Source organism: Ostrea edulis, chromosome 2, assembly GCF_947568905.1.
Source record: "Ostrea edulis chromosome 2, xbOstEdul1.1, whole genome shotgun sequence".
Lineage (NCBI taxonomy): Eukaryota > Metazoa > Mollusca > Bivalvia > Ostreida > Ostreidae > Ostrea > Ostrea edulis.
The window spans coordinates 31,734,681-31,806,769 of record NC_079165.1 but is presented as its reverse complement, the minus strand read 5'-3'; the positions used below and the strand labels follow the sequence as shown (position 1 = coordinate 31,806,769).

General features: G+C 34.9%; 3 protein-coding genes across 23 annotated transcripts in view; 1 reads left to right on the top strand and 2 right to left on the bottom strand.

The window, feature by feature from the left end:
- LOC125681615 (adhesion G-protein coupled receptor G6-like) overlaps nucleotides 1-1,622 on the bottom strand; it is an 11,755-nt gene extending 10,133 nt beyond the window's left edge. Inside the window, exons 1-2 of the mRNA XM_048921774.2 lie at nucleotides 1,442-1,622; nucleotides 135-220 (exon numbers count right to left, since the gene is read on the bottom strand). Of these exons, the coding sequence (XP_048777731.1) occupies nucleotides 135-213 (79 nt within the window). The 5' untranslated portion in view covers nucleotides 214-220; nucleotides 1,442-1,622. The remainder of the gene's footprint in view (nucleotides 1-134; nucleotides 221-1,441) is intronic.
- Nucleotides 1,623-16,213: 14,591 nt separating this feature from the next.
- On the top strand, nucleotides 16,214-53,397 carry LOC125678622 (formin-binding protein 1-like). 15 transcript variants are annotated; one of them, XM_048917198.2, is made up of 19 exons: nucleotides 16,214-16,523; nucleotides 25,037-25,152; nucleotides 30,072-30,125; nucleotides 33,112-33,259; nucleotides 33,955-34,017; nucleotides 35,501-35,605; nucleotides 37,970-38,098; nucleotides 38,882-39,028; nucleotides 39,747-39,968; nucleotides 41,249-41,263; nucleotides 42,196-42,210; nucleotides 43,747-43,859; nucleotides 44,189-44,321; nucleotides 46,954-47,108; nucleotides 47,961-47,984; nucleotides 49,184-49,207; nucleotides 49,520-49,552; nucleotides 50,329-50,441; nucleotides 50,667-53,397. In XM_048917198.2, exons 1-19 carry the CDS (start codon nucleotides 16,500-16,502, stop codon nucleotides 50,828-50,830), a joined length of 1,797 nt encoding a protein of 598 aa, XP_048773155.1. In that variant the 5' UTR covers nucleotides 16,214-16,499; the 3' UTR covers nucleotides 50,831-53,397. The 15 variants fall into 15 exon arrangements, with proteins under 15 accessions (XP_048773155.1, XP_048773156.1, XP_048773159.1 ...); XM_048917199.2 differs by lacking the exon at nucleotides 41,249-41,263 and adding an exon at nucleotides 40,633-40,647; XM_048917202.2 differs by lacking the exon at nucleotides 41,249-41,263.
- A 4,145-nt stretch (nucleotides 53,398-57,542) lies between these two features.
- Nucleotides 57,543-72,089, bottom strand: part of LOC125682515 (far upstream element-binding protein 1-like) — a 20,040-nt gene continuing 5,493 nt past the window's right edge. For 2 of the 7 annotated variants that reach the window (XM_048923142.2, XM_048923144.2), the window contains 14 exons: nucleotides 70,921-70,935; nucleotides 68,819-68,876; nucleotides 68,475-68,706; nucleotides 68,216-68,362; nucleotides 68,063-68,128; nucleotides 67,871-67,973; nucleotides 67,515-67,615; nucleotides 66,908-67,097; nucleotides 66,636-66,799; nucleotides 65,843-65,958; nucleotides 65,505-65,614; nucleotides 61,420-61,614; nucleotides 60,843-61,006; nucleotides 57,543-59,376 (listed from right to left, as the gene is read on the bottom strand). In XM_048923142.2, the coding sequence (XP_048779099.1) occupies nucleotides 60,855-61,006; nucleotides 61,420-61,614; nucleotides 65,505-65,614; nucleotides 65,843-65,958; nucleotides 66,636-66,799; nucleotides 66,908-67,097; nucleotides 67,515-67,615; nucleotides 67,871-67,973; nucleotides 68,063-68,128; nucleotides 68,216-68,362; nucleotides 68,475-68,706; nucleotides 68,819-68,876; nucleotides 70,921-70,935 (1,649 nt within the window). In that variant the 3' untranslated portion in view covers nucleotides 57,543-59,376; nucleotides 60,843-60,854. Of the gene's footprint in view, nucleotides 59,377-60,842; nucleotides 61,007-61,419; nucleotides 61,615-63,771; nucleotides 64,722-65,504; nucleotides 65,615-65,842; nucleotides 65,959-66,635; nucleotides 66,800-66,907; nucleotides 67,098-67,514; nucleotides 67,616-67,870; nucleotides 67,974-68,062; nucleotides 68,129-68,215; nucleotides 68,363-68,474; nucleotides 68,707-68,818; nucleotides 68,877-70,920; nucleotides 70,936-72,089 lie in introns of those variants that run through there. The other 5 variants (XM_048923143.2, XM_056153763.1, XM_056153764.1 and 2 more) reach the window with 3 other exon arrangements.

The following is a 72,089-nucleotide window of genomic DNA, read 5'->3' as shown; positions in this document are numbered from 1 at the left end:
GATAAAACTTGTGATTTTCTAAGTAATTAGTGGAGAGAAAAATGTACCAAAATAGAGAAAGATTGTAAACATTAATATCAAACGAAAACTGATGCTTTGAATCTCCCTTTGTTGAATGGGTGCAAAAATCTTACTTGTCTTTAATTCCATAGCCAGTAATATGAAAGCTGCTACTATCAGGAATCGTCTTTGATTTGAGCATCCATTGGCCATAACACGTCTACAATGTATATATATATATATATATCAAATTATTCTAAAACTCAGTGGCATTGCTAGCTTCTAGCCAAAGTTATATAGTGACCGTCTTTCACAGAGCACTTGTATTAAACAGGTTTGAACACAAGTTCTCATATTTTATAAACTGACATCAAATTCCATACTCCCAACATAAAATGAGTATCTTTTTAAAAGCCATGCAATGATATTTTTGGGATCATTATTCGTTCGTTCATAGAATTTGTGAATATTTTCTTATTTTTTTTATTTTGAAATTCCAATAGAAATATCAGTGAAACCTCAAAATTGTCCAAATGCATGCCCTTCTTTCACTTTTTGTTGCCCTCTTCCTCTTTAAAGTCGCTTGTAGAGTATGTGCAAGGCAGTTACATTTGCCGGGGACACGAATTTATCTTGCACTTTAGGAAATATGAATGCCACTCAACTACTTTGGGTGAGAGATTCTTATTAGTATTTGTCACACACAAAGATATATTTCTTGCACGTGTAAACCACGTTTCCTTGTGTTTAAATGAGACAGATAAGCATTTGTCCTTCGCATGAAAAAACGATTTTCAGATAAGTTGTATAATATTGGCACCAAATCACATTTCGTATATGCCCCATTCGGTTCGGGAATGCTTTAAATGGATTCTTTTACATATTGCAATGACAGTCTTTCGAGGCATGAAACATAGTCACGATTTAAATTCAAATATAATGAAATCGTAATCAATACCAGTTGGCATATTTACACAGTACACACGCACTCAACCCTTGAAGGAACGAAAATCTCTTCCTCGTCTTTAAATACACAGAATATCATATACTTGTCAATGGTTCGGTGTCCCATATTTTGGTACTACCGTTTTATTGTTTAGAGTCTGTTGTTTTAAGGTGAGGGAAACACACACGTACCAAAACATTAATGTTAAAAGAAAAGACATGTACCTTGCATACATGATATAAGATGTTAAATATGTACCCTTTAAAGAAAACCAGAACAGTTGTTAAAATCAACTGAACGAAACTTTGTACATCAAACAGGAATTTTTGAGTAATTGATTTTCTGTATCATTTTCACTCGGGAAATGAATTTATCCATAGAAAATGTGCTAAAATGTCACGTTTTATTTTCACGTTTGTAGTACTTTAAATCTTAAAGCATCTATTTATAAGTTACCTATACACACCCAAGCGGTAGTAACTGACGAATACTTACGTAGATTCACCATTTAGAATCCTTTGGCTGATTTAATCCGGTGGACCAGGCGACATGGCCGTTTAGTATAAAATCTGTCCTCAGAATATTTCCATTTTTGGCCTTCTGTCGTCTGTTTCAGTGAAAGACTGGTCACGAATAGGTTTACCTTGCCGATGACCCGGAGATTTTTTTCAGTTCCGGGTGAATTATTTTTCTGCGCATATTCAGAAACAAGATCTATTATAGTGATTTCAATACCAGCTTTTGTTCGATATTTGAATACCCTTGACGAAATTTGTAGTAAAAATCAATAGGAAAAAACCTCATATCTTTATTATGTTGAACTGCGGTTTTTTTTCACTATTATACAAATGTATATTATGCATCGGCATTCGGTTACATAAGTTAAAGTAGATACGTTTTATGTAGAATCAGTACATGCATACATTTAACAATAAACATGAGTTTAATATATCTTATTACATATTTACAAACATATTAACAAATGCACTGGCTGAGAATTGCAGGAATTGATTCGCATCTTCCGTTGTCAGATCGACTTTGTATCAGCGTAATTGAAATCAAGTTACTTTATGTATCGTTGACAATTTCTTGGGTCAATAAATGGTCGCAGTCTATATACTGCACCGCAGTGATCTCATTACAAAGGGAGAGACTGTCGTGTTTTAGTAGAAAATTAGACAATATTACATATGAAAGTCTATACTGTGTTAAGTATTGTAAATGAAAGTCTATTATAAAGAGAAATAATTTGTATATGATGTTTTAGCTTCTACTCTAAATGTCTAAATGTCATTACTTGTACATATATGTGTGCGTAACATCACATGTATTTGTGCTTCTTTGCCAGTAGTTGTTAACGACATGTACATTGATTGGGGTTTGTGGACAATGGTTTTCTCTTTATGAGGAGGGTTAACATAGGCAATGTCTGCTGCCCTATTCTTCTGCACCATGATAAGAATATTATTCAAACAATGGTTCTCTATTTTTGAAATTCTTTATCTCACTTACAATATTCTGAGGTGTTTTTTTTTTTTTTTTTTTCCAAAATTGTATTTTTGAGTGTCATGACTTTGAATATATTATAGAGTTCAGTTCGACAAGTAATTCAAGAGTTCAGTTCGACAAGTAATTCAGTATCTCATGTAGAGTTCACACTTTTCTAACATGGAGATCAAGAATTAAATTTTACTCTGCGACTAATTGTGTGTAAATGGGGGGAGGGGGGTATATTATCAGTATTTTTCAGGGGAAATTAATGGTAAATTTTAAAGTAATTTCATCAAATGAGAATTATTTTCTTCAATAATGTAGATCTGTGATTTGTGATTCAAATTTCGTTTTTTGCAAGGTTTTGTTCAAAGTGCCTCGTGAACAATAGAAGCTACATCTCATCCAAATGTTTGCAAGTTGTGGGGATCCGGATCAGAGTAGGTTCCCAGTACCCCTTGCGTGTCGTAAGAGGCGACTAAATGGGAGCTGTCCTTCGGATGAGACCATAAACACCGAGATCCCGTGTCACAGCAGGTGTGGCACGATAAAGATCTCTCCCTGCTGAAAGCCTGTAAGCGCCTAACATAGGTCTAAATTTTGCAACCCTTCATCGGCAATGGTGACATCTTCATACAAGTGAAAGATTTTCAACTGGGCCGTTAAACAATATCCAACCTATGGAGATCCGGGTTATATTAGGTCCTCAGTACCCCTTGCTTGTTGCACGAGACGACTAAATGGGGCAGTCCTTCGGATGAGACCGCAAAAACCGAGACCCCGTCACAGCAGGTGTGGCACGATAAAGATTCCTCCCTGCTCAAAGGCCGTAAGCGCCGAGAATAGGCCTAGATTTTGCAGCCCTTCACCGGCAATTGTGACGTTTCCAAATGAGCGAAAGATTCTCAAGCGTACCGCTTGATATACAAATATACAAAAAACTAACCAAATGTTTGTAGCATACATCCTGAAAGGATAAATACAGACAGGTAACATAAGTCTTTGCTGTGTTTTATATTGATGCATTTGAATAGTTTTTGATTATTTGAATTCAAATAAAATCTCGAATCTCTATAACAGTAAGTTAATTATATATTTAGCACAGACTCGTGATATATAGTCACGTGTATTGACGATTGGGATTTAACGATCGAACATTGAATTGAATTTCTCAAGTCTTTAATCTTAGCACAAGAAATTAATATGCACGACGTATATACAATGTATCAGACTTTTAAAAAACCCATGAGCTTTTCGGATCGAGCGATCAGAATTAAACCATCGTATGGCAGATCTGTTTCTTACGTTCGCTTTGAAAATAGATATGTTTTGGTATTGATGGCTCGTGGTAAATTTCCAGAAATGAAGTGGCGCTTATATATATCTAAATTTCAAACAGAATATTCTTTTCCCGGTGTAGTTTTACTCAATTAATTCACAAAACGTTTCAATATACGATTGTAGAAAAGTGAACGAAAATTATAAGATGTGGTCGTTATGACAATGTACATACATTCTACATACGAATACCCATCCACAAAACAATGATACACTGTGGTAGATTTTTTAAACTTTTAAATTTTGAAATGAATGTAATACAGTGTATACAAGCTTATGTCTTGACAAAGTGTCAAAAGGATTGGACACAAGTTCTAAACAATCTTATTTTTGAAAAACCGTACATGTTCTCTTTATGAAATTGGACGGTACAAAATTTCCCCGCATAACCATGAGCATCAAAGTTTAAAGAAGTAGCGGAGTCTGTCAACAAAGCAAACCATGCACCATCTCAAAAACCATATGGGGTTCTATACAGAAACTATAAAGATTAGGGAAGTGAAAATTCTAAGAGTTGTCGGAAGGAGAGGTCGTTTTGACTGACTTGTTTGTCCGACTGCTAGTACTATGTGGGAGATGTTTCATATCAAAGTACGTTGAGAAGTAAAGAAAACAAACAGTGATCAATCTCATAACTCCTATAAGCAATACAAAATAGAGAGTTGGGCAAACACGGACCCCTCGATACATCTGCTTCGTACTTAAACATTTTATTGTAATAAATATTAACGGCAAACTAACAACTCAACTTTATGATAAACAGGATGATTTCAGCTTCTCCATCGTCAACTTCCCATATTTATGTAGCAATATTCCATTATCACCTGCATATGGTGTTTACATCCCTCAACTGATTCGATACGCAAGAGCTTGTTCTGCGTATGATCAGTTTTTAAATCGAGGCAGACTACTGACAATGGGGTGCAGGGATTGACGCTAGAATAACAGTCAGGATTAAGATAAGACCTATCAAAGCAAGGATACATGTATTAGGAAAGGTATTTGCGTAAGGTTATATTCGAAGTATTCGATACATTATACGTGTAATCTAACATTTTAGTTGGATATATTGGAAAATTAATTGTAAATCTTCGTATGGATAGTCCATATCATTCATCTTGATAGAAGATGTTTCATAATACATGCCCCCATTAGGAACTGGTATAAATATATTGCAGATTGAATTTTTCAGATTTTGATAAATCAATACAATGAAAAGCGGAAGATAACAGTGATCAATCTCACAACTCCTGTAAGGAATACAAAATTAAGAGTTCGGAAAATAAGGTCCCCTGGATATACCAGAGGTGGGATCAGGTGCCTTATGGGGAGTAAGCATCCTCTGTCGACCGGTCACACACACAATATAAGTTCAACAATTTCTTCCAGTATACATATTCCTCAATGTTTCTTTTACATTGTTTTAATCAGGCCGTTATAAGAAGTAGTATGTTTTACATGTCACGTTCTAAATGACGTCCTTTCGGTGACAACACTAATTCAACACAATGTCTGAAATTCTGGAGCACAGACGGCAGATGTAATTCATTTCTCTTTTGTTTTCTAGGTCATGCAATGTTTCGGGAGCAAGCTGGTAAACACGATCCTTCAGATAACCCCAAAGAAAGAAATCTAGGGTGCTCAAACCTGGAGATTGGGGAGACCACACATTGTTTGTTTTGAAGAGAAGAAATTATCACCGAATGCTTCCTCCAACCAGTTTATCACTTGTGCAGCGGTACGAGATGTAGCACCATTTTGATGAAACCAGCCTTTTCTTGACAAAACCGAAACAAATGTTCTCCTGAGCGGATGTAGATAACTCATTGTAATTGATTTGAACATCTCCATCTGAGTCCTAATAAAACTACGGACTAACCACACCAGAAGAACTGAGGGCAACCCACACTGCCACTTTATCCCAATCTATTGACTTCTCCAAATAAATATTGGGCTTTTCTGTTCCCCAGAAACAGGTGGATCCGGGTTAGAAGAGGTCCTCAGTACTCCTTGCTTGAGGTTACCAACTGGGGCGTTCCGTCGGATGAGACCGCAAAAACCGAGGTCCCGTGTCACAGCAGGTGTTGCACGATGAAAATCCCTCCCTGCTCAAAGGCCATAAGCGCCGAGCATAGGCCTAAATTTTGCAGCCCTTCACCGGCAATGAGTGAAATATAATTAAAAATAATAATTAAACAATATTCAATTAATCACCAGAAACGATAATTCTTGTTATTCATAGCTGCATTCAAATAAAAGCGCGATTCATCAGAAAACAAATTCTGTCAACACTATTCTCATGTTCCTGTATCCATTTTCCTACTTGAACTCTGCAAACAATGTCCGATTCTTCAAGGTGTTGCATGATAGGCTCAGTATATGATGTTAGTTTCACGTAAAAAAAAAACAAAAAAAAAACCACCAACAAAGTATTCTGAAAATGCTTGTTTTACAAGCAATGTTGTTTGTAAAACTTATACGGTACCAATTTTGATGCACCAGATGCGCATTTCGACAAATAATGTCTCTTCAGTGATGCTCAACCGAAATGTTTGAAATCCGAAATAACTATGAAGTTTTAAAGCTAAATATAGCCAAAAACAGCGTGCCCAAAAAGTGGAGCCAAATTCGTCCAAGGATAAGAGCTATGCATGAGGGAGATAATCCTTAATTTTGAAATGAATTTCTAAATTTTATAACACTTAGATGTTATTCACTTTCCGGACCGACTTTTCTTCTGCTGATCCTGAGCTTTCAAATTTCTTTACAAGCCCCAGAATATGTTTTTTATTAAGTGTTTCCTGATTTTTCTGCCTAATTTGAATTACAATAATAAGCGAAGCTAACGTTACCAAGGAGGAGAAGCCCCTGACAACTGGAGCATGCCTGGTTTTTGGAAGTTATTATCCCTTGTTTTGGAAACTCTCCGTATTTTTCGATTGAATAGAATCTCAGAAGAGCTCATTTCTACTGCATTTCAAAAATGTTTACTTTAGTGTAACAAGAGTGGATTTGTTAATTTTGGTCACTTTGTTAGTATTAAAACTAATCTGGTACAATGTAAAAGTATTTTTAAAGGTCATAAGAATGGATTTTAATCATGATCTGTGAATTAAGTGTTTTGGGTAAAATTGTAAACTTATTGTCCTTTTTACTTTTTTTTAGGATGTGTATAATGTATTGCATTCTTTTCTTTATTGTCTTGAATATAATCATGTTTATTTATTTATTTAAGACGTACAAATTACACGTTAACTTTCAAACGGTCATTCTTTGGGGGGGGGGGGGGGGGTAGGATGGTGAAAAAAATTGTCGAAATATACTTGATATGAGAAAAACTATCTTTCTTTCAAAACCTTAAGGCTTTTCTTTGGGATAATGCAGAAACTGGCTGACCAAAGGGGTTATTCATGAAAACAGTTTACAGTGTGGCAGTGAAACCAAACAGTTGCAGTAAATGAATGAATAGCCAAGTGGTTCCGAGCTGAGACTAGATTCTTCACTTGGTGCACCTGGATATCTAGCCATGGCCGCGTCAAACCTAAATCCTAAAAACATGTAGCAATTGCTCTTTCGCCAAACGCTTGGCAGAGAAGTGAGAGTTTTGGGTCTTTCGGATATTATTATAAAAGCTGAGGTCCCGTGTCACGACAGATATTGATACGATGAAGAACACCCGTATTTATGTGTTAGATGTTACAGCTATTCAGACATTTTCCATTAAATATTGACTGGTTCCAGGCGACATTTTTCAGCCGTCACGAAACTTTTTCTATTATCTTTTTACTAGACATGGTCGCATTCTTTTAATCTCCCTGTGTATTTTGATTTTCTGTAATAAAAGTAATAAAATTTAGTAAGTCAGGCCAGTCATATAAATGTTGTATAGCTGTTACTGGTATCCTGTAATCCAGTACTATCTGTCTCAGGGTCGATCTGCCGGCGACTCATCCAGCAAACTCTCACTTCTGGGTAAATAGGTTCACTGCCATGTGAGGTTCAAAGACTGTTGCGGTAATGTGAGCGGAAGAAACGTTCACGGTTCAACGATTACAGCGGCGCTTCAGCAAAGTGACATGTAAAACTAAGGGCGACAACCAAACGTCAGTAGTGATCATCGGTCAGAAACTGCAGTCCATCTCTCCACCCAGACGCCATACTCTGTAGACCCTAGCTCCGGACTTATGTGGCCAAGTGAGTGAGCCCGCCTCCGCGCAAAGGAGGTCTCACTTTAAGCAACTGCGCAGGACTCGTGTCGCCAACCTTCAAACCCCTGTGGCGATGGGCGAGTGACGGCGGCAGCAGGCACAGGATGGTGCTGAGAGCTGCTAACCACAGACCTGCACACAGGCAGTCAGGGTAGGTTGGTAGTTGGTTGCCTACCCAGAGCAAAGACAACTTTCGACAGCCGTCTTGATGTCGTAGCAGCCTTTTCCAGGGACAGCGCTGCCCCCCCCCCCCCCCGAGTAAGGGTCTAGAAATGGTGACCCAAGCATTACTTGCCCTTATGAATCCTGTCAGTTTACCGCAGCTGACTGGACATCCAACTGTGCGGTCGAGACATTATAAAGAAAAATCACAAAGGGCATCTAGCAAACTCTGCATTGGCGCCTGGGACGTTAGAACATTTATGAACACCAAGTCCAGTAACAGACGAGAGCGCAGGACGGCGTTAGCTGCACGAGGACTGGATGGATACGGAGTGGACATCGCTGCACTAAGTGTGACTCGTTAAGCTGAGCGTAGTGAGCTGACGGAACCTAGTGCCGGTTATTCAGTCTTCGGGAGTGGAAAGTCAAAGGAAGAGCCAAGAGAGGCGAAAGATGGCTTTGCCATCCGCACTAGCATTGTGCGGAAGCTATAGTCTTTACTGAAGGGTATCAACGACAAACTCATTGTGATAAGACTGCCAATAAATGACTGTACAAGTATCACCTTCATCAGCGCATATACTACAACAATGCAACACGCAGACACTGACAAGGAGGACTTTATCAGACCCTAGGTGAGGTTATACAGGCAGTTCCCAAGTCAGACAAGCTGAATGCTGATGGAAGATCTCAATGCCCGTGTGGGATCTGACCATGAGGCCTGGGCAGGAATCATAGGCCCTCGTGGTGTTAGAAATGAAAATTCCAACGGGAAGTTACTCCTCACCTTGTGTGCAGAGAGAGAGCGCTTGCAATTACTAACATCCAGTGAAACAGAAAATCACTCGGACACACGTTCCAAGCATGGTCATGTAATTGACTACGTCATCACTAAACGTTGTGATTTGAAAGATGTGCGTTGGACCAGAGCCATGAGACGAATGGAGTGCTGGACAGACTACATCTTACTGAGATCGCGGTTAGTTTTCAGTGCTGTGTCAGTGTCCAGGAGATGCAACACAGCTGGAAGCAGGAAGAAGCTAAATGTGAGTAATCTCAGCATTGATGCAACAAAGGAAGCCCTGAAGACAACTTTTCAAGACTCACTTACAAGCCTAACTTTCGCTGACTGTACCATAGAGGAAAACTGGGAACACTTCAGGACACAGTGCTGGAGACTGTCCATTTCTTGGTATCCAGAGGGGAAAGCACCAGGATTGGTTTGGTGAAAATGATGTTGAAGTTCAAAACCTACTATCCAGTCAACATGTAGCCTGGTCATTCTGGTTGGCTGATAGGAACTCGTCATCCAAAGAAGCCCATTACAAGCGGTTATGTGCAGACGCCCAAAACACTTACAACCAGGAAAAGCAGCATTACTGGACGGGATTCCCCCTGATATATACAAAGAAGGAGGGTGGTATTCATCACCAAGCTCACAGAACTTCTGCAGTACCTATGACTGCATGAGGAACTATCTCAGGAGCTAAAGGGTGCAAACATAGTCCATCTCTACAAGAACAAGGATGATAACAACCATCGAGGGATGTCCTTTCTAAATATAGCTGACAAGATCTTCGCATATATTCTTGTCAATAGACTCGGACAGCACCTGATCAGCGATGTTGTATTGGAAAGTCATTGTGGATTTAGAAGTAACCGAGGCACGATTGACATGATTTTTGCAGTTCGCCAGTTTCAGGGAAAGTGTAGGAAACAGCACAGGAACATTATTTCCTATTCATCGATCTAACCAAGGCATTCGACACTGTGGAAATGACCTTTGATCAATCCTAGCAAAACTTGGCTGCCCTGAAAAGTTCACTCACATGGTATGCTCCTTCCACGATGATATGATGGCAAAAAGTTTGGAAAACGGCTGCGTCTCAGAACCTTTCCCAGTCATCAATGTCGTGATGCGATGTTCTGTGATGGTTCCAACGCTCTTCAGCATCCTGTTTGCAGTCATGTTGCAATCTGCTCTTTCCAAGTCTCCTGCAGGCGTCACCATAAACTACAGATCAGATGGACGCGAAGACTAAAGGCAGAGACCAAAGTGTAGTAGGCTCTGCTTCCGGACTTTCTGTTTGTAGATTATTGTGTCCTAACTACCACTTCCAATGAAGGCCTGCAAGAACTAGCAGACAACCTGTCAGTGCCACAAGAGCCATGCATCAAGATTCAGGAGACACATTTGCAAACTGTAGTTGCTCTCACCTATCGCAGCAGTCTCGTGACCTCCGAATGTAGCCTGGATAAGGAAATATCCAGTCGTCTGCTCAAAACTACTGCTGCCATTGGTTGCTTCTGGACTAGACTGTGGAGTGAGCGCGACCTAAAACGCCAAACTAAGGTAGTCGTCTAAAGAGCAGTCGTGCTAAAATCGTTACTGTACCGTTGCGAGACCTGGACCCTATATAGCCGCCACATAAAGCAACTGGGCCAATTCCATCAACGCTGCCTACGCAAGATAATGGGTATCAAGTGGCAAGATACATGTAGGATCACCAATGCAGAGGTGCTAAAGCGTGAAAAGCTCCTGGCGTTGAAGTTTTATAATCCAGGCTCGACTCAGATGGACTGGTCATGTTATGAGAATCGATTATGACCGTATCCCCCCAAAAAAACCAGTTGTTCCTCTTAGAGCTTGCTACGGACACACGTAATCTGGGAATTCCCTTGAAACGCTACAAGAATGCAGTCAAGACTTCTCTCAAAGCCTGTGACATCAAAGTCGATGGATGGGAGTCCCTGGCAAAAGACCATGACGCATGGAGAACTGCGGTCAACAAAGGCGTCAAGCTCTTTGAAACCACACGTCTTGATGGCCTGGAATCGAAACGTCGGGTAAGAAAAGAGAAACAGCAGAGCACATCCCGCAACATAACTTGTCCGCAGTGTGGAAGACTTAGCGCATTCGCATTTCAACTCCGCAGTCACAAGAGGCGACAATGAAAGCATCGTTGATTCGACGGCTAGCTAAGGCAATGAATAAAAAGCAACAGTAATGAATGCGGCCCATGTTGATTTGAAGTCTAAAGTTGGAAAAAATATTAGATTTTCCCGGAAAACGTGAAACTGCGGTAGGTTTGGGAGTTTAGTTTATGTTTGTGAACATCTGGTGTGAGGGAACTATTGCATAATATAATTTCGTTCATTTTACGGATGAGAAATATTCTCTTGGATTTATTCTAAAGTGTTCTTCAATTTTCCAAAATGGGTAGGCCAAAAATGGCATATTGTGGGTCAAGTTCATTGTACTTCGCCAACAGCAGGTGATGTTTCTTTATGAGTGAAAAATTCTCGAAGGGACTTAAATAAAAAACTGAACAGTGATCAAAATCATGAATCCTATAAGGAATACAAAATTAAGAGTTGGGCACACGGACCCATGGATATACCAGAAGTGGAATCAGGTGCTAAGGAGGGAAAGCATCCCCTGTCGACCAGTCACACAATTCGTGACGCAAGCACTTGGTTCTATAAATAAGTTATGAACTCTATATACAAGTCATAACTTATCTACAGAACCAAGTGCTTGTGCTTTGTAAGCATATATCTTGATCAGGTAAACAAAGTAATCCGTAGTCAAAATCAGTATGTAAAGAACGTTCTTACACTTGGTATTAAATACATAAGACAGAATTTCACCCAATGACAGGTTGTATTGACAAACTAGATCGTTATAACGACCATAAAATCTGCGAAATACTTACTGTTGAAACCCCTCTGACATCAAATTGTTTGTTCGTAGCCTGCCTCGATTTAAAAACTGATAATACGCAGAACAATTTCTTGCGTGTTGAATCATTTAAGAGACATAAACACCAAATGCAGGTGATAGTGGAATATTGCTACATAAATGTGGGAAGTTGACGATGGAGAAGCTAAAGTCATCCCGTTGTTCATAAAACAACTAAAGACTTCGCAACACCGAGTGCGCCGTCTAATAGTTACATCACTCCTTAGATAGTCACCTCCAGAACAGATAAGGAAGATGTATTGATGTTTTACGGCGTGACCATGTTTGAAGGCGAAGCAAAAAGCATTTGTATCAGCATTAATATACATAACAGGGTGCGTTCAAGATCAAGTTGCTAGGCTATATAACGATTTGTATGAATTAACGGTTATTATCCCTATGTAGGGCTAGCCTAGATGTTCATTCAGTTTTAAAGCTCTATCCAGCACTACGTAGCCCCTACGACCTTTAACGGGATAAAAAAAAATCCCGAAGTTATCCGAATTGATTGATTGATTGTATATTGTTTTACGTCCCTCTCGAGAATATTTCACTCATATGGAGACCTCACCACTGCCAGTGAGGGGCTGCAAAATTTAGGCCTATGCTCGGCGCTTACAGGGCCGTAAGTAGGGTTCTAAATCAGGGGAGGCAGGGGATTGGGGGCCGCCGATTGACTTTACGACTGAAAATGACACTTTTTAAATCCCAATTTATCATGTTTGTGTTTCATTTGTACTATGTAAAGAATCGTAATATGGTGTCAAAGACAAAGGTGCTTGTCTTCATTTTAAACATATATCCTATAATATAACATTTATATAATTTTATTTTCTTTTTTGCCAAAAAATCAGACGAGGCAGTTGCCTCGTCTGCCTCATCGGCAGTTACGGCCCTGGCTTATGGCCATTGAGCAGGGAGGGATCTTTATCGTACCACACTAGTCTGGTCCCCGCCCCCGCCACTCCTTGATCATTCTTAACCATCAGTTTTACTCACTGCGTTATTTAAACGAACAAAATTTATTTAACTTTTCCGTTGCGAAAATCCTCCATGTAGACTACTATGCAGGACGCCATTTTCAAATGGCTACGGCGGTTACCTGACCCCAAAACGAGTGATCAAGGAGTGGCGGGGGCGGGGACCAGACTAGTGCCACACCAGCTATAACACGGGACCTCGGATTTTGCGGTCTCATCCGAAGGACCGCCCCATCTAGTCGCCTCTTACGACAAGCAAGGGGTACCGAGGACCTATTATAATCCGGATCTCTACGGGATAGAAATTATCCGGACGTGTACAGACAGCTGTCAAAGAATCTTTAGAACATAACCTACTTTTTCAGCCAATCAAATGCCCCGAAATCTCGCAAAGAATTGATTCTTCGTGTTGAAGAATTGTTCTATTTTTCAGCTACTGAAGAGTGTTTGATTGGTTCATTTTGCAAGAAACTGTAAAATGGGCGTTTCTTTGTTGTTTTGTAAAATAAACCAAAACAAGCATTGATACACCAAATAAAAAACAAAAATTCCAGTTAATGCAATCGTATTTGTAATATATATATATATATATATATATAATTATTTTTTTTATTTTTTTTTTTACACTTTTTGGAACTGACAAACATCTTGTACTCCACACGAAAATATTTCTGTATGGACGATGAAATGTGGGTTAGTGTATTGGGCAGATAAGTATCTCCATTCGATGGGATTTATTTCGCAGATGAAGCGTTGAAGCCAAAAATCGAACATTTCGTGCATTTGATCCTTCGGGTCTGCTGGAATAGAACCTCTCGCCAAATGTTTCTGTTCTCCGCCAAATCCTTCCACAACTTGATAGCCATACTTCACTTTGCCTTGTTTTCAGAGGCACCGCGTTTAACCTTTTCTCAACGATTTCTTCCGAACTCAGGGATGCAGAAAAACGAACGTTATTTGCCACATTATGATACAAACTTTGAGTAGGAATGTTCATCAATTGGGTGGCTTTAGAATATTCTCCATCCCAGTCTCCTAGTATAGCAAACTCAATTTCCTTTACACCCAACGAAACCCGACTTGATTAATCACGAGGGAGATCAAAACAACGGTTTGGTTCGAAATCGAACAGAGGACACAATGGAAGGCCGGGAAGTTACACTGGTGCTAAAGGAAAGAAATGCTACGACTGTGGTGGTATGGAACATATAACTGTAGACTGTCCATCTGAAAAAAAAAATCAACCACAGACTCTCATCCTATGGCTGGAAACCCAAACTGGAATCCTTCTCAGTGAAGAGTCGAATTGAGAGGGAAGAACACAAGGACTCAGCTGAAACTTTACATGAGAAGATTAGTCGTGCCTCTGCCAGGTGTCCAGAAACTTACATCGAACTGAATGGTGTGAAAGTAAAATGTCTGTTGGATACCGGGGCTCAAGTGTCTACAATTTCTGAACATTTTTACAATGAATATTTGTCTACATCAGAACTCAGTGACACTAGGAAGATATTGAAACTTTCTGCAGCCAATAAGTTACAAATACCATATCTTGGTTATATATTGAGGTTAATTTGAAAATTCAGGACACAGTGTACACTAATGTAGGAGTGATTGTTGAATGTGCAACTGACAGCAGTGACCCAATTTAAGTTGTTCTTGGATGTAATGTTCTCCAAAGTGTAAGAAAACATTCTAAGGAGAGACCTTTACTAATGAAACATGATTCAGCTTGGAACAATGTGATATCTGTTCTGGACTTGAATGAGGAGACTAAACAGATTGGATTTGTGAAACTTGCAGGACGTCAACCAGTGAAAATTCCAGCAAACACAATGAAAGTGGTACAGAGGTCAGCAAGACGAAACAAGTCAACTACACCATGTACCGCTATCATCCAAGCCATATCGAGCGAAAATGGATCCTTACTTAATCGACTGCAAACTACTGATCCGATTAAAATACTATAGTCTCAAAAGGAATTGATTATTCTAACAAGAAAAAAGACTAACTTGGTGAATTATGTGAATTTAAGCTATTTGAAAAATTACAAAAATAAATAAATAAACGGAATTCGGCCGGATCGAAAACATATCTTGGGGGGGGGGGGTGTTCAGCGTCTAAAAATAAGAACTTCCTAATTTTTTTTCCTTGGCACCTCCGGTAATGCAAACCATGATGAACCATCCCCCACCCCCGATAACCAACCCTGCCACTTGCTATTAACGACTGAAAATCATTAATTAATTCTAGTTTTGTGAATAAATTTTAATGTACCCTTACTGCAACAGTGGAGAGGGGTTCAGATATGTTGCAATTTATTCAATAATATGCGAATGATGAAATATTTCATCATGGTGTTACAACTAGGATTATGTACAATATCATAAATATTATTCTAATTTTGTCTTCTGAAACTTGTCATTGCTACATGGGGATTGAAAGTAAAATAGAGACATGCAGTCGAGAGCATACAGTTCTAAGCAAGTCGCGTCAAAGGTTAAGTAAGTCACAGTGAAGGCAGCAGAAAAAATTTATATAGTATAAAAATATGTCAATCACATTCATTATGTTTTCATGATTTAATATTTAAAACCCTAGGAGAAAACTAAAATGGGCTGTTTCTGCTACCTAATTTCATTCATGTACTGAGTATTGAACCCGATCAAAGCATGAACATTAGCTACAAAATACATGTAGCTGCGCTCCTCTCGAAAACGGTACCGTCAGCATATTAAGAAAGGTCATACCTGTCTACAAGGGCATATGATAATTAATGAATTTGTAGTCAAGTTTAATTACCAAATTTGATAATATTAATGAAATTATAGTCGTTACCTTCAAAAAGTTTTTTCTGAACCAAACTGCCTGTATAATGATAGTTTTGCTCGAGCTTGTTTATTGCTAGGAACTAATGTTCATATTCATGAGCAATGTGGCCCATGGGCCTCTTGCTTTTTTTTTTTTTTAATTGTCTGTTTGTTAGTTTTTTGTATTTTAGGAGTGTGTGTGATTTATTTATTTTTTCATATTGTTTGATATATCATCACATGTACAGTACCTGACCATAACTGAGTCATCATTTCATTTTTTCACTATATATTGCCTGTTTTGAATAAACTTATTGCAGCATTACTTATAGATCATTTCATGGATATGAAAAAATACAGAATTGTTTCAGTGTAGGCTTTCCCCCACTTAGTTTTGAAATAATTCTATCATGTTAGTATATAGGTGATGATAAAGTAAATATTAAAATGCTTTTGCATCGAGGGCATATACCGGCATATTTTTTACACAGTACTCCGCAAACCTACAGTTGTCTTTCTTCGTTCATTTGCAGAAGTGTTTTTAATTTCATACATATCGGGCCTAACATAAAGAAATATACTTTTGAAAATTCAACTTGTATGGTACAATATTTAAATAGAGGTGGATACTACACACCATTAATAGTAATCAAACTGCTGACCCACTTTTGAAAAAAGGGGGTCAAATTTATTTACTGCGAAACTGTTTTATATCTTATGACGCCATCTTGGATTTGTTATAGAAAGGCTGGGTTGATGAGACTATTTATAATCATTTAGATTAGTACATGTTTTCAACATAAAAGGACATTAAATGCAGAAATGAGTTGGGGAATAGAGTTATGGGTAAGTGAAAGTGTTTTGTTTAATCCGTTGAACTGCAAGTTACTTTCATGCTGTGTTTTTTCTCTGATGAGGAAGAGATTGCAGACAACTACCCCCCTTCCCACAAGTCACCGATAAATGACAAGTGGGGGTAAAAAATCACTGCAGACCGTGTATGAGAGTAATTTTATATTTTTCATTTGCTCTCAATGTGCTTGATATCGACCTAGTGCTGATGTCAGAGATGGAGAATCTCGGTCTGATCTGAATAGACATGCATCCTTTGTGTTTTGTTTATGTTTTTACTTGCATTCCATGGCTGATATTTTACTTGTCCTTTGGTTTTATTTGCTCAAACGATATTTTAACTCAAGACAACAAATCTGGCTAAGTGTAAAAGTTTGTTGGATCATATTTGAGAAAGTGGTTATTCTTGTAATCATTTAATGAAGTACCAATGCAAAATATCGTACAAAATGGATGGATCATGAACAGATTTTTCATTTCCAGATACTGCACTGAAGACACATAAATTCTACAATTTAAATAACGACTCATATAAAACGATGAAATTCATAAAATAGATTACTTTTATAACAAAAGAAATATGGTCTAACATTAGTAACATTGGTCTTCAGTCTGCAATTTTTTAATGTGAAAGAAATTAAGTTTAGAGGCTTACTTCTATTAAAAAAAAAAAAAAATTAAAAATTGTAGTAATCAGAACAAGCACTTCATGAGGAGGTGAGAAAAGCCGTACAATCACTGAAAAACTTAAAAACATTAGATTGAATTGGCTTATATCATGTAGGTCATTTATATTTGTGATGTCAAGATACATATGTGTAATTAATAGGTAAAATGAACAAAAAAAAATACTTCATTTATTGAATTGATTGATTTACTGTACATGGGATGAGTTGACCCTTAAACGAAATATGATATGACTATGTACTCTATAGAAAAGTTAAATTCATCATCATTTTACAAGGAAGTTTAAGGTGAAACATTTGAGGAAGGTCTTTCTTCATGAAACCTACAATGAAACGCATTTATAAGTTATCTGTGATTATTGTTGATGATGACATTTATAATAAAATTGAATACCGCTGATCTCCTCAAATGATATGTACCTCTCTTACACAACTTACATTTACAAGTTTTATACATCATTTAAGAGAACATGATGAAGTAGAACAAACAATATTTACAGGAAATAATGTATGTATATGTATTTCCATCTAAAACAAAAATGATAGCTAAACATACACACAGCTTCAATGATTCTGAATTTGCTTCAGGAAATATATTTCTAGGGTCACTTTTTGCATGAATAGTTAAAAATTTTAGTAGTGTGTCCTAATATAATTTTTAGAATAAATAATTATATAGATCACTTTGTTCAATGAAAAAGATTTGTTGAAGTGATGTTCAAGGAGTAGATAATAAGTACCATGTACAAGCCAAACAATCAATGTCACATTTAATATTTCTAATCATTATGTGCACATCGGCATGGTACGTCTACACATAAAGTTATGAATCATACACTACAACTTGATCCTTGTTTCAGTCTGCTTTCATTCATGTTTTCTTTATAGTCTGTGACCTTTGACCTTGGATTCCTGAGGTTAATCAGCTGAGTCATACTTCACTCTTTATGAAAATTTATTTTGCTTGCAGCAGCATCAGACTGCAGTATATCCTTCAGAATATTGAAGGATATCAAATCTTTTGAGTCAAAACATCTGTGAAATCAGACTCTTTTTCCAACTGACAATAAATATTTGCAATGTAGAAAAGCTTTGGGGATTTTTAATAAATTTGTTTTTTACACATGCTGTTATGACATGCTATGTAAAAGGGCAACATGACCATACATGATCATGAAACCTGGTCTGGACATTTGTAGTTGTATGTGTGAATATAATGCATTATTGCATCATAATTCATCAGAGTAAACTCCAGCCCATATGTTCTCAGCATCAGTCCATAGTTCTGTCTAGTAATATTGTGTGTATTGATCATATCCCTTATCAAAGAAATGCAGACAACAATAGCCTTAAATGATGGACACATGCACAGGGTCACTGAAGCAGAACTGATACCATTTGTGAATAGAACTCCACACTATTTTAATGGCCAAGAATATATATATTGATCTTCCAAGCGGTTGGTTCATTTGTCCCCAATTTTATATTGTTCAGCTGTGATGATCAAGGTGTAATTCCCAGACTTGTTCCATTGATTATTTAAGTCCTGACTTTTGCTCAGGCATCTATGTTTCAGAGATTTCACTCCACACTTTTAAAAGGGATGATTGTTGACATTCACCCGCTACAGGAAATCAAAGATGACCCTTGACGTCAGAGGATGCAATAAGGGTACAGCCCATGTTTGATATGCTGCTTCATTGTTATCTGTGTCAGACTGTGTGTAGGTTCAGGTGGACCGTGGTTTTCTGGGTGAAATGTGACTGATCATTTAATTCGATACACAGGCATTGTATACCATTATTCTATGCACTTTTATTTCCATTTCACAGTTACACATTGTAATACTATGGACATTTTGCAACCTTTCATAGATGACACATTTTAATTTTTTTGTGGTTCATTGTATTGGGATTTCTGTTACCGAGCTCAGAAAATCACGAATAAAAAAGCCCATTGGTATGGAGTTTTTTTCCCCTAGATATGAAAAAATGAGCAGCCTTTGAGACGATGCATCACACTTTAACAGCCATGATATGACAATATATGATGTTTAATGAGACTTTTGACTCGAATATACTGTCATTGTTCAGGTGATAGACCCCTGTGTTGACATTCCTACAGACCAAGTCTCCAGCAATAGGGATTTGTAAACATTACAACTGATAAGCTCATACAGTCCTATGCAATGAGATTTTCATTATTGATGTAAACATTTTCCTGGGACAATGAAAGATTTAGTCCTGACACACTAAACCAGTGCTGGGTAGACTGATTGATTGGACTGTAGTAAACTCGTGATTGTTGATATAGTTATCACAGCTTGACAATAAAACATGTCATCATCTGATGACATGTGTTGTACATGGGTTATAAGTACCTGCATACCCTGAAGTTGTGTCATTGCTGACCCGATTGTGCATGAATTATTTAAGTATTATAAAATCTAAAATTTCACATGTGCTTTAAGGGTGTTAAACTGTTTCTCTAAGCAGCAAAGCATGGTTATAACACAAATATGTTTAGAATCTGAAGAATGTGAGGTATCAGCTATTTATTAGAAAAGTGTATGTTATTCTCAGTGTTTTCTTTTTGAATCACTCTGTAAAATATTAAATCAAAATGTTGAAAAGATTCCAACATGTGTTTCTGATAACTTCTCTGAATTTGATAAGAAAATGCATTTAAAATGAAACCAAATGTTCGCATTTGCTGGCATTATTGCAAGTGTAAAAGGGCATGAAATAAGTTTGTAAAGGATCACTTTATGATTAACAGACACAAAATGAACTATGTACTTGGGGTTGAGGATGAAGGTGTAGTGTTACACATTATCATATGAACTGGATTTCCATGGAAATGGAAAGATGATATGTAAATTTATCCAAGTTGTGTGCTTTTGTTGACTCCAGGGAGATGATAGTTGTATGTCAATCATGTCACTTTATGATCATACTGTACACATAAAACACATGTTGTACCAGAAACTTCTAACAACTTGTGACATTATTACTGCTGAAGTACCTGATGGCCATATATTAATTATGCCATGTCCTTAGGCTTTTCAAGGTCAAGTTTCCATGTACACTTAGTATAGCAGTACGGTAAATAACATTTTCAAGACCTGATTAAGTCAGCTTAACAAGTTAATAATGGAGTGTCTCATGTCATATACTGTAGTGGACGATGTTTCTGTATTAAAACTGATTCACAAAGGCTTATCATACAAAAGCTAGAAGTAAACTCAGTAAGTTGAACACTACTGTATCATTCAATAGGTCTATTATTTAATTTGCTCAGTAATCTTAAGTGAGAGAAACAAAGTTACAAGTTTTTATCCCCTGAAAGATAATTGTCAATATACCAGATATACAGACTCGATTTTAGCAGCCTCTGCTGATACTTAATCATTACACCTGTTTTGATTTTTTAGGCTTTCAGACAAGTGCTTAGAGACTGACATCAGGATACATTTTAAGATGCACCGTCTTTTATAGTGCAACAAGATAATGAAATGAGAATCCCCTTTACGTCATACATGGCTGTTTTTTGTATTCACAAGGCAGAAGAAAGAGCCTTCTCTAGTCTGTGTTTGATGTAAACTTTTGCAGGAATTTCTCTGAATATATGTTAGAAAAGGATGTGTATGGAATCAGCAAATATTTGAATCAATTTATGTTTTGTGTAATTAAAAATTCTTTTTCATGGAGTTAATTTTCATGCTTTGGGGGGTAAAATACCACCTCAGTGGGTCTTCATTTATGATTGAAAAATTTTGAACCAGCATGGTTGATCACCTTTTTCCTGCTGAATTCATTGGTAGGTCGTCCCATAGGGATCCGAGTTAGAATAGGTCCTCAGTACCCCTTGCTTGTCTTAAGAGGCGACTAAATGAGGCAGTCCTTCGGATGAGACCACAAAAACTCAAGGCCCTATGTCACAGCAGGTGTGGCACAATAATCTCAAAAACCATAAGCGCCAAGCATAGGCCTAAATTTTGCAGCTGTTCACTGGCAATGTTGACGTCTCCATGAGTGAAAAATTCTCAAGTGGAACATTAAACAATATGCATCCATCCATCCATTGGTAGGTCTGGTCTATGCCATGATAACAACCAAATTAAGAGACTCCTTTGTAAAATTTTGGTGATTTCATAGTATTTTGTAATCTATTACCAAAAATATATAGGTCTAATTTTTTGCTATGTAATACCAAGTGTAGGTACATTTTATGGAGATAGTTAGCAGAACCCATGTGTGTTTCACATTTCATCAACTGTATCAGATGTCTTTCATCTGGCGTGGTCATCTGTGCAATGTTTATCTTCCTGTGTATCTGTGAGAAATATGATATAGTTTGGGTGGTGGTGTAACCCATGGGTCTGAGGAGAAGCCCTGTGTAAACAACTGCTTCTCTGTGCAGTTTAGTACTAGCAGCTTTCATGAAAATACATCATATCAAATCCACCAGACCGAGCCTCATTTTAATGAAAATTTAGGACCAAGTGACAAGTAGTACCAGCATAATATTAATATTGAAAGTTTGTTTATTTCAGCAATGAAGTTTTTATATCTTTGTAAATCAAAATATAATGTCACTGTACACATACTGTTTCAACTCACTCCATCAATTTTTTTCACACAAGGAAGGAAGTATTCACAAAATGTTATTGTTTAAAGATCCTGTTTATTTTCCTATCGTTATACATGAATTCAGGGACTTAGAAATAATAACATATGACAGATATAGAATTTATATTGTATTAAATTAAACTATGAACAAATTACCAAACCCAATTTGTGTCTATTATTTATTTTTAACTAACAATGAATATTGCATGATAAATTTCGGTCTATAGGAATTTGTTGTGGTCTATAGGAAATTAAATGACTATGGATCGAAAGTCTATAGGACTTTAAAGTTAGTTTCGCACACTGTATATAGTTCACTGTTACTTGGAAAAAGATTCAAGGATTTTAATTATGTGTCAATATCATTGACAATTATATTTCCTTATTTCACCGACTTTAACATTGTGGAAGTGTTAAAGCAAAATAAGTATACTTTCTGAATCTCATGTTTTTAAAAAAAAAATGTATTTCTTTCTGGCAAACCCTTGAGACACTTGAGATATATATATATATATATGAATTAGACTTGGTGCCATTGAGTGTTCAGATAGTCTCTGATGTTAATCTTAAATGGAGGCGAAACTCTAGACAATGATCATCATTAGTACCAATAAGTACAATTTGATTGGTTACTTCCTTACAAAAGACAAAGATTGGTTACTTCCTTACAAAAGACAAAAATATTGAAACCAATGTTTGTTGGGCACAGAGCACCCTCAATAATGTTTTCTAAATACAATGTAATTGATTTGAACTTTAGATGAGGAAACTGTCTGATGCATGGTGCCTAAGGTATATACATGTACATGTATTCATGATTTCCTTTGTATTTATGTTGTACTTTAGAATATGTGTATATATATAATACTGTGTGTTAATCAGTACCACACACTCTAAACCTCTCGTACGTATTTCACACATGAAGGAAAATGTTAATTTGGCTATATGATGGCTCTTAGTTATTATTACCCTCTATTACAGTTTATCCTTATATTGTGAAATGAGTCAGTGCTGTAACTGACATAGCTAGAAAAGTCATCACTCGGGCAGGATACGTATAAACATAACAATATATCTGGCTTGTTGTGTTTGATTGCGTGATGTGTTTTGCATTCATCGCTTCATTTGAAGACACAGCCAGGTTACCTCTTTTCGAATATTTGAAAGTTTTGATAAAGGAATAAAAAATTTAGATTTTCTGAAAATTTTTGAACCACTGTCAGTCTGTAAATGGAAATAGGTGGTTTACAAAGCCAGGTTGAGAGGACTGGAGGAACAGGATGCTGGCTATTCGAAATTGAAATCAAGCGCATTTTCCACGTATGATGATAAAAAAAAGGATGAAAGCTTAAAGTGTTTCCTCTACAATACTGACTTTGATTCAGTCAGCCATGTCGCCATGTCAGCAATTAACAGCTAAAGATTATCAGTTGTAGTAACTGATCTTACCAGTATGACATATCTATACAGTATGACTTATAAAGGGTAGTTTCTGTTGTGAGATCCAGTCCATCCTGTCAGCCAAACATTAGTCAGATCTGTTTAATCTTGACTGAGATTTGATTCAACTGAAAATTTGGACTGGCACCTTCACCGAATCTTGGAGTAGTCCTTCATGATTCATGTCTGAAAATTCACTTTCAGCTTCAGCCGGTTTAGCATTGTGCACTTAGATGACACAATCGTTCACATCATACAAGTGGTTTGACTGTTAAACTAACCCTCTATCACCATTAATGCTGCATTGCATACCATCTAGGTATATGCAAATCTCCAATGATCACTAAATTTTTATTTCAATTAAATTAAATCTTCCATGACGTATTTGTTTATCTCTTGATATTGAAGAGTTTCTATAGTCAGTTTTTCTTTACTAGTGATTATAGTGATATACGGTATAGGTATAGGCCATAGGGACAGTTCTACATATCACTAATTTAAAAAAAAAGAAGAGATTATAGGAACTCTTCAGTATCAAGAGATGAACAATTAAATCATGGGATTCTTCCTTTGAATGGAAAATTTAGTAACCGTTTATACTTTGGGATTTTCATACCTAGATGTTAAGCAATGCAACATTTACATAGCAGTCAAAGCACTTGCTTGAAGCAAATGGCTGTGTCACCAAGTGCACAAAGTTGAATTTTAATTTCCAGACATGAATTATGAAGGACTATTCCTAGATTCAGGGAAGGACCAAATGTCCAGCAGGTCTTTTTTGCTAGGAACGGCTCCAAATATTTTGTAGAACTTTCCTAGTGGTATACTCTCCATATTTAGCGTCCCCCCCCCCCCCCCCCCCCCTCATGTCCAGTAGTGACTTGTGTGTATGACAATGTTTTGGCCACTATGAAATCTATTTTCAATCACAAAATACTTTTATTTTCACATAAATTCACAATTATGGTTAACTCAACACAAAAATAAGGTTCTCATGAAAACTTATGCAGGTAGTGTTGTGGAATTTCGATGTCATTAAAATTATTTTTTGCTGATACATCATACAAAGCAAGATCATGGAAATGGAAGTCTTTCAAAATTCAAGTGATATTATACAATTATTGCTGTTTTTGAGGTCAATACGATGATTTAGACACCTGAGGAGTACAATATTCACCGAGCCCGAAGGGCGAGATGAATATTGTACTTCGAAGATGGCTAAATCATCATATTGACCTCAAAAACAGCAATAATTGTTTTATTATATGATTAAATGATTAAAAAACCCTTAAAGATTGTTAATGTGACAACCGGAAAACAAACCTGCTGAAATCTTAGCCGAACCCAGTGAGAAATGTGGAATTTCATTGGACGGCAAAAATAAGTATAATCGATCGCATCAAATTGGAAGTTCCCGAGCTATTTTTAGTCCTATGTGGAAAAAATAATTCCTTATGTTCACCTGGAGGTCACGTGCGGGTAAACATAACGTTGTATGATTTCTGCATTGTTGGATCTCAGCCAATAAGAGAGCTAGGAATTATTCAGTTATATAATAAAAAGTAATGTCCAATAGTCGAGGTTTTAATCGAGATGTTTATACCTGTAATTTAGGTACAGTTCAAACCCCATCATCTGAAAGGTTTTGTTTTACTGATAATTCATGTTACAGGATGGGTAGTTAAAAGTAAAATAAATATGTTACCAAATTGATCAGTAATTCCTAACAGAGTATTGCTTTAATTGACAGGATCAGTATGACACCATAGCCACTCATACACAGAAGGGTATCGATTTCTGTGAAAGATTCACACACTTCCTCAAAGACCGATGTTCTATTGAACTCAAATATGCCAGCGAACTCAAGTAAGTGGAATCGTTATATTTCAGAGGGGCTCAATTTTCATGGATGTTGTGGGTCCCAAAAAAAATTAACACAAACAAAATATGCAATTTGTATAATATGGTAAACAGCTTTGATGTACAGAAACTAGTATATCCAATCCATGAAATTCCCAATAAAAATGTTGAATCTTTGTAGTCTACGAAAGTTGGCCTTCACTTTGTAGTCCACGAAAGTTGACCTTCATAAATTTAAATGATTGCACTGCATTTGCAAAAAGGAATACTAGTTAAGAAAGTATATGAAACTTGAATCTGACTTTTAAGGGTGAGGATATAATGCAAATACTTTTTTACTCTGTGAACGGAATTTATCAAACATTTACACAAAAGGAAAACAATAAGCAAAACAAAGTTAAGAAAAAATATAGATGTTTAGTGTAGGGCTGTCACGGTTCCAAAAAATTTTGGGTCAGGTCGGTTCTAAATTTTTTACTTCGGGTTCGGGTATTTTGGTTCAGGTTTATATAAATATTTTAAAAATCTGATATACAGTTAAAATCAAAAACCTTTATGTATTTTGTTACAATGATTACTGTGGTTTAGACTTGACATCCATGGTACTAGAAACAGCATTGTTACTTCTACTTGTTTCCATTCCATGCTTTCAATGTTTTGTCATTGACGAATGACGATGTTGATCCTGTGGTGTATTTTAAATGCGTCTGACATATCTTACATACTGGCATTGTTTACAGTTTTGTCCACAATGCCATCATTTAACAATTGATCGAAATACAGCCACCTTTGAGTATTTTGACTGACATTCTGTTCAATCTAATTATTATGATCCTATGATCCGCTCATCTACTATCGCTACACTTATGTGTAGCGATAGTAATGAGCAGATCATAGGATCTAATTTTGATTAGATTTCATTTCGTTAAACAGATTTCTAATAATGGTTCTATTTTAAAAAACGGACCTGAACTGAAATACAAAAAAATGGAACCGAACCCGACACGAACAACACGACCCGTGGTTTTCGGTTTTTTCGGGTACCCGTTGCAGTCCTAGTTTAGTGATTCATCCCAAAAATTAATTAATAGGTGTTCAGAAAAAAAATAGGGCCAAGTGGTCAGAAACAAAAACTATTCCATCTTTTTTAACTCAAAAGAGTAAGATAGGTGTAAACTATTGAGATGTTGATATTGTATCAGTCATAGGGCTGTCAATGCATCTGTATTATCATTGTAATTTTCACTGTCATCGATTCTTTACAATAATTGAACCACACTTTTTATTTGTTCATTTATACTGATTTTGCTGTGATGTGCATGAAGCCAAACAAAAGTAGAAAATTCAGTGTCTACAGAAAAATTCTGTAGCATTTTTCTTAATTGAGGGTTGTTAATACTGTATACGTATACATACTTTTAGCAGTAATCATATTTTAGCACCTTTCGCGCTGCTACTTGTTTGCTAATTTAAGTTTATACTAATAAATGATTGAAATTTATACATATCGTATTATCGTTAAAAGATTAAACAATGTCTTCATTGATGCACCATTTTGAGTTTTGTTCATTAAAGAGTGATTTGTACTAGAATTGTTTCACCATATATTAAGAAAATGGTTCATGAATATGTGATAAAATATACTTATTCAGAAAGAAGAGACATGTTACAAATATGACCATGCAAAGTTCATTATTATATCAGAATTTCACGTTATCATAGGCCCTCAGAATGGATCCAATGATTTTCACTGAGGATAATTTACCCATCAGTTTGGGTGGTTTTCCTTGATAAATGATTTATAGGAGAATGTGGGGTGCCAGAAAATGTAGACCCCAAAAGCCCTTCTTTTCGCCTTGTACAAATTGCCAATCATATTAACCAACAGAGTATGTAAACCTTATCTGCTTATGTAATTTCACAATGAAATGGGCTGAATTGTGTAACTCAATATATAATTGTAACAGGAAGCGAGAAAATGCAGTGGACCAAACTGGGGTTCGAACCTGGGTCCCCTGTATCTCCAGTCAGGTTTTCTATCAACTGAGTTATCTGACCATCAGCGATTGAACCCGTCTGACCACTATATTCCTCCCTCCTCAATAATTGTCTTTGCCCTTTGCCTCAAAAACACACAACCCAGGATCTTTTGCCCCTGGCTGGACTTTCACCTGCAAGTCTAGGGGCTGGTCAATGGCATGATATCTTAACAGGAAGGGAGAAATGCAACAGACCAGACAGATTCGAACCTGGGCCATCTGAATCTCCAGTCAGGTGCTCTACGAACTGAGCTATCTGCCTACCAGTGATCGAACTCGTCTGACCACCACATAAGGCACATAGTTAATCTCTAAATAAACTTACCCGATGTTTATGTTTTAAATTGGCGATTTGCACCTGCTTTGACCCAGATTGGTCTAAAGCTGGGACAATGTACACATTGTAAAAATGTAACAATAGATATGCAGGAAGTTTAGTATTGATTAATAATTTTAAAATTTGTTTGTTAATTTGTTTTTAGCTCACCTGAGCTGAAAGCTCAAGTGAGCTTTTCTGATCACCTGTTGTCCGTCTTGTCTGTGAACTTTTTACATTTTTGACTTCTTCTCCAGAACCACTGGGCCAATTTCAACCAAACTTGGCCAAAAGCATCCTTAGGTGAAGGGCTTTGAAGTTTTTTCAAATTAAGGGCCATGTCCTTTTTAAAGGGGAGATAATCACAAAAATGCAAAAATAGGGTGGGGTCATTTAAAAATCTTCTCAAGAACCACTGGACCAGAAAAGCTGAGGTTTACATAAAAGCTTCCTGACAAAATGCAGATTGAAGTTTGTTAAAATCATGGCCCCTGGGGGTTGGATGGGGCCAAAATGGGATCAAAGTTTTACATACAAGTATATGGGAAAAATCTTTAAAAATCTTCTCCTTAAGAAGCACTGAACCAGAAAAGCTGAGATTTACATAAAAGCTCCCTGACATAGATTTAAGTTTGTTAAAATCATGGCCCCCAAGGGTAGGATGGGACCACAAGGGGGCGGGGATCAAAGTTTTGCAGACAAATATATAGGGAAAATCTTTAAAAATCTTCTCAAAAAGTACTGGGTCAGGAAAGTTGAAATTTACATGAAAGCTTCCTAACATAGTGCAGATTCAAGTTTGTAAAAACCATGACCCCCCAGGGGTAAGATAATAGGGGATCAATTTTTACATACAAATATATAGGGAAAATCATTAAAAATCTTCTGACATGAAAGCTTCCTGACATAGTCCAGATTCAATATTGAAAAAATCATAGCCCCCGGGAGTAGGTTGGGGTCACAATAGGGATCAAAGTTTTGCATGCGAATATATAGGAAAAAAATATTTCTATATGAGCCAAGGTGACTCAGGTGAGCGATGTGACCCATGGGCCTCTTGTTATAATTGATGCATATGCACATAATGCAACAATTAAATAAGACCAAGTGATGGTATAAAAACAAACCATAACTCTAATTACAAATGTGACCATAATAAGATTTTTGACATGACCCATTTTTTTTAAAAAAAAAAATATTGCTATATTTTATTATTATGTTACTATCAATTCTTAATTTATGAATGTGCTTATCATTCAAAGGGGAGAATTGTGCCAGCTTGAGTGCATTAATTAATGTGCATTCATAGATTTTTCTACTTTGCTGATTTGCAATAATTTTTGAGACAGAAAACTGATCAACGATTTGTGTGTATTTTGAAAATATCTTGTAATTTGATCCACCCTTAGATTTAGTATCAATTTTGTTGTTAAAGTCATTGGAACGCTTGAAAGAAAGTGACTGTATTTGTCATTTCAATTTAGCATTTAAATTGGATGTGTGCAAACTTCAAAGGAGAGCTAAACATTAATTGTTGAAAATGACCACAAAATATGAGGAAAAGTTTAGAGAATTCTTCATTTTAAGTAGACTGTGGCTTGGCATTTCTACCACGGAAACAAATGTACACAAGGTGTTAAGTATTTGACTTGGATTTTTCTGTTGCTTTAGACAGCACATTATTACAGAGCAACACAATAACTCAGTGAAGTTGAAACATCTGAATGAGGGTATTGAACATAAGAGCGGAACTTACAATATGTGAGGTACTGTTCTTACATTGTTCTGTATTTTGGTTGATGCTGTAAATATTTTCAAAGATTTTTTTGTGATGCAGATGTCTGTTCATGGATAACACAGTTTTTAAACACAATATTTATAGTACATGAATTTGTCAGTGAATTATAAAACTAATCGAGTCTGAAATAGCTAGGCCAATAACCCTAAACGGGGAAAAAAATTCATTTGGCGGAAATTGAAAGTGGCTTTTGAGGATGTTGAAATTGATTGTAACCACATATCATTGTATGTTATTAGAATATGAAATTGAGTTTCTTATCATTCATATAGATTCACTGTAACTGTGTCCATACTAAGCAGGTTCTACTGTGCTTAAAATTCTTATAATGTGACACAGTACGTATACACACAGTGGCAATGCTTGATAATTAATCAAACAATCTGGTTATATACAATATGTTTAAAATTTCTAATTTTGGAAAAGACTGGAGATTTTTTTTCTACGCAATATTGCGTGTGATCATAACATGAAGTGTTTGTTGTTCCTGATTGCTTTACAGGAGATGTCCAGACACACACTGACCGAGCAAGAAGCAATAGGTGTCAGAATTGTCATTTTATTTTTAGTCTGTATTCCTTGTGGTGAATTTAATTATCAGGGAGATCCCTGAGGTTATTGTATAATTGAAATGACACACTTTATCAAATTTTCAATCCTTAAGGTATTTGATAAAATTGCATTTCTAAAAGGCTGATTTTTTGCTTATGACATGGCAAAATTGAACTCAAAGATTTTGATATTATAATAATTTTTTTATTTTTCTCTTCAGAAAACTAGTCAAAAATTACCAACCAAAAAAGAAAGAAGAGGAAGATTATCAACAGTAAGTGGATATAGTCAAGAATAGCAAAGCAGTGAAATACTTGGCTTAGTAGTCATGGAGATGTTTTAATGAGACCCTCAAATACTCAAAAGAAGATTTGGGGGATGTATTATAATCACCTGGTCTGTCTGTCCATCTTTTTGTTCAGAGAAAGTCACCATAAAAACTATGTACATGTATACCATATATACCCAGGGTTCTCCATCTTCTGAAATTTAACTATAGAAAAAAGCACATAGGTCAGTTTGTCATGATCAGATTGACAGCTATTTGGCAGCTGTATGTATCCAGTGTAAATGCCCCATACACTAGTACAACTCCGAACAAATAAATCAAAAATGGCATCTGTCTCTAGTGTTAGTTAAATTCCAAACAAATAAATTCAAAATGGTGACTGTCTCTATTGTTGGCCAATAGAAACTACCCAGTTATTTCCGTTACGGTTTTGTTTTAGTTACGGAAAAGGGTGAGAGATCCGATTGTAGCACAAGCATGTAGAGTTACAGTCCTTTGCCTACTTCTGCTTTAGCAGATTTAACTGTGGCACTGAAATTATACTATGGTGGAACTGTGGTGAGCGTTTTTAAACTGTGGCACTAAGGTATTCAAATATGGTGGGGCCGCCAAGTAAAACGACCCATGGGAACCCTGTATACACATTGTACTAGGCATCGGTGGCCTAGTGGTTAGGCTGTCAGACTCTTGTCCGAAAGGTCGTGGGTTCGAGTCCTGGCCGTGGCAGGGCCGACGTTGTGCCCTTGGGAAAGGCACTTTACACGAATTTCCTCACTCCACCCAAGTGTAAAAGGGGTACCTGGCTATAGACAGTGAAAGATATTGTTAGAATGTTAGTGCTCTAGCGCCTGTAACGGCAGCTTGCACTGTATGCTTCCTAGGAAGCCGAGAAAGTTCTAGATTGATATAAGGTCTGTTGGGGTAATAATGTATTGTGAAGCGCTTTGAGCAGCATATGCTGGAAAAGCGCTATATAAAAAAAACAATCATTACATTCATGTATTTTCAGATTGATTTATTAACTTTGAAGAAAAACTTTGTAATACTTATACAGTTGAACATTGGTATCTCAAACATCGATATCTCAAATACCATGGATATGTCGAAGTTCCAACTACAGTTTGTTATGTATTTTAACCTCAATATTTCGAACCGTTGGATATGTCAAAGTGGTTTTTATACGGCTGTAGTCAGACGGGACACATTATGTTATGGTGCTGTCCATGTGTCCGGCTAACTGGTTGGCTGTCCATCTGAGTTTGTGTTTTCCGGACTTATTTCTGTAACTGATGCATGTACAACATTGAAATTTGGTCACAACCTCTCCCCCAAGAAGCGTAAGAGTGAGTGTTCATTGCAGCTGGATTGGTGTACCATGACCTACTTTAGGGCTAAGAGTAGGTCAAATTGTTTCCTGGACTTTTTCTTATGGAGACAGATGTTGCACTGATATTTTATCATCACTGTCTGGTGGGCGTATGGTGCGCCATTTGCGGTAATCTTGGTGGGATTTTTTTCCAGACCCATTGCGTTTGAGATAACAATATTTGATGGTAAATTTAGGATTTCCTTTCTTTTTTGTGATGGGGATATTCTGTTTGAATAGAATTCTTGACCAAGCATTTTGAAGAAGGGAAATGTTGCAAGGCTTAACAGCTTGAAGTTTTGAAGTTCATTTGTCTCAATGGAAGACTTTGTTATTCTACAGTTTCTTTTTCACTATTACTACAGTAAATCATGGTTATAGAGAACCATCTGGGCCAGCAAAAACTGTTAGTTATTCAATAATACGTTAGTTATTTTCCTTTTACTGGAGAATGATACAATAAGTATGAATTTGTTATAAGGGTGTTTGTTATAAGTATGAATTTGTTATAAGGGTGTTTGTTATAAGCGTGTTTTACTGTATATGTTGTTTTTTTCCTTCTTCCCAATTTATTCACGCTATTTCTTGAGATGGCATAATGGATTTTTATGTAACCTCCAAATCTAATAGAGCATTTAAAAAAAACGTGGATGTTTGTTTGTTATTTGATGATGTTACTTGTGGTCTGGGGATTCTGTAGATTTAGTCATTTGTGGAGGATCACATTGTCCCAGGTGTTTTCTTGACTATGGCGAAAGATATAAGTATAAAATTTTCAACAATGATCGAGCAATATATATGCTGCATGTCAATGTTTGCTGTGGCTCAAAAATTTGGATAGCATAAGTACTGAAATTTTTTGCAATCTTTTCATTCTTTTGTCTATATCTTTTTATGTGTATATATAATTTGGTATGGGATGTAGACAACAAAGTCCTTTTAGACAGTATGAAAAAATGGGGCTGGGAAGTATTATTAAAAAGGAAATGTTCCCATTGGCCCTTTAAACCATTTTGAATGTTCAGAAAGATCATACATGTATTTCCTGTTTGCATTTCATCATTCATCTTGTATTGCAGTATTAGATAGAGGATCTGTTACACCTGCATCAAGCAACACATCTAATGTAGATTTATATTCAGATCTCTGATATATCCAGGGGCCCGTGTTTACCCAATTCTCTATTTTGTATTCCTTATTGGAGTTGTGAGATGTATCACTGTTCGTTATCTTCACCTTTTCATCTAGCTAGAGGAAAGATCATCTATGTCAAGAGTTATTGAAATGTGTTTCCTACTTAACTTCATTTTGATAATTCAACCAGTCAAAACAATGGAATGTATTGTCAGGAGAAATGTTCATGGTAATTGAAAACCTTTGGCCCAGCAAGTTTTGTAGTCTCTGCTATGTGGGAACCACACATAAGGATCAGGAAATCAACATTGTCTCCCTTTTAAAATGGCTCAAGCTACCCCTGATGTGGTTGTTAAATAGTGATATGAATGAGTTATTTTGTGTGGGTATGTGTTGGTAAGATAAGCTCTTGTTATATGATACAAGTACCTTTATTTTGCCCACTTCATGGTCCTTACCTTTTATTCACAGGTACACATGGGCTATCAAGTTCTGGGACATGCTGAAGGAATTACATGACCTTGCAGGTCAACATGAAGTCATTGCAGAAAATACTCAGAGCCAAGTCCTGAAAGATCTGCAGAGTTTAATTACGGAAACTAAACAACAAAGGAAAAAGGTAAAAAAAAAAAAAAAAAAAATACACCACAGTACAAAGGTGATGACATGAATTACAAAGGTAAAAAATACACCACAGTACAAAGTTGATGACATGAATTACAAAGGTAAAAAATACACCACAGTACGAAGGTGATGACATGAATTACAAAGGTAAAAAATACACCACAGTACAAAGTTGATGACATGAATTACAAAGGTAAAAAATACACCACAGTACAAAGGTGATGACATGAATTACAAAGGTAAAAAATACACCACAGTACAAAGGTGATGACATGAATTACAAAGGTAAAAAATACACCACAGTACAAAGGTGATGACATGAATTACATTTCAACAAGGGGTCTTACTGCAATTCATTTCTGAGGTTCAGGTAAAGTCTAGATATTTTGTTCAGTGTATTGATAGAAGATGCAGTTGGACAATGTTTACAGAAAAGTCTAGCACCTGTCAAAATTCCATCACTTTAGAGGACATGTATAACTTCAAGTTCGAATCTTCTCTGTCTTTGAATTTACAGGTTATTATATGAAGACAATAGAAGCATGCAGTAATTTGTCCATAATCGACAAAACGAATTACCCCCCATGCTTCCATTTATTTTTATCCCCCCCCCCCCCCAATACATAAACGTAGACAGTTATTCTGTAAGTATATAAGTGAATTTGAATGAAATGTCTATTGATTTTACAGGATTTGCAAGAGGGTGCCAAAGTTCAAGATCATCTGAAATCCTCGTACAGCCAGTTAGACAAGGTTAGGCTTCATTTTCTTCACCATTCAGAAAATCAGATTTTATCAAACCTCATAATCTGATGGATTTTTTGTCATGTAGACTTGGGAGGATAAAAATCTCCCCATAATTAAAATTATATTTTAAATAATAGCATTCCCTTTCCGATTCTTTAGTGTTGAAAACAAAGTAAGCTTGGTAATATCATGATCAAATGTTAAATGCTCCCGTATTTCAGATTCCATTTTTGTATCGCAAAAGGAAGCACTTGAGGTATTAATGTGAATTCAGGATTTAAAAAAAAAAAATGAATATTAGGGGCATATATTTAGCTTTATTCACCCCTTAAACACTGGTATGATTTTCATTCAGTGTTTTTAAAAATCTTCGTATTCCCCATGAAATACTGTCATGCAAAAATTTTACCTATTTTCTGACTTGTTTTAATTCACCTAAATCATGGGACTAGGAATTTTTTAATATTGATAGATATCACTTTCTATGGCATAAAATAACTTGAGATTACACAAAAAGATTTCCATAAATTTTATCTGTAATACTCTGATTAAACAGAGGAAGACCCCTTTTAAATTTCCTCAGCACTTACTGTAACATTCAATAACTTAAAGTTTCCTTGGGAAAGACTTTTATCTGCCATGACTGTCCATCCATCAGTCACCATTGCTGGGCTCTTTCTGGCTTGTCTGTTTTCTTCTTGGATTAAAAATTTTGAATTTCATTATTGCTGTCCATTTGAGGGTAGGGCTTGCTAAACCCTGTAAATTTGTGCATTCTTTAAGATCATCTGTTTGCCAGGAAATTATAAATATAGACTGTGTATTTAGTTGTTTTAAGACTTTATGATTTCTAAAACAAGGGGTTAGACTTCAGGATGAGGCAATATAGATCCTAAACATCCAATAGAAAAACTGTGCAGGCATCCACCAAATTTAGATATTGATTCTTGGATCAGGGTTTAGTCCTTAGCACTAGGCTGTAGGAATCTGATTGCAAAAAATATTTTTAGAGAATATGTGCTGTTGCATACAAATAAGAAAAATAGTCCCCAACATGGGTAGGGCAGGACCGCAGAGTGCAAAAAATGAAAGCTTTAGAAAGGTCATTAAATATAGCATTATTTGAGGTCTTGAGTAGAATTTGAAAATGATCACTCTTTTGTAGACTAGGTAAATTAGTGCAAAATTTAAATTGTTAGTGATACATGTTTATTTTAACAATCACTGCCATGCAAGAAAATTCAGTTCTTGGCAGAAAATCCACTTGCATCACCAGGAATAAGCAACACTTGTATTCTTCCTTTGTATCAAGTGACAATTAAGGACTATGGTCTTTTTGCTCGATTCATATACTTATGTGATCTAAGAATTACTAGAAAGTTACATAATATTGTTGAATGCTTTAAAATTCTAAGATGATCAGTTTTTATGAAAGTTTTGATGGAAAAGATATGTCCTAAATTGAGGAGAGATTTGTTGAATTTCACAGAGTCGAAGCAAATATGAAAGGGCTTTTAAAATGGCAGAAAAGGCTACAGATGATTACAGAAAAGCTGATGCAGACATCAATTTATCACGAGCAGAAGTGGAAAAGGTTCGTTAGAGAATAGGATCCCATGAAATAAATGATTTCATTATTGTATGTGAATTTTATGTATACAGGGAATATTTTCACCGAAATGCATTGAAAAGCAATTTCATTTTAAGTTTGATAAGAGAAGTCAAGGGTTTTAGTTTCATCCATTTAGGTTCAGGGCAAAAAATGAGCAAAAATAGAATGGTGAAGATTTTCCTCTGTACAGTGGTCAATCTTTACGTGGAAATGTTTAATTTGATCATGATTTCTGTACTCTGTTTCCACAGAAAAAAAACTGGGTATGGCCTATTTAGGAAATTCTCCATCACTATATATTTATGCCCCTGTATCGAAGGTTTTGGGGGCATATTGTTTTTGTCCTGTCTGTCTGTTTGAAACTCTAACTTTGCTCATAACTTTTGGAACTGCATTTGGAAGGAAACAAATGTGCCTGAATGTAATGAAAAAAAGTACTAGATAATTGAAAGTGACCGAGCATTTATTCATGTTTACTGTTTTCAACCTTTAAAAAGAACAAAACATCAACAGTTTTTCTGTTTTATATGATAATAATTACAATACTAGTAGTTTAATTTAAATACCAGTAGGTAGGCTCATTTATTGGTAGACTGCTTTACTTGGTACATAAAATCAGTTTAAAACACAGATTTTTTTTCAAACATCCAAAAAATGATGGGTGATAATTGGTGTATATGATGAATTATAAGATTACATGTGATTATCTCAACCTCTTGATAGTCCTCTGACAATATGGTCTACAAGTAATTACAATGTGCACATGATTAAGTGATGGAGAACTTATACTCATAAGGTTTTTATAACACAGACTGAGATCATTTTTGCGTGTTTTATTTTTTGCACTACAAAAATGATCACGAAAATAGCGAAAAATAGATATAGTAATAAGGGGGGGGGGGGGGGGGGCAGATATATGGTATACAGATTGCTTATCACAAGACCTTTATTTGATATGTTGAAGTTTGACCAAAATTTTTAAATGTTAACCTTGCTCACAACTTCAGAATGGTGAGTGACAGGGTTCTCATACTTTATGTGTATTCCTTGTGACAAGACCTTTCTTTTGGTTCCACTGTTTTAGACCTTGTAACTTTAAGACGTTTCAGTATTTCTTTGTAGTCATTGGGGGCATAGTGTTTTACAAACACCATTATTTGCATATATATTCCTCAATCCTCCTGTGATTTGCAGAAGCAAATTGAAATTCACATCACTGCAATTTACCTATTGCACCAGAAAAGTCTTCAATGATCCTCTGCAAACTTCAGTAAAAAGAAATGTGCAGTAGACTATGTATGATCAGTTTTCTATTTCACTATTAAAATCAACATTTGTGCTTTTGTTTCAAAAATGTAACTCAGTTATTCTGATTGATCAAATGATGTACAACTGAAATTCGGACATCATAAAGGTAACATTTTGTTGCCATTTTCAGTATTTTGACATAAATTGGCTATTTTGATGCAGTTTTTCTTCAAGTAACACTGCGTTCAGTTTTGAACTAACTTTGTATTTATTCCATAGATTTATCTTTCAAGAACACATGTGATACAAAACTTATGTTTGTCCAAAGCTGCTCTCTGTGTTTCCTTTAAAAAAATGTTTGCAATTATTAGCTATTTAACTTAATTTGATAAATATTGAGAACATTTGTCATTTTTAATGCAAAAAACACCCTGTAAATATCAGAGACAGCTGACATGAAAGTGTATTGGACATGGATTAAGTCTTTCTTTAAGGCTTTGAATTTTCGTTTTATGGTGGACCAGGAAGGCCAATATCATACAGAGTTCTTTGATTCAATTTTGTAATGTAGCTTTATCATTTGTTCACGAAAAAATATATGAATAAGTTGATAATGAATTATTTCGTAAATGAAAATGATTTGATTTTTCTTGTAAAAAGCAATTTGAATGATATCACAATATGTTTGGCTCCTTTGTTTCTATTTGGTTGCTACAGCAGTATTACTCCATTTTATATAATATTAATGATTTCTGTAGAATTATTAATCAAATTACATTAAATGCATTTTACTAAATTAGATTATGGGGAATAAAGTAATTTCTATTCATTTTAGATGATATAAAATGAGTTTGGATGGTTCACACTGTTTCATAAACCTCTTCACTGTGTATTTAGCATAAACTGCCCCAACTTACTTTTTATCATATAAAATATTTAAGTAAAAATTACTTTCCTTCCTTTAATGAATTATTAAATAACCATTTTTGAATGGCATTGAAAAACATCATTTGTATGGCTCTTATTTTTGCTTATAGTAACAAGCTTTCAGTTCCAATACCTGTATTAGATTTGAGGAGGATATTTTTTGTTTTGTAGACAAGAAATCAAATGATGATTAAGAACAACCAGTGTGATGAATGTAAAAATGAGTATGCTGCCCAGTTACAACAGACAAACCAGCACCAGAGAGACCACTACACACAACAAATGCCAGCTGTCTTCCAGGTATGCCATGTCATTCCAATGGCCGTCATTTTCGCAGTTACTGCCCTTACACCAGAAGTAGGGGGCAAGCCCACTGATGGGGTCCTAAGCTTTAGATAAAATAGTATTAACAAATAGGGTATTGTAAAGCTTACGGTACCAAATTCTTCATTCTTTATTTTAAAACTCTTAGAAGATCATTTAGAAAGTAAATATAGTGGGTATACATAAATTATATGTTGTCTGTTAGGCATCTATTAATAGCCCCATGCGTGTCGGGGGGAATCCCAACATGAAGTATATAACTTGGACGCAACTGTCTAACTTTAAGACTGAAAGAGTGTAAAACAACGAATTACTAAAAAGTGTATGGTATTTTTATTTCTCTTAAATTTATGGCAAGGTACTGTTGTAACAAAATACACAGCTTTACACAGATAAGACCATCGATGATCTGAAAGTCTGAACTGGACATTTGACTTTTATTTGAAATGGTCGAGTGACGGTTGTTTGTAAACACCGATTTAAAATTGATTAATTTTGACTAAAACAGATGAAGTAATGTGTAACATGTACTACAGCCTCATAAATGTATGCGGGCAATGATTCAACAGCAGTTTTACAGGGGGGGGGGGGGGGGGGAATTGTCGAACTTCAGACCATACAACTTTAAATAATAGCAGAAACCTAATGGTCAAATTTATTTCAGATATGATTTGTTACATAATTTCTTGAAAATTGGAAAGAAAGCAAATAGAGGCTCCTATAATAGAATTTGATGAACCATTGGAAATATTTTTTCAGCAAATGCAAGGTATGGAAGAGAATAGAATCAACAAAATTAAGTCAATGGTAAAGCAGGTAGCAGACATAGAGCGTAGTGTGATACCCATCATCAACACATGTATAGATGGAATGGTCAAGGCTTCCGACGGAATCAGTGCTGAGGAGGTACCTTTTGATAATGTTCTGGTTCTATTTGATATTTTGCCTTTTATAGATCGCTCGAGTCACAAAATAGGAATCCAAATTTAGATAAGAAATTTCTTTTAAAGATTTTCTTCTGTACTTTGTGTAAAACATCACATACGAGGATAATATGATGCATATGTATACCAATATAACTTATGATGCATCGTGAAGCCGGACAAATGAACAAATGATAGTTGGATATTGATTAACTACATTTTACCTTCACTGTTCATGTTAGAGAAATAAAAAAAGTTATTCTGTCGGACTCCAGTGGCCTCTATGATACCTTTTTATAACCTTCACTGTTCATGTTAGAGAAATAAAAAATGTTATTCTGTCGGACTCCAGTGGCCTCTATCATACCTTTTACAGTTAATCAAATGACTATACAAACATGTTCTTGCAGTGTGGATTCTGTTTATTCAGTCCTTGGAGCTATGTTGGGCAAAAATAGGGGTCTAAAGTATGAAATTCTTTTTTCTGTAAGGTCAAGGCAGTTTAACAGCATTGTGACCAAAGGGTGTCTTGTTTCAATCTCAGTCCAGGGAATTTATCACTTTGTGTTTGTTAGGGTTTTATTTAGGACTGGGGTTTAATATTTCTAATACTAAGAGGATAAATTCATTGTATATTTGCTTTAAAGAAAATTATAGAGGAACTAGGATGAATATGAAGTACTGTATTTATTCATTTATAGGATTCCAGAGCAGTTATTGACAAATACAAGTCTGGCTTCCCTATACCAAATGACATTCCTTTTGAGGATCTGAGCAACGCCTCTGTCATTGATACATCTAACGCCAATGGTACACCTAAATCTTCCCTGGACAGCCGAAAAGGCACAGTCTCGGACAAGAAACGAAATAAAAAAGATAAAAAAGGGGGAGGAGGGTTATTTGGGATTTTCACCTCATCCAAGGTATTTATTTGAAGCAGACTGATCAGAGTTAGTGTGATGTTTAAAATGGTCAGGTCATGTAATCACTTGACTTAAAAGAGTTTTCTGATACTAATTGTATGCTATGCAAATGAAATGTACAATTAGTTCTTGAAATTAACAATATATTTATATATACATATACATATAGATTATAGTCGATCCTTTAAATTTCTGTCAATCCAAGATATGCATCAACAGTGTGACCCTGATGCACTCATCATACTCACCTGCTTTCTGTTGCAATTTCCACTTACAACCTACCCTAAACTGGGGATTTAAGTTTAGGGAGTTTAGAATTTAGCTGGGTTTAATTTTTTTTATCTCATATTTTGAATGTATGCTTCTTTAATATGAATTCTAAGTGATAAGCAGAGATGACATGATGGAATAAATGAACTAGTGAAGAGATGATAAAGTAGAATAAATGAAATTCTTTTCTATGGAATATGTTTGATTTTATGGGAAAATGGGATATTTAAACTGTCAGATCTCATTTCAGATTGAAGTACATCTATTATTATAACATTTTTTAAGACACAAATTGAAAATGTTGTTTTTTAGGAAAGGAAAGTGCAAATTTAGTATAAAATAAACTTCAAAATAATGGAAGTTTTATGTTAACATTTATTTCTTCAATACTTAGTCAGGAAGAATTCGGGTAAGAGTGCGTTTGTTTTAGCACATCTTATTGCTTTCTGTGGACAAGTGTTATATTTTAAGCTGTTGTCAATTTCAAATTATGTAGCAAAGTTTTTAGAAATTTTAGCATTGGTACTCCTGATTTTGTAAGTTTTTGTTTTTGTTTTTAAGTGATATTTCAACATTTTTGAACAGGCATGGGCTATTTTTCAAATATTTCCCATTCCCTAAAACAAAATCATGAAAATAATCAATAAAATAAGAAATTTGAAAAGATTCCATTGAAATGAAATAGGGATCAAGATTTTCATAGTGAATTTTAGAGAATCCTTGGATAGCTTTGCTGTGATAAATAAAGAAGAGTGTGTTGTGACAAATGTACAATCTGGTGTCAGAATCCAGGCACTCATCTGATGTCTTCTGTCTCCTCCTTCTGACATTAAACTTTGTAGTCAGTGTAGTCAAGAAATCTTATCTAGAATGCATAATACATCGTGAACCATTTATCATGCAGTATTGGAAAGGATAGACAATCCTGCGGTAGTTTGGCAAGGTTTAGTGCCTTAGTTTTCTGTTTTGTAAAACATGTAGAAATGTAGAATGTCTTTATTTTGTTTCAGGCCACAATTAACAAAGTAAGTCAGACAGTGCTGGGTTCGGGAAATCTCTTCAAAATCACCATGACAATAACCTAAAGTCTGTTCACCCTATAGTAACCATAGTTCATTAACACAAAACTGATACCCCTCTTGTTACTTTAATATTTCCATTTGAGTGAATCCTGTGAAAAGATCAAGTTCTGGATTGTCCTCCCCTCACTGCATGTAACCCATGCCTTTCTAAAAATTGAAGCTCATGAAAAATCAGAACAGTTTTCCTTTCATTATTTTGTGTTTTCTTTTATTGATCTGTTCTTATCTTATTTCAATCTGAAGAAAAAAAATAAATTGAATGAGACGTTGAAATTTTATAGATAGTGCAGTGTTTATTTTCATATAAAAGCAATTATACTAACATTGTATCGGGAATTCGAGAACAGCATGAGATCTGTACTTTGTTTAAATAGAATGCATTGCATGAAAAGTAACTACATGTAATTGTAATCATTTAAGATATTGTTGTGTCATCTTGCATAATATGTATCTTCATTGTTGTTTCCATTTTTAGAAAATGAAATGTTTGTCATGTCCAGTAAGTGTAATCTTCTTACACTGTAGGAATAAATCTCTCCCTGTTTAAGTTTTAATTTTGGTCATTTATTTTTGGCTTTGAGAAGGAAGGTGTTTGGGAAATTATAGACAAATTCGTAGATAATTCATGCCTTCTTTGAATTCCTGTTATCCAAATGATACTAATATCATCCTCCACATTTATGGACACTTGTATATCAGCTGCACTTTGAACCAGATAAAGATTTTGTAAGCTGGCATGTTCCAGTATTCGGAATGAATAAAGATAATCTGGTGCAAAAGTTCAGTTAGATTACTTCATTTTCATTCATCATCTTATCAATAAGTCAAGCACCTTACAGTTCTCAATCTCTGCTTTCTCCTGCATTTCAACACAGATCATTGGACTGCTGGTATGTATGGGCATGGTCATGTGACCTTTGGCCCCTCCCATTGCCCAGTTGATGCATGTTTCTATTTAGTAGTAAAATGTCAGTAACTGCATGAAGTCTGTAAATATTACTGTATATTAGACAGTTGTTTTGACCATCATTGTACATTTCAGTTACAGTTTTGCTTTGTAGTTGTTTTCCTTTGTGTTTGGTTTAAAACAAATGTGCAACTGCACACTTCCATGATGCAGGAATTAAGTTTGTGTCGCAAAAGTCAACGGCAGTGCAGTGCTCAGTGCAATTATTTTGTTTACTGAATGTGCTAAAAAGCTATGCAAACATTTCAAATTTTACAAACAGTTGCCAACTAGCCATAGTCTATTTTGTATGATTTTGCACTTTTTACCATGCTCTAAGTGTTAATTGGACCATAAAAGAACTCCAAGAGGTAGGTGTACTGGCACATTCCCCATCCCCCTTATTCACCTTCAAAATGTGTTTCACTGCATGGTGAATTTATTCAAAGAAAACCAGGCTCCCCTGTTGTATTGCTGTCTTGTTTCATGTACAAAGATTGTGTATGTGGGAGGGTTTCTATTGGTTCTTGTAAATCACAGTCTGGGTGGAACATATATTGGGATCAGTTATGCAGCATGAAAAACAGGGTTTAATTTTTACCATGGTATTAGGGTTGAGAAGACAGACTTGTTTATTATTTGATTATTTATCATATTAATCAATTGTATTTTTAAGCATCAAACGTAATGATTGATATAGAAAAATAATGCCCCGCTCATAAGATACTGGCATTCTGATATTCATCGAATTACTCCATATAAGATAATGATCTGTACATTTTGAGCATGCACATCAAATTAATTATAAAGAGTGTATTAAAGTTGCCATAAACATGTATTTTTACAAATCTAAATTTTACATATTTATTCTTTATATGTATGGAAATTGGCACAAAATACCAACAACAAAAAATTCTATGAAAGTATTAAAAAAAAATATTTACTCATTATGTCAACATAATACTGTAGTTAATACTTATATACCAGTAATTAAATTACCTTAAGAAAGTACATGTCAGAAGTAAAAAAAAAAATTATAAAAAATGAATGATGGTGAATAATGGTTGATACCAATTCCTCCAAAAGATTCTGTATTATCAGAAAGCACTCCGTAATATTTGACAAACGTTATTTCATAATTTGATCAAGTGCATTAAAATGTTACCAAAGTAATATTTTGATTATTACAATTGCAGGAAATAGACCCCAGAGTCTGGTATAGGGTGGGTGTGCTGTATTTATGGCGTAAACAAAGTCTGTAGAAAAATCTAAATATGGAATAGTCAGTTGCAATGCTGCTCAGCTGTATTATGTATTTGAGCATGTGTGGCTTTTGTGATGAAAAGCACAAGTTTTTTTTCTCTACTCAGTGGTTGATTTGTAGAATGAACAATAATGGATACACTTGCGATTTACTGACAATTTTACGGTACATATTCCTGTTGTGGTCAGTTTGTAAGTTTTCTGCATGTTTTCTTAGGGAGAAGAATCAAAAGAGGATTTCAGTGATCTGCCACCAAATCAACAGAGAAAAGCTCTCAACAGAAAAATAGATGAATTCAAGAAAGAGATTGCCAGAGAAACAGCGGAAAGGTGCATTTCATTATCTGCAGTTTATGTTTTCTCTCAGTATTAAGTGATCCATTAAGCATATTATATGAAGTAATTGATAGGTTAGTCAAGCAGAATAATGCCATTATTATGTTGATGGGTCGAGTCCATCTCGCCATACTTGCTGTCAGACTAAACATAACTTGTAATAGTTGGGCATTGGTTGTGAATGCTGTAGTTAATCTACCCTTGATTGTTTATTATATCTAACATTCAGAAAGTGAGCATCTCCTCTCATAGACTGGTAAATGGTCTGTAAGTGTAAAGGGTCTAAAATACAGTTCATTACCAGATGTGAATGTATTTTGTAGAGAGGGAATGTTAAAGATGAAAGATGTCTATGTGAATAATCCAGCTCTTGGGGATCCAAACGCACTAGAGAAGAAGATCGAGGAAAATGCTCAAAAGATTGACAGTCTACAAGCTGAAATGAGGAAGTACCAAGTTAGTAACTATTTTATTTATTATTTAAAGGGGAGGGGGGGGGGGTATTCTGGAATCGGGTTTTAAATCTTTCTGTCTGAATTTCCTTTTAGCTTGGAGTCATTGACTAATCATTTAATGTCAGTGATCCCAATAGATTTTTGGTTCAAAAGGTCAAGGAAACGGGACAGTAATATAGAAAAACAGTGAAAGGGTCGTAAGTAATTTCCCTTTTCACATGAAATCTCCAAAGTTCACACATGGATTTGCCATTGGATGAGGAAGACCTTTGTCGAGTTTTGGGTCAAAAGGTCAAGCAAACTGGACCGTAGAATAGGAAAATGCCATGACCGCATCAAACCTAAGACGTTAACATAGGTAGTGATTGCTTCTTCGCCAAATGCTCAGCATTTAGAAGTTAGAATCAGTTCTTTTGGATATGACCTTAAAAACGGGGATCCATGTTGTGACAGGTGTTGGCAAATTGAAGAACCCTTACTGCTACAGCCCTAAGCACTAAGTATTGGTCTAAATTTGTGGTACTTCACCTACAGCTGGTGAAGTCTCAATATGAGTGAAAAATTCTTGACAGGACGTAAAACAAACAACCAGTATTTTATTGGACGCATGTACATATTTATAAATCAAACTTTGCACATGATATAGAAATACATGTATATCTTTTAGAAGAATTTCATTCACTGGATAAAATAAGAAATCTGGTAGACTATTGATACTGAAAAAGTTTATATTTTCAATAGATAATCAGTTGTATTTATTATAAAAAATACTGTCATTTTCAATAACTCCTATGCTTGTATTTCCTCTTCTTATGTCCATTATACAACAATTTCCCTGATATCCACAATTAATTTATAAATATTTATCAATTAGCAGTTATTTCAACATGATAAATTTGTCAAGTTTTTTTTTTATTAATTTTCTTTATTCTGTTTTACGAAAATGTGTATTTTTAGCTCTTCTGAGCCGAAGGCTCAAAGAGCTAATGCTATGGCCATTTGTGCGGTGTGCATAAACTTTTTAGAAAAAGGGCTATAACTCAAGAACCCCTTGGCCAATTTTTTTCAAATTTGTTACAGGGTATCATTGGCCCAAGGGCTTTCATACATACTAAATTGAGGGATGTGACCCTTTAACAAGGGGAGATAATCAGGAAAATACAAACAAAAGTAGTGGTTGCTAAAAAATCTTTTTCTCAAGAACCACTGGGCAGATTATCACCAAACTTACACATAAGGATGAGGATATGTTGTAGATTAAAAATTGTTCAAGGCATTACCCTGGGGCAAAGGGCGTGGTCTCAAGGTCACTTCAAAGTTGACCTAAATTTATATTTCCTTAAATCTTTGATATTTTAGTCATTATAAGGACTAGGATCATCAAATTTTGACAGTTGATGCATCTTAGGACCTTGTATCAAGTTGTCTCAAAAGTAGGTCACGGTGACCTACTTTTTGAATTTTGCAGGTATTTATTTTAAAATTAATTTTGATGCATATCTTGGACACTTTGAAGCCTATGATCATCAAAACTTGTCAGTTGGTGGATCATGGGACCTTGAAATGCGTCAACTGAAAAATAGGTCACCGTGACCTACTTTCTGAATTTTATGGCTTATCATTTATAGATATATTTTAAGTTGTTATTTCAAATACCGAGAGGTTTAGAATTATCAAATCTTGTAAGTTGATGCATCTTGAGGCCTTAAAACATATTTATAAAAAAAGTAGGTCACAGTGACCTACTTTTTGAATTTTGCAGATATTCAAATTTCACATTTTCAATTTTAGATGCATATTTTGGGCACTGTAAAACCTAGGATCATCAAACTTTGTCAGTTGATGCGTCTTCAGTCTTCGGTTTGTGTCGACCAAAAAGTAGGTCCCCGTGACCTACTTTTGGTATTTGACAGCTAAATTACTATATTTCAGACACTATTTGACCTACAATCATCAAACTTTGTCAGTTGATGCATCTTGAGTCTTCGGAGTGTATCGACCAAAAAGTAGGTCACTGTGACCTACTTTTGGCATTTGACAGTTATATTTATATATTTCAGTCACTAATTGACCTACAATCATCAAACTTTGACAGTTGATGCATCTTGAGTCTACGGAGTGTGTCGACCAAAAAGTAGGTCACCATGACCTACGATTGGAATTTGACAGCTATATTTCAATATTCAGATACTAATTGGCTTAAAATCATCAAACTTTGTCAGTTGATATTTCTTGGGTTCTCAAATTGTGTAAACCAAAAAGTAGGTCACATTGACCTACTTCTTTTGAATTCTTAGGATTTAACTAAAGATTTAGAATACTAAGAGGCTAAGAATAGAAATGGTGGGGTTGTACAATTTATCAGAAGAGCGATTCTAGGCCCTTGGGCCTCTTGTCTGATGTTGACATATACTTCTGTTTTTTATGTCTGACATCTTAAAAAAGATGGCAATATATACATTTTCTTTGGTTATTGATACTAAATTAAACTATATTGAGTGGAAATTAATTTTTTTTTTTACTTTGAACCATTGATATTGATAAGTCACAAGAGAGTGGAGCTACCTCAAGTTCCATGTATTAGAATTCATAAGCATTGTTTCTGATCACATAAGTTGTTTTTTTTTTTTTAGGGATACCTTACCAATATGGATGTCAAACCTTCTCCAGCTGGGCATAGAAGAAACAGTTTATCAGATGACTCAATATCCCAAAGCAGTACAAACATGGAGATAAGTCAGACATCTGGACCTCCCCAGACTATGCATAATGAGCCGGAAGTCTACACGTAAGATACCCAACTGTAGTACTACTATAGCAAGACTTCCTAGGCATTGAAAGCAGGGGTGTTTTAGAGGGAAGCCAGTTATTAAGAACATTTTTTTAGAATATTTTGTGTTTCAGTAATGTTTGTACAGGTGACTCTTGATAGCTGTAACATATACCATCTCTCAAAGTAATCTCCTGGTTCCAAATTTTTTTCCTATATAAATAAGCAAATCTGCTCTTGTTTTTTTTAACTTTCGATATCTCCAAGTAAACTTTTAATTCTGTTATATAGAATTCTTTAAGATTTACTTTTATACCTCAAAGTTCTAATTGTTTATACAACCCGTCAGTCACTCATAACTTAATCAGTACCACATGAAACTTTCCCCGTGAGAAACAGTTAATGAAACATGGCTTGACGACTTTGTACTTAGCATGGACACTTCCCCAGTTATCCCAACCTAAAGATTAATTGGTTAGTTTAATGATCAATCATAATTATCAAATAACCTTATTAAATTTTGAAAGATGAGGGAGAATTATGATACAAGGCACTTAGTTTTTAAGAGTCACGGGTAATTATTTTGAGATAAAGTTTGGGCTAAAATGGTAGATGCATTGTATTGCTTGTAAATTGTTCAAATTTAAGAATGTTCCTGTCTGTGAACATCCAAATCATCCTTGTTGAAGTTGCATGTTTTTTTACTTTTTGTTTGAGACACTTAAACTCTCAATGCATTAAGAAGTCTTGTCTGTAAGAATTACTGACATTAATTTTATTATTTCAATCCATGAAACAAACGAATTTGAATGATAGAACATGATGTATATATATCCTGAAGTGGATTGTTAGTGAGTGTGATTATTTCAGTGAGGAGTGGCCAGAACCCCCCAGGTTTGTCTTCCAGTACTCAGGATTTCATTTTATTGTGTGCAGATTCCTACCGCTAAACATTGATATATAATCTATTACACATAAATATGGATACACAGAAAATACATCTGCTTTCATAACCAGCAACATTCCACAACAGACATTTATGGCACATTTGGCAAAGTTTTGATTAAAAAATAAGAACTGAAAGTGAAACAAGAGCAGATTGAAAGAAAAATTATAAACCAACATTACTGTACATTCCTTATTTTACGCGAGTACTTAATATCATGAAATGACTCGTACACGTCAAATCGCGAGAATATAAATTCACGAGTGCTCTGTTGATCAAGAGTCTTTTATGTATTTTAGCAATAAAAGCGAGTAATTTCACAAGTGATGTTTCTTGTGAAACTATGTGATGATAAATTCCTCGCGTGTTTCTCGTGAAACTACGTGATGATAAATTCCTCGCGTGTTTCTCGTGAAACTACTTGATGATAAATTCCTCGCGTGTCTTTAGGAATTTACAGTATTTGGTTGAGTCTTGTGCATTAGAAAATCTTTTCCCCAAAATGATGTATCTTGATTGAAGTGAAAATAGTTTGGGAGTGTAAATTCATCACTAACCTTGATCAGTGTGAAGGCCTTGGTATCTGCCACATTATTTGATTTTAGAAGTGCTAGCTAAAGACTAAGATGGTTTGCACAAGGTAGTGCTCATAATAGTTTACTTCTTTGACTGGAGTATGCACAGGTCATGGGACTCATTTCTGATTACATTAACAAATACTCAAAGAAGTCATGAAACAGTTTTTATTCATTATATTAACAAAACTTCATATTGTTTTTGTTGGTGTTTTTTAAAGGTATATATATACAATTATATACTAATTTTCAAGAGAGTTGAAAGGCATAAAAATTATAGTTTTGATATGCATACGAAAATATAACTTACATACATGAAATTTGAATACTTTTTATGACTTGTATACAAATAGGGCTTTGTGAATGGCTACTGTAATGTGAAAAACTTTCAAAAATATTAGCACATTTAGGTACCACTGTGAAATAGCAGAATAGTGATAGTTTGCATCAAGACTGTTCCCTCAGTGCACTAGTACATACTTTATAGTGGTAGATCTATGAGCAATGGTCCCCCAATATACACACTAACACATATTTGTATGGTTGTGATGTGGGTTTCTTGTTTTTGTTAGTGATGAGGAGTTTGAGGAGGAACGGTGAGTGGGAGATTGACCGTTATTTCTGCATGTGAAGTTTAAACTGAGGCTAAACTGCAGTTAATTAAAATATTTTTAATGATTGTCTTAAAAAGAAATTATCTTCAAAAGATTTTTTGTTATTTAAAGGTTTTCTGATCTAATGTGTATGCCTTTTAATGATAAATACTCCTTATTTGACAAACAATACTTATTTCTTCATTTTACTCAAGTGCTTCTTTGTAAATACTATTTACCAGTAGATAATTTTTGTAGAACACTGTATCTCCTGTAGCCAGGAACTTACAGATATTTAATGATATTGTGTTACAGAGCAGTAGAATTAAGGGAAAAACCAGATAAGAAGTCATTAACCTTTAATTTTCTCTCTATATGATTGTTCTTGCTGTAGCAGCAATTCTTTTCTTTTACTCTTACAATGCATTTAGGGGATTTTTTAATTTACTTATAAAATGATAAGGTACCTATTTTGAGCAAAATGATAAAATAAAAATGAAGAATATTCTTTTTTTTTTTTTTTTTGGTATTTAAAAAAATTAATATATGAAATTTGTACAGATATGAATTTTCATTTAATTACCTTTACTAACAGTAGGTCATAAATGCATAGGAAAGATTGAATTAGTGAATCCATAAACTGTTGTGTTCTTGCCTCTGCATCCCGACCTGTTGATCCACCTTGATAAATTACCACCTCCTGAACTAATATCTATGGCATTATGCTTTTGAGAGTTTCATTATTTTCCCCATCATCCATGCTCATTTTTCCACATGCTTCTGTCACTGCATTGACTGCATCCATTTCGTCTCATGATGTGCATTCTTTGAGCTAATTCCCTCTCAGAAGTTCATTCATTGCTACATTGTATTTTCAAATCATCTATAAATTCATCTTTTATCATTAGAAGAGTTCTGTAATTTTGATTTTTGATCATGTTGACAGAGATTGTTTCATAATATTTTTTGAGTGCTTTTAAGTTACATGTATTTATTAGCAATGCAGGTATTTTTGCAGAAACAATTCTTCAATTTTGATTGGTTGTTGTAGATCTTTAAATGTTGGATTCCTATTGGTTGATATGGAGCAATAGCTAATTGACTTATTTGATTGGTTATTATAGAGCTATAGATGATGAAGATGGGGACCATCCAGAATTTGATCAGACCGAGGGAGACTTTGACGATGAAGGTTTTCCAGTCATAGGAACCTGCAGAGCATTGTATCCATATGAAGGTACATGTATAATTTCTTCTGTAACTTGTTTTACTACAAATTATTTCTCTCTCAAAATACCCCCATTGACAAACTTGTTTTTCAACAGACCTTTTTATGTTAACCACTGATAGAACCAAATAAGTTTTGTCACCAAACAAAAATGTTATCTCCTATGGAAGGTATTGTTTAAACTGACAAACAATTTTTAAACTAATGATTTTGTTTGAACATTTGTATATTCAGCTGGCAATGAAGGTTCTGTGGCTATGACTGAGGGAGAAGAAATGTTTGTCCTTGAACAAGACCAAGGAGATGGGTGGACACGAGTCCGCAAACATGACAATTCAGAGGGCTTTGTTCCAACCTCGTATATCCAGTGTCATTTCTACGATCAAGATGAGGTCTAATGGGTTAAGGAGACAGTCTTCTAGGCTTCCTGATCTGTGCAATGTAGGCTGGGAAATATCCTGCCTTTCTTCTCCAGTTATCTGCCCTCTTTTGGTGCAGATGGTGACTTGATAACTTTTACTATGAGAATAAAATGGTAAATATGAGAACAGGGAGGTGAACGAAAAATATCCAAAACTACCAATCTCCTTAATTTTATATCTACAGTGTGGCTGATAGAAGAAGAAAAATATAAGTCAAAGAAAATAGTATTGATGTACATGTATTGTTAGCAATAGAAAACGATGCATACCATATTCATTTTAATCAGAAGAACATCAGATTGTCATTTAGTCGGTGAAATTGAAAGATAATCAGCTGATTTTGGTGGGTTTTTTTTTAATATCTAGATACTGTTCAATGGGAATGGGGAGGATGGGGTGTTTTTTAATTGCATATTAAGACAAGTCCTTAACTGGAATGAGTTTGCCAAATTCTATATGATACACATGAAGTATGAGTATGTATAACAGGAGAATGGAAAAAATCATAAGTTATATTATGATATAGGTATATGTACATAATGAAGAGGTCAAATGCTCAGCTTTTGTACACATGTAAATTAATAATTTCTAGAAAGCTAGCTAGTTATTTTATCCAGTGGACTCTGATAGACAGATGCCAGATTTATTTTAGACAGTATGACTGTTGATGTATGATAGCAAATACATTTTTTTTTATTTTGAGAAATCAGGTTTCACATTATCTGCTGTGTTCATTATTTGACATTTCTACGTTTCTGTGATTTTTTTTTTTTTTCTTCACTTGTGTACTTTTTCTTGTGATCATTAGCAGCCTTGTGTTGTTGTTTTATATGATGTTGCTGCCTGTAGTGGAATGAATGTCGATGTGTGCTTCTAGGAATGCAGTGGCCCGTGAACCAGATCATGATGTTGATTTCTCTTTTTATTTCAAAGAATCCATATTATGAAATAAAACTAACATTGCAGTATCGTAAAGCTGTTACATGTGTGTATGTAAAAGCGGTATCATAACTGAAATAATGTCCTTGCCAAGTATCTCATAGCAAATATTAAAACATCATTGCTAATCATTAATGGCTAAAAGGTTGACAAGTAAATCAAGGTTGATAATACAACAAAGAATTGAAACAAATATTCCCAGTATTAACAAGTGCCTGTAATGTGTCTGCTGGAGGATGTTACAAATTATTTAACCATGTCTTATTGTATAATTAAAATCAACTACAAGAAAAATACAAGGACTTGTATCTGAATGCTTTTTTTTCCTTTCTTTTTCAAATCTGGATAAACTTTCAGAAAAATGTGTTTGATTTCGAAGGTAGTGTATAAAATGTCCTAGAGAGTGATAAGCAGACAATTGGTGCAATTCTCATACCCCCACCAGGAAAAAAGTTGATATCATATGTACATGTTTGACTTATAGCTGAATAATATGAAGTTTTATTGATTAAGTTTTTTCTAATATGACTACCAGAAGTAATGTAATATGTGTAATATTTTATGAAGTTTGCAAAGACAACATTTTCTTTTTGTATAAAGCTCTACACTCACAAAATCATTGGTTTTTTATCTTAAATCCGTGATTGGAGAAACAGATATATTTTAGGATTAAATGTCCAATTTTCTCTTATGTCTTATATTCTACTTATTTTTAAAGATATATATCTTCAAGCAATGAAAACACATTGTGTGTACTTTACATCATTCTCATATTAACACCAATTTGATTTTGTCATATTTCATATTATTTATCTTGTGTATATTGTAAAGTATCTGTGCAAGAAATATGCTGTATACGAGTAATGCAGACATTCTATAATAAACTTTTCGCCTTTAAAATGTTCAGTTCATGTATTTCATTCAATGGTTTTAATTCTTTGGGGGGGGGGGGGGGGGGGGGACTCGTGAATTTTAATTGTTGCACTACTTTTATTATGAAAAAGACTGTAGTAATCAGTGCATTTTCTTATTTTCCCCGTGCAGAAGAATTATATTTTTGTTGATTACCATTATTACTGGTAGATTCATTGAAGTGTGTGATTTGTTGTTACTGAGGTCAGATATGCTGTGTAATTTATGTACCTATTTTTAAAAAAATGAAACAAAAGTTTGTTTACTTTTCCATTTTTAAAGAAAGACATTTGAATTGCTGTCAAATATGTATATTACTGTTGCCACGTTTCAATGATTTGGTCATCGGACACACTCTTTCTTGCACAAGTATATTTTAATTCCATATGAAATAAGCTTATGCAGAGAAGTTGTCCTTATAGCATATAAACAGAATCAGCATTTTCTCACAGGCACTTGTTTCAAAGTTCTGAATAACTCTTAAATACATAAATCATAACTTTTATTACAGAAACACCCTGTGCATTTTCTCCAGGAACAAATTCACCAAGTCTTTGCAAGCTTCTTTGCACTGTGGTGCTCCCTTAGACTTTATAGTTAATATATGTACAGTGTATTTGATTATTTAACAACCTTTGCATTGAAACAAGTATAATGCATTTGCAATCAACCATTAAAATACTATAAATGCACTACTTTATTTTTTCTTTGACATTAGGGGATTATAAATCAGTAAATACATGCAATATTCAGGAATTGCTTCAATACTAGACTGGTGGATTTAGAATAAAGACAAAATGACATTAAGTTTTACGTTATATAGGCTGAACATTAGACACTATAAAGGAAGGAATTGGGGTCAGTTTGATAGAACAGACAACACGAAGTTGTTCACATTGCTAGATTACAAGTCCAAGAACTAGTACTTCTGATAGCTAGGCCTCACCTTTCCATCCGCTAACTTAAAGTTACATTGTCTTTTTAATGATGAATATCACAACCTTTCAAACGGGAGTATACCTGATGCATAAAGAAAATCTTTGTCTTCTGAAATTGCTACAGCCTGTCTATGGAGATGTTGGACTGGAGATTGGTAGACAATGCGTTCGAATCCTTCATGGTTTTATTTACTCTAATGAATTTACATTAAAATTACAAGTTTGGGTTACATGAGGCAGTATTATAAATTGTCAACACCACAACATTTAAGATGAAGCATATTCTTATTTAGCTCGCCTGAGCTGAAACCTCAAGTGAGCTATTGAGACTTGGATTTCTTGAAAAAATCTCAGACTGAAGTTTGAGTTTTCTTTTATTTGAGCAGCCAAACTTTGAGTAAAATCTTCGACTTCAGTCTAAATTTTGACTTTAGCTCTTTTCGAGAAATCCAGGCTTGATCAATTTTGTCTGTCTTTAAACTTTTTACATTTCCATCTTCATGCCACTTTTCTGATATAGGGCAGATTGAAATCAGGGCCCCCGGGGGTAGGATTGGGTCACAATAGGGGATCAAAGTTTTACATACAAATATATAGGAATAATCTTTTCAAATTTACAAGAAAGCTTCCTGACATAGAGTAGATCCAGGTTCGTGGAATTCATGGTACCCAGGGGTAGGGTCGGCCACAATATGGTATCCAAGTGTTACATGCTGATATAGGAAAATCTTTAAAAATATCTCGTGAACTATTTAAGCTAGGGCTTTCATATTTTCATGACAAGGTGACTTTGTGATACATGTGACCTTGACCTACTTTCTTTAAAAACCTGATGTAATCAATATCTCCTAAACTATTTAAGGAAAACCTTTTATATTTGTATATTAATTTTTATGGCAAGGCCTTGACCTACTTTTAATAAAAATCTGAACTATTCAATATCTCCTCAACTATTTAAGATAGAGATTTTATATATAGATTTCTTATGGCAAGGTCTTTCGTATCACACCATGATCTGTGACCTTGGTCTCATCCAGAACAGCAAGATCATATTGGTGTCAAGGCATTTCAGTGTTATGTGAATATTCATTTTTAGTGATTCTGTGATCCTTTGGGGTTAGATTGGGGCCATAATATTGGATTTAAAAATTTCATGGGAGTAAAGATTATTGATGAAAAATCTTTTTAGAATCACAACAGCTGAACAATGGCAGGGCCAAGATGATTCAGGTGAGCGATGTGGCCCATTGCCATTGGCCGCTTGTTTTTATTTGTGACAATTCTAATTTGCGAGTTAATTTCTACCAAATAGCTCTTTCTATATGACATGGTCCAGTTTCTTGCAGTATTAATAAATTGAAAATACCTCCAAAGGGCTTGAAACATTTTATTTGTTTGACTGATGTTTCTTTGATGGTTTGTCTTCGTCGGTGTTGTGATTCTGCAGTAGTTCAGTGTGTGTGTGTATATATCTAGATCCACAACTGTAAACCATGTCGAGTAGTTTACGCAAGGTCCCCTTTACAATTGTATAACTACTATAGTATTTGCATTTTCTTCTAAACATTTTTGTATGCACTAGTTCAATACTGATCTAAACACATTACATGTATACATCTATAACTTAACCCATTATCAATGTCTGCCGATATGATGGGCCCTTTAATGGAACTCCCTTTGGGGGAAAAAACCTCCCAACTCGTCCACCATTTTAGATACGGAATTAAATTGGACGAATCATCATTATATGGGTAAGCGAATGAAAATTCGGCCTCCACATAGCCAGTGGGCATAATTTTGTATTGGCCGCGTGTACAATCTGCCCAGTAGGCTGGTTGTATTGCTGCTCCAATACCCTGCATAATATCCAGTATACTCCGAAACCCGACTGTTTGTATTGCAGTGCCCTTTTCCAGACTAAAATATGCTCTATATGTTGGCATGGAATGCAAGTCATTTTTTGAGATTGACCAGCAACCTCATATCCTGGACTGGTTGTAACACATTCACTGATCAATGACGGAAGAGTTGCTTTGTCTGAATTGATCGGCAACCAGTCGTATAGGTACATGAAAATTTGAATTGCAATCTTTCTTAAATATGCTGCAAGATCTGACGTTATTGTTGGAAAAACTCTTGGAGCAGAACGAAGTCCGAAAAGCACCGATGGGAATTTATAACTCTGGCTCAGAAACCTGAACAGATCAGAAATTTCTGATAATCTCTATGTATTGGAACATGGAAATGAGCATCCGTCGGAACCAATGAAATTGATGTTACCTTTCTTCATTGCTCTCATAATAGATTGAGGAGTCTCCATTTTCATTGAATATTGTTTAAGGAGGTATGCTACACCAGAAAAATTTTATATGATGAAAAGTGGATATGTACAACAATATTTTGAAATTGAAAACTTTTAAATTTACTTTATTTAGTCAAAAAATGCAGTTTTAGTACAAAGCAATCGAAGAAAAATTTAAAACTCCCGCTAGACTTGAACACACGATCTACAGTTCAGCAGTCGACGTGCTAACCCACTGAGCCACTCAGCTAGGCGAGAATTTTCCAAATGAGTATACTATTTATGGCAAGCCCTTTTACTATTTATTCAAAAAATAAGATCTCTCTTAATTTAAAGAGATATCTCTCTAAATAAAAGATATCTCTTTTCCTCAGATATCTCTTACTTTTAGAGACATCTTTTCCACTTAGAGAGTTATCTTCCTCTTCGATTAAAGAGATATCTCTTATACTTTGAGAGATATCTCTTTAATCGTTGAAAAAGAGATATCTCTCAAAGAGAAAGAGATATCTCTTTCCAGTATTTTTATTAGTCTGAATACTTAAGGAATTCTCCCCAAAACGGAAGCCCGCCAAAGCATTATGGCTGGGGTGTTGCTAAAACGCGGAAAGGAAAATATATGCAATATTATGAGGTCAACATTTTGCAAAATCAAAAGGCTTATTATGAACAAGAGATGCAGAAATTACAGAGAGAACAGAAAGTCATCCTCAGAATCCACCATTTCATATTGATACCTCATACTTATGGAGCATACTATTGCATTATTATGTATTTTTACATGGTGTATTTTGTGGATGAATGAACCAACAGGCGCTTGCTTAATAATTTGCATAAAGTTTTAATAAAAATATCAAGCAAGCGCCTGACCCAAGTCTGTCGGTTTAGAAACAGTAGACTCACTATTTCCAGCTATCCTCTCATCTGACGTCCGTCTTAACAACTGTTCAAAGTGGCTCTTCAACTTCCAGTTAAATCACAATTGATCTTGACCCACACCTTAACATTTGCGGTAAATTATATCAATGTTGGGAGACGATTGGACAGCCAAAGACACGACGAGGACTACGTGCTCTCCCAAATTTTTGGGGGAGCATAAAAATTACATTTAAACATGTACTTAAAATATTTATGAAAATTATTTCAAGACTGCTGGATTTGAAATTAAGATTTATGTCTACTCATTTTTTTGGTCTTGAGGGCAGTTCATTTACACAACTCAGTAAATTCTGCACGTTTTACCAAGGTCCACAGGCAATGCACTTATTCTCGAGTTTTCAGTCCGTTATCTTCAAAATTCCTCTCCCGTGGGGATGCGGGTTAGAATAGGTCCTCAGTACCCCTTGCTTGTCGTAAGAGGTGACTAAATGGGGCGTTCCTTCGGATGGGACCGCAAAAACCGAGGTCCCGCGTCACAGCAGGTGTGGCATGATAAAGATCCCTCCCTGCTCAATGGCCATAAGCGCCGAGTATAGGCCTAAATTTTGCAGCCCTTCACCGGCAGTGGTGACGTCTCTGAGTAAAATATTCTCTCGAGGGACGTTAAACAATATTCAATCAATCAAAATTCCTACCCCAATGAAATGACAAGAGGCTATTGCTTGTAAAACACCTTTTATTGGACCTTACCTTGCCGTAGAGATCCTTCTATGGCCAGAGGACACATGGATAATTTCCCTTACAGGGTTCTAAGTCACAGCACATTACAAGATATAATCTGACACAAAAAACAGTATGTTAAACAAGACACCAAAGTTCAACAAAAGCCTATTTAAAAAAGTACCATAGGGTGAATAGAGTCAAAATTACAATTCTAAAATACTCATATCATTGCATTTAAAAAATAAACCAACAATTTATCATCATATGTGGACATATCTTGTGAAAAAAAATAATCCTTATACATTATAACACAACATTAAATCATATTAAAAATGTTTTCATAACAATGATGAATTTCAAGTCCTTTACATTATAGCAGTAATTATGTATGAACAATAAACACATGGTTAGAGGTATTGAAGGACGAACATTTATGAACCACTAAAATCAAATTGTAACACATGGCTGTTATAAGATGAAAATATACCTGCAATTATGAACCCTTTATACAAGTGCTATAATAAACAAAATCAAGCTATTATTTACAACTTCCTACCATTGTGTGATTAATACAAAAGACACACTTCTAATGTGTTGGGCATGTGACACAAATATTATGATGCAAGTTTCCATTGACAACAAAGCTAAAATACCATGGTAATACAACAAGAGAATGCAGTTGTGGCGTGAGATTGTATGGATGATATAAAAAACATCATGTATAACAAATGCACCAATTCTACTACTCTGTGAAGGAATTTAAGGCATGACATATTGGGCAACAAGTTCAAAAACATTTCTTCATAGCATGTACATCATTAATCAACATGGGCAATACTTATCAAAAGTCTTTATAGCACAAGAGTATCACATAGAACATTTTCAATACACGAGGTCAATGCATGTTATCAATAACTATGGTACCATATTAAATCACAATTTTGATATCATTCAAATATACCTTAACTATACATTATTAAAAATCCTGAATTACATTATCACAAAGACATGGGGATACGAAGGAAAAAAAATAGGAAAAAAATGACATTTTCATATAAAATAAGTTTCACTGGGTTAAGACTTGAAGACTCACCATACAAATGAAATGAACAACTTTACAATGTAATCATTCAATATGTGGCACTAAAATATTGACTAAGACATATTCAATCTTTATTTTTAGTTTAATACACATGTTAAAACATTTGAATAAGACATTCAACATCATGATATAATAAAAGCAAATCCCGGGCATCTGTGTGGCTCTTGCTGCCTTTAGAACTTTTTACTCTCGCCTTCTTCAGATATCCCAACAAGTGTGTCTTCCACTCAGCGTATCATTTTAAAAATATTTTTGATTGCAGCACATATTAGCATTAAACATCATAATATTTAAATAACATTTCTTTCACAATTAATAGCAATATTATGGCATATCCATGCAAATATCTCATTATAATGCTTCAATTTGAAACAAAATATCTTACATTTGAAAAAAATAATGGAATGTATTACAAGAACTACAAGTATTATTAAACCTATCATTGCAACTTTCATATTGGTATAGACAAAGAAACATGTATCATGAACATTACAGAACTCACTGTAAAATGCAATTTTGGCCCAATGCCTTGGCAAGTCAAATTCAAACAAATACAGTTTAATATACAGGATTTACCTAATTAATAATACTATGAAATAAGAGAGAAATTGAGATGGGTAGTAGAAGTGCCGATTTGTGCAACATGGTATATACAAAATGAAATCCTCACTGAGCTATGAAGTACGACATATATTCTTGAATCCAAATCACAAAAGTCTCCAGGGTCCTATATGAAATAAATGAATAAAAGAAATAGCATACAAAGTCATGAAGGCCTCCAGTCTGAAAAGCAATATGCAGATTATCTTTTCTGGAAGAAAGATTGACATCTAAACAGGGTTTTGTTCGAAGATTTACAAAATTTTAAATTTGAATCTTCCTTCCAGATTACAAGTCAATTTAGCAATTCCAATTTACTCACATGCACTGCACCCTGTCAAAAAAAGCACCCTTTACATTTAACTTTATAAAACTTTTGGAAAATTACCTCAGTGAGTGCATGTACTTATGTTATGTATGTAAATAAATATACTTACCTTTTGTACTTACCTTGCAGATTTGTTCAGTTGTCACAAGTAGAGACTCGTCAAGAAAACAACAAATCAAGTAGCTAATATTTTTTTTTTCCTTTCTTTTTTTTTTTTTAAAGAGAGAGGCCTATGTAAACACACACATTTTCATTTCACAAAATGCAAAGGATATATCAAATCCAAAAATCCTAGCAAGAGTAAATTTGTGAAAAGAATTTTGCTCAAAATATAATTTTCCAGATCAGATGATATTCTTTCAAGCTCTATCAATTGCAAAATACAGATTTAAATAAAATCTTTTCTGATCAATTTATCCTATTCCACTTTTTGTAACCCTTTATGCTTCTACAACAATCTTTTAATTTTTGATAAATAGATATTTTTTGGTGTGCATGTCATCCTTTTCAACGTCATCTTAGATGCTAAGAGTCAGGAAATCCTAATTAAGGAAATGCAACACTACATGTTAAAATATCACTTGCACAAGTGAAGTAACAAGTAAATATGGCATCATGTAATGGATAGGAAAACGATTTTAAAAACTACATCCTATTAAAATGTCATTTTCATATTTAAAGTCACTTAATCATAACTCATCATAACACTAACATTATTTGTATTCATGCATATTTCAAGAGGCAATGAGTAAAACATGTATCAATCAATTTCAGATAACAGCAAAGTCAATGGCAAATGATATGGTAAGGCATCAGATTTAAAAAAAAATATGTCAAGGCATCAGATTCATGATCATCATCACATATTAATGACATAAATAGGCAATAGATATGGTCATCATGTAAATAAGGTCTTGGTGACCCCTCCCACATAAATCAAATGAAAGACAACTTCAAGACAAAATCAAAGACATTTTTTTTTATGAAAAAGTCCATCCTCCAAAGATGCAGAAAAGCTCTTTGAAAATGTTCCTCCCTCTCTACAGAAAAGTTCACCTGGCAAAAATCACGTGGTGGGAAATGAGTGTTTTGTTTTAATAAATTCACAAAAAATCACGAGCCAAGTGTTCATGAATGGGGCTACATCCACTACTGATTTTGTGTTCCTTGAGCTACTAGATTTGCTGCATCCATCCAGTCCTTGGCCACCATTTCCCTAACTCCTCTTCTTTCCTGTAAACAAGATAAATGATATCGATACATACCTGGCCATTAGTTTACTGGGGCTGTTGTCCCGGTGGAGCTCCGCTTGTCTGTCCTGTTGCAGCCTGCTGAAGGATCATGTTGGCCTGATAATGCATTCCTTGTTGTCTGTAGTACTCGGCCCAAGCTGCACTGTAGTCTGCTTGACCAGTAGAAGGGTTAATACCTACAAGCAAACAACAGATATGTACTTCCTAGCCTTCATCAACGTCACATAAACGAAAGATTTTCATATCTATAAGAGATCTTTACAGGACACCCGTTGCCATATAAGGTACATGTATTTGGTAAATTGACATTGTTTAAACTTTTGATAAAAAATAAATCTTGCCATTGGTTTCATTTGATATAAATTCAAGGCAATTATAAACAAATGAAATAAAATCCACCAAAATAATTAGCTATCTGTACTGAAATCACCCATCAAATCAACCTGGGTTAATTTTAAGAGTGTATACAGTTGTTAGAAGGAATATGCAAAACTGCCTGAATACAATAAAACTTTCATCACCGATGGGACTTAAAAGTGTGCAATTGAATTTCCTGCGACCATTTGTACATAAATCTAAGACCACTCACTAGGCTCTGCATAATTCTGTTGTGATGAAGGTTGCTGTTGCTGAGGAGCTTGAGACTGTTGAGCAGGTTGCTGAGTTTGTTGCTGTCCCTGCTGCTGACCATACTGTCCTCCGTAACCTCCATACTGAGCATAATACTGGGCGTAGTATGCTGCCCATGCAGCAGCATTGTCCTGAGCCTGCTTGTTGTCTGAACCTGAAGAACAAACACCACAAAATATCAAGTAAAATGTTTACATACATCAAGCTCATAACCATTATCTTATTTGATGACTGTCATCTGCCCCAGGAAACCATACATACTGAGCATTGTTATGCAGGCGTTTATAGACAGAGTCTTTATATATCCCTCAATTAAAAATATCCATTATGAACTGCAGGAGCTCATAATGGTTTCACCATAGGGATTTCAAATATATTCCACTTAGTAAATGCAAACACCATAGGCCAGAGAATAGACAAATGTACTTGATGGAAAAATATGTACCACTTATTCAGCTGATGAACTATAGCTCTCCCATATTTTTTTTATATATACCAAAGCTACAATTCCTCCTCATTACTAAAACTTCTAATTTACAACAGATTTTGAACTCAAAAGTGTAGTACAAAAGTATGTTCTTTGATATCAAAATGTCCAACCAGCAATGTAAAAAATCGGAGATACAACACCCGAATTATGTGCATGAATACTGTACATTGCAGGGGTTTTGTTTGTTTGCTTAAAGGTACATTTTAACTGCAGAAAGCTAAAGTTCTGTAGTTATCTAGTACAATGTCTCTGGCTAACACCTTTCCTTTTCTCCTAAAACATCATGCAATCAAAATCTACACAATAACCAATCAAGTCACAGAAGAGACTCATGGTCCACATGCTCACTTGCCTCTTGGGACCCTTGAATAGCAATGAATAATCTGTATCTATCTATAATACACCAATACTGGCCCAACAATATGTCATGACTTCACATTGGAAAACTTTCATACATCGGGATGCTTGCATTTCAACTGGAATTGAAAGCTTTTAAGCAAGTTACTTCTGATGAAGCGTTTCTTGAGAAGAGATCGTTTAAACTTCTAATCCAATGATTCTTGAGAAGAGAATTTTTTTTTATCACTTTGCCATACTTGGGGAAATAGCAATTCCTTCATTCAGAACAAATCATTATCATACTAGTTACAAAGTAATGACCTGTTTTGAAACTTTACATATAGAATGTAGGTGTTTATACATAAAATGGTGGATCTTTCTCCGATATAGAGCATGACCTTTCATTTGACCTTGAATTTCCTTCACCCACTGATGCTTTGATATCAAAGTGAATCTTAGTGTTATCACTAAATTAGCTTAAACTAAATATTGGAAATATCAATGAATTTAGGGCTGCGAGATTCATGGGCGGGCAAGTCATGTTCCTGCATTAAAGCAGTTTCTGTATGCGACATCAAATTACATAAGAATGATAAAACTTTTTGATCTTTATTAGAAATTTCTGAAGGAATGAGACTTCGGGGAATTCCCATCTATGATACAACCTAGACACCTCCACTATGTGTGGGTAACTTTGACAAATTCCAATGTCTATGAAACATGTAACAACATTCCAACATTTAAAAATGTAGTTTTTGAGCCAAACAAACATTTCATAAGGTAACTTCCAATCTTTATTAACCCACTATTTCTAATCCACAATTATCCTCACAAACCTAAGGGCTTGTTGGTTTAGTTGACCAATTATCTTATTGATATATAAAAGGATTGGACAATAGACTACAGTTTATAAACATCCTCTCCATTACACATGTAATCAAAAAGATAAGTTTTCCGGTCTTTATTTTTAAGGGGCATGTTGATTTGAGCTGAAAATTTCCAAATTCTAATTTTCCATTTTTAATGTTTGGAATGCCTAACTGAGGTAATTCTAATGGTAACAAAAATTTTAATGTAAACTGTCAAGGTAGACGGGAGAAATTCTGTATTATGTACAAAAGGCCCATGCCATGTTTTTGTTTACATGTTAAATATACTAGTAAAAGTTTAAAGCGGACTTTAGCAACTTACAAGATAATTCTGAACACAATAGTTTCTAGAGTTAGGCACATCTCATTTTGTTTTAAACATTTTCTATAAGTAATCTATATGTAAAGAAAAACAAGGAACAAGCCTTGTTTACATAAAAAAGAATGAGTGCATCTCACTGTATTCTCAACGTACAAAATAGAAAAGGAAAAATAAAATTTGAAAATTTTCAGCTCAAATCATGTCCATCGTCCTTTAATTTGACGAGGCAAAAAAAAAAAAGTTTCCGCAAACATCCAAGACAAATAAATTCAGTTAAGTAGCAAAATAAACTATATTTTTCTCAAACTTTATTTTCAAAATACACAATGATACTGATCACAATCTCGATGAAGGCATATTAACATAATGAACATGAAGGACTCGCTTTTCATTATTAATTCAACTACATATGGTATATCATTAATTACCCTTGATGAAAGATCAACTGTCAACTCTAAAACAATGTTTATCAAATAATATCAAAACAATTTGTAGGGTAGTGAGTATAATTAAGGGGCAGTCAAGTTAAACTAACCACAGAATTATTTATCTTATGCCTGAATTGTGTCGTCAATCTACATTTTTCATAAGTTTATTGAATCCCCCAAAGGATTAAAAACAATGTACTTAAATTTTACGATAAACAGATGAAAAAGACTAATGACAAGACAGGAGAAAAATTAAATACTAAAGCTGGGGGTCTGTCACCTATTTTATAAAATAAATTTCAATCCTCATTTTTCAGCTATTTTGGCAGGTGCCAGATTTTATCCATGCAAACAATTAGCATTTTTCAATGAAATGTGTATACAGGAAAAAAACACAAAACATGATTTATTTACAAAAACAACCCATACATGTACCAGATATTTCGTTTCTAAATTTGTAATGGGTTGTCAATGCTATTGGATATGTTTGGAAAATAATGTTATGAAATGGTGCAAGGGTAGTATGACAGTCTAGGTAGACCCCACTTATCCTAATGGGATCCAACTCTCTTCCAGCTAAATCTTTTTTTTTAAAAATACAGTTTGAACAATTTTTCCCCAACACCTCCCACCAGCCAACAACTACTGCTGTATTTGAGGCCCGTTTCACAATGTTCTCAGCAAGAATTGCAGCAGAAATCATGGGGTGTACACAATCATCAGACCCGAAATTCATGTACACAAAGTCTGCATGACATGACCTCAACATCAAAAGCACCACGTACAGGATTCTGCAGTTTTATCAATAAAAGTCTACAATGTAAAAGTCTTTTAACTTCAATTGTCGAACCCCCTCCATGTGATGCACACATGTAGGAATAACGAGTGCCACAAGACGACTTACTCTATGCTGTTTTTAGTTAAAACCATTAACAATGTTGCTTACATGCTTGACACAATACAATGGGTTTTGTATCTCTGTTTAAGCGTTTAAATTACTTCATCTCAATATTGAACTAGAAGGAAAATCAATGACCGGGAACATTTTTACTTGAAAAACAACAATTTTTTTGTAAAATTAAAATCAGAAAATATTCTCGAGTCATGGTTATAATTTAGGGCCAGTCAGGTTAGTGGAAACACAATTTTTGCTCTGATTGAATTTTACTTGAATGGTCAATTCAAGGAAATTCCTTCAAGCAGTCTCCCACAAAAAATTTAATACACACATCCCTCCCCACCTCTCTAAATTTTTTCTCAATGGATTTGCATCAATCTAAAGATGACCAAATTGGTTATGGAATTCATGAAAATCTGCAAAATGGCAGATTATCAGTTTTGAAGAAAATTGCAATTTTCACTATATCTTGGCACATGTAAATTTTAAAATCTTAGGACTATCATACATTTGTATACAATGCAACTTAAAAATTTTCACACATTACAATTATCTTGTTTGTGTTATATATTCTTATGAAGAAGTCAGAAAAATGATAACAACAGTGAATCAATTTTTGATCAGAAAAGATCACTGCAGTGGAGCCGAAGAGCTCAACTAAATGATGTTTGTCCTATATTGCAATGTTCAGTACTCACCACCCTGACTGGGGTCACCGGACTGTTGCTGAGGGTATCCTTGCTGCTGATTGTATCCTCCCCAGCCTCCCTGGGGACCATTTCCATACTGCCCCGCCCCTTGTTGTTGACTGTAATTATAATCATACCCATAAACAGTCGGCAATACTCATCATCTCCTCACAAAATATTTTTGAAAAGTCAAAGAGTTTCTTATGAAGACAGCAGGATGTGAAATTCTATGACAAAACACATCATTGCACTGATTTTCTGAGTAAAAAGGTGAATTTATTTTGGGAATTACAAGCAACAAATTGACGACAACATTCAAGTGTTGTGTAGAGATGTGAATATCTTACCCAGGTGCACCATATTGTCCTCCGAACTGGTCTCCATACCCTGGACCCCCTGGTACTGGTCCTCCATGAGGGCCAGGACCACCAGGCCCTCCCATTCCGGGACCACCGGGACCACCCTACCACAAAATTAACAGGTCAACATATAATTCAATTTAATGAAATCACTGTGTTGGCATAAAGTCAAGTCAAATGACAAACAGCAAAAACCTCATCTTAACACAATATCTATAGAATGCAAGACAAAGTCTTCAAAGTCAATAAATTTGTTTTCTGTGCATAAAACACCCATCTAAATAGTTGCAAAAATGTTTTGTATTGAATTAGTACAAAATATAATAATATTCAAATCAAATTAGTGAATGTACATTAATCCTTAATTTTGTAATTGTGATCGTTCACATTTAATTCAAAGGAAAAGTTTAGTGATTTGGTTTAAATTTATATTCATTATGCTGCAAGATTTTGCTATAGAAATAGTTTTTCCGAGATAGACAAGATATTCCTGAATTGTCCATGGATCATACCAATTATTAATGCTTATGATTGTACAATATAACTTTCTGATGTGCATTCTTAAGCTCGAGAAAAATATCGTCCTAAAGATGGGAATCTGCCGCCCAGTTAATCTGGTAAATAACATGAAATGTCCCATAAATATTAGTAACTAGCTGTCAGAGACAGATAGCGTTGCAAAATGGTTATCCTGTAGCACAAAGTTTAGTCAGGTACGAAGACAAAGTATCTGATACCCGTGCCAATGTGCAAAATATGACTCATCTTTCATGTAACTTACATAGGGTATTCCTGCTTTCTCACTGATCATCTGCATGGCATGTTGAATCTGATCAGGTGTTCCTCTGATATTAAATAATTTCTCATTGGGGTTAGGACCTGGATGCTTCTGCAATTCAACATGTGCCCCAGATTGTTGGTTTATCTGACGAATGGTTTCACCACCTATTAAATACCAAACATGTAAATGTAATGGGAAAAAAACCAAAACTACACACACGCACACAAAAATGTTTCTTTTTAAGCACTTGAGCCTAGATAGCAATTACACACCTTTTCCGATAACCAATCCACATTTGTCTGCAGGGACAGCAAACTGAGTTTCATCCTGAAATCCTCCACCGAATCCATCCCCTCGGCCCATGCCTCTTCCTGGCCCCCCTCCAAATCCACCCCGACCCCTTCCTGGGCCACCACGCCCTCTTCCTCCTCCAAACCCACGTCCCATCCCTCCTTCTCGCTGCTGTAAAGAAATACATTAATACCTATACTTCAGATTTGTTTCATTTCCTTCAAGAGAGCACATTTATTAGGTGTAAAAATGAAAAATTATCATGTTGTTCCAGTTTCCAACCCTACTCTATATTTCTAACCCTAACCTTATTTAACCCTTTACATGACAAGAGACATTAGTGCGTTTCCTGTAAATTAGCAACATATGATGTATTGTCTATGAAGTTTTGGTGCTATTTACCTATAATAAAGTAAATATTTTCTGAAAGGTTAGACTGTTCAAACTTTCTGCAAAGGACATTCAAAGTTATTTCTGTTGCCATGGAAACATAAACTGAGTAATACTGCAGAAATTCATCTTGAAAGCTTTATCATATACATAAAAATTAACTGTCAAGGATATGACATTACAATTTCAACAACTCACATTATAATCATTTAACAATTCCTGAATCATCTGAGCAGCAATCTGAACTTTGTCAGGTGCCCCCGTGATGGCACACACTCGATCTGGGCTGCTTCCATCATCTAAAATCGTAGAATAAAACATTAACTAATAACACACCTTATTACTGTTTCTCTAGCATTCTATTCTATAACCTGTTGTTAACTTCAATAAGGAATTTACTGTTGCAAGGTCTACTATCAAACTCCATCTATGGGACTATTGTCCAAATGGTGTTAGCGAATCCTTGCATTGATGTTGCACTCTTCCGACACACTCACAACACAGATCTTTGTGAGGGTTCTAATTGAGTGCTTGCTTTTTAAGTTACCACCTACCAGTTTTAAACTGAACTTTGGCTCCACTCTCTTGTTGAATCTTTTTGATCATGTCTCCATTCTTGCCAATAACAATTCCAACAGCAGTTCTTGGTACAGGAATCTACACAGAGCAAAGCAATAACATTATTTCAGCCCTGTGGATGTTTTCCCCGACTTCATAAAGCTAATACACAAATCTATGCTACTGACCTCCATAGGGGGACCACCACCTCCACCACTGAAAGATCCATAGTCGTTGAATCCTTTATTCATGTTCTATAAGGAAACAGAAACATAGATTTTATCAACAGCAACTCTCTTTATCTTTAAATACAATAACATGAGTAATTAGGTAATGCTTGCCTCCATCTCCTTCTCTGCCAGGAGGTCAAGTACCATTTCTTTGGCTCTTTGACACTTCTGGGGATCACCAGAGATCCTAAGAGGTTTTTCAACAGCTGTTGGGACATTGCTATCTTGGATCATTACCATTTTAACCCCTGCTCTTTCCTGGAAGTAAAATTTTTGAAAATCGATACAAGAAATGTATTTCACAAATATCTAGAATTAGTCATAAAACCTTTTGTGTATCCATACTGTAAAGGGAGTTGGTGTACGATACCTGTAGCTGTTTGATAGTTTCTCCACCCTTTCCAATAACCAGTCCAACTTTGTTGCCTGGCACCATCATCTCCACAACTGTTTGTCCTCCGCCTCCTCTTTCTCCTCCTCCTCCTCCACCATTACCCATACCCATGCCCATACCCATTCCCATGCCATCCATACCACCCATCATGGGCCCTGAAGTCTGTCCAGCTCTCATAATGATGTCCTGTATCTGCTGCTTGCAAGCACTGTAAAAGACAATATGACCATTTGAACTTCCTACAATATAATTATTTTTTAAATGTTTTAATTATTTTATGCAATCCAATCAATTTTTTATGCAAATATTTTTGTCCTTACGCAATAGATCCGGAGGACCCAGTCAGAGTGCACTGACGATCGGGCAGTCCACTACCATCTGTAAAGGAAGGAAATAAGATTTAATACTGTAATTAGCCATACATTTCACAGTGTCTGGAATTTATTTTAATATATCACACTGCAGACATTAAATTATTTTTTTTTCCAGCATTTTCAAAATTAGAGAACAGTAGTTATTTATACACAAACTTTTTCATGTTGAAAACACATATTAGTCATGATATAATGAAAAATATAGCCTTTTTTTCTCCAGAGGAAGATTGAATCAAAATACTTTCAAATACAATGCAATTCCACCCCACCCCACTTTAAAAATCCATGAAAGTTGCAGTTTTCAACCAGCATTTATACAACTATACTTAAAGAATTTACTTTAATCTTTCATCAACAATCATAGTAAACTGGTTAATGTATAGATGTGCATCTAAAATAAAACAAATGCCTTCTCCTTTAAAACTTTCAAAATTTCCTTCAGAGTTCAATAATTAACATTAACAAACTATCTGTAAATATTCCATAGCAATATCTGTCCCTTACCAGATGTGTTTGCATAATTAATCTTGCATTACCTGTTCATGCATAATTTTTTTAAATCTCGAGAACAGACAGGTCACTCAAATTCATCATTTTCACTGTCAACCCCAAGTATCTTATTGACAATATACATTATTTATTAAAACCGGATTTCTTGTTGTTTTTGAGTTTCTTATTTCTGTTTTGGCTAAATACTAATAATCTTCAAAATGTTTGACAAGTATGAATAATATATACATATACTTATTTTATAGGTATAAAAAGTGCATCAAAAAACTAAAATTTTAGAAAAAAATTGATGACATCTGTTCCCCATAAGGCTCTTCAACGAATATCATGAACATGCACACTAGAAATGTTACTAAAAAAGTTTCATTAAAAAAATTTATTTTAATACCTATTTTATTCCACCTAATATTCTTTCTAAATTAAATGGGAAACACATTTTATTTTTGCCAAATATACACTTCACAATCCAATAATACATTACATGCTTGCTTCTAATTTCTTTCCAGATATGTCTAGTACAAATTAAAACCGACTTTTTACGTTTAATCTTATGAAGATTTTCTCATCTCCCAAATCCCTCTACAGTTAAGTGACACAATATCAAAACTTAAGTGACACAATATCAAAACTCATTCAACATAAAATACAAAACTAACAATTACTTCAATCTTGACATTATCAAGTTGCATGGCTCCATAATGACAAAACTGATACATCTGAAAATCAGTCTTGCTCTTCCTAATAAGAGCATTACCTTTAGATTTTATGAAAACTTTCTAAAGTCATGAAAGTGCTATTATCTTAAATATTAAAAAAAATGCAAGTTCCATAATTCTATAAATACAAAATAATTCAATTCGCAAAATCAAAAAGGGCCTTCATTTGACTAATCCAAGTATTATGTACAGTGAAACTTCTCTAAACCAGCCGGCTCTTGGACCAAGAGAGAAAAAAGACCACCAGTTTCGAGGGATGGCTGGTTTACTGAGAACTAGACATTTTATCTGAATTTTCATTAAATCTATCTTCATACCACGAATCATATAGTGTTCAAAGACTATTTCACTCTTGAGAATATAACAAAATGACTATCAAGTTTACTTCCAATTCCCAACCCAGGCCGTATGATTGCTGTAATTAATACACAAAGTAGGTAATGTTCACTTTGATCTGGTGATCTATAATTCATCATTGGTGGGGATAAAATTAATCCATTTTTACCTGCCTACAGATATTTATTAAAGAAATACCCTCACTTAAATCATCTTATTTTGAATTGAAAATCTATAACAGAATACATTATTGGCATTCCTCTTACCTATAAAAACTGTTTATGTCCATCGTGCATGTCTTAACAAATTTGTTTTGACGTTTGTGAAAATTACCAGTGTTAGCGCTAGTGTAGAATTTTCTCAAGCCACTGTGGCTAATTAGGTCAAATTTTTATTAGCCACATTTCATTTTCAGTAGCCACACTAAATTTGAACAATTTAATACAGTTAAGATTTTTATTTGCAAATACACTGAAATATACTCACAGTCGTCATCACCATCTGAGGATTTTCAAAAAAGGGAAAACAAATAAAATAGTGAAAACACATGGTTAAATCATAATACACGATTTCAAGATGGGTATCTATTCACAGTGTTTTTATGAAAAAAGTAACTTATGCACACTTGTTAACAAAATATCATTTAGACTCGCTACTATATTGAATAAATGCCTAACCCCTACACCTTAATGCAAGGGTGGTATAAAACATATTAAGTGGGTGCATTCGGAAATAATTATAACATTTAAACAATGATAATGTACATGTTACAGTAAAGGAGAAAGTGTAGAGACCCAAATGGATGTGAATTCGAACCCAGGATTGTCCACACACCATATACCACTGGTTAACTACACATCATGATGTATACAAATTAAATCCTCTTTCCGAAATGTTCATTCCATCTGCTCTCTAATTATCAATTATCATATGAGTGAAAGATTCTCAAGTGGGAAATTAAAACAATATACAATCAGTCGTCAAGTTTTTTCTAGGACGACACAATTTTGTAACTCAATATTCCGATTATCACTTCCGTCCTCATCTGCCCCCTTCCTTTAGTCAAACTTGATTGACCCCATCGTGACATATTTAAATGGTATCATACAAATGAAAGCATTTATTAAAGTCACAAATGAAAAGTCGAGAATGAACTTCGAAGTACACAACTGAACAGTAGAAAAATCTTTCTCACCAAAGTGGCAAGTAAAGCATGAAATCAACTTGCATGCAGTTTACTTTCGGCTAGCGCTAACACCGAGTACAGTAGTAAATATGAAACTGTAATTTGAACATTTCTTGGAAATATTTTGAGTCTATGGAAACCAAGAAAATTAATTTATCTTTTGATAATTATCATTAACATTCATGGGTTTTATTTATCCACACAAAAGTCTGGTGCAACAATATGGTGTTCGATACTATATTCATTCTGTATGTTCGAAATCTGTTAATTACATTTTGAACAGAATTCGGAAGAGTCACTGGACACCATAGGTAAACCATAGAAATGATAGAGGCCACTCATTTTTCACACCTTGCTGATCTTGATCAGCCAATATTATGTGGGAAAATTACATGTTTGTTAACAAATGTTCTATAAAAAGCGGCCGGTGTCCAGTTTTCAGGGGTGGCCGGTTTGGAGAAGTTTCACT

Coding starts and splice junctions, on each gene's coding strand:
- LOC125678622 (XM_048917198.2), top strand. CDS start 16,500: ATGAGTTGGGGAATAGAGTTATGG. Junction 25,153..30,071: donor AAATATGCCAGCGAACTCAA/GTAAGTGGAATC, acceptor TTTTCTCTTCAG/AAAACTAGTCAAAAATTACC. Junction 43,860..44,188: donor GCCAGAGAAACAGCGGAAAG/GTGCATTTCATT, acceptor TGTATTTTGTAG/AGAGGGAATGTTAAAGATGA.